The sequence below is a fragment of the Solanum dulcamara genome, chromosome 7, assembly GCF_947179165.1.
Source record: "Solanum dulcamara chromosome 7, daSolDulc1.2, whole genome shotgun sequence".
NCBI lineage: Eukaryota > Viridiplantae > Streptophyta > Magnoliopsida > Solanales > Solanaceae > Solanum > Solanum dulcamara.
The window spans coordinates 74251767-74323855 of record NC_077243.1 but is presented as its reverse complement, the minus strand read 5'-3'; the positions used below and the strand labels follow the sequence as shown (position 1 = coordinate 74323855).

At 33.1% G+C, this 72089-nt stretch overlaps 4 protein-coding genes across 7 annotated transcripts; 1 reads left to right on the top strand and 3 right to left on the bottom strand.

Annotated features, from left to right (window-relative positions):
- The first annotated feature begins 2602 nt into the window (after positions 1-2602).
- On the top strand, positions 2603-5075 carry LOC129894222 (ribulose bisphosphate carboxylase small subunit, chloroplastic 2). Its single transcript, XM_055969803.1, has 4 exons — positions 2603-2877; positions 3887-4021; positions 4172-4224; positions 4713-5075. The coding sequence occupies exons 1-4, from the start codon at positions 2698-2700 to the stop codon at positions 4888-4890; spliced, it is 546 nt and encodes a 181-aa protein (XP_055825778.1). The 5' UTR covers positions 2603-2697; the 3' UTR covers positions 4891-5075.
- A 513-nt stretch (positions 5076-5588) lies between these two features.
- LOC129895597 (uncharacterized) lies at positions 5589-9322 on the bottom strand. Its single transcript, XM_055971323.1, has 3 exons — positions 9041-9322; positions 8848-8914; positions 5589-6205 (listed from the first exon to the last, which is right to left on the bottom strand). Exons 1-3 carry the CDS (start codon positions 9124-9126, stop codon positions 5918-5920), a joined length of 441 nt encoding a protein of 146 aa, XP_055827298.1. The 5' UTR covers positions 9127-9322; the 3' UTR covers positions 5589-5917.
- A 12296-nt stretch (positions 9323-21618) lies between these two features.
- LOC129895304 (protein ABA DEFICIENT 4, chloroplastic-like) lies at positions 21619-33645 on the bottom strand. 4 transcript variants are annotated; one of them, XM_055971000.1, is made up of 7 exons: positions 33558-33645; positions 32898-32942; positions 32466-32619; positions 25991-26091; positions 24592-24723; positions 22573-22661; positions 21619-21878 (listed from the first exon to the last, which is right to left on the bottom strand). In XM_055971000.1, exons 1-7 carry the CDS (start codon positions 33603-33605, stop codon positions 21701-21703), a joined length of 747 nt encoding a protein of 248 aa, XP_055826975.1. In that variant the 5' UTR covers positions 33606-33645; the 3' UTR covers positions 21619-21700. The 4 variants fall into 4 exon arrangements, with proteins under 4 accessions (XP_055826975.1, XP_055826976.1, XP_055826977.1 ...); XM_055971001.1 differs by having other exon boundaries at positions 32466-32613; XM_055971002.1 differs by lacking the exon at positions 32898-32942.
- A 1264-nt stretch (positions 33646-34909) lies between these two features.
- Positions 34910-42620, bottom strand: LOC129895884 (uncharacterized). The gene is made up of 10 exons (XM_055971665.1): positions 42212-42620; positions 40279-40374; positions 37246-37330; positions 36932-37053; positions 36701-36725; positions 36525-36608; positions 36411-36440; positions 36228-36333; positions 36075-36139; positions 34910-35169 (listed from the first exon to the last, which is right to left on the bottom strand). The coding sequence occupies exons 1-9, from the start codon at positions 42302-42304 to the stop codon at positions 36076-36078; spliced, it is 705 nt and encodes a 234-aa protein (XP_055827640.1). The 5' UTR covers positions 42305-42620; the 3' UTR covers positions 34910-35169; position 36075.
- Positions 42621-72089: the final 29469 nt, after the last annotated feature.

The window sequence follows — 72089 nt, the reverse complement described above, 5'->3', positions numbered from 1 at the left end:
CACATTCGGTGCTAAGTCAAATCCCATGGAATACATACATAGCATAGTCATAATCATAGGTTTGAAAATCATAGAGTAACTCATTTTAATAATATAAGTGAAATACGGGTATTGTCCTTCCACATTACAAATTATACATACATAGACATAATTCATACTTGAAAATTAGGGTAAAACTTGGATGCATAGCTCATTTTCATAATATAAGTGAAATACGGGTATTGTCCTTCCACATTACAAATTATACATACATAGACATAATTCATACTTGGAAATTAGGGTAAAACTTGGATGCATACTCAATTTGAATGAGATTCATAATAATACCTTTGAAATCATTAAATAAAACTTCTCATAGAATATAACTTGAAAATTCATGATCATAACTTATACTTGAAATTAGGGTAAAACATGAATGCATGATCAATTGACTTGAAAATCATGTAATTGATTTGAAAATATGCATGATCATAAACTTTATATCAGCCCATACATAATTCATATAGATAATATCATTAGGAAGTATAATTGAAAATACTTATAATTTACATCATGAACCCTAGAGATCAAAATAGGAGAATTCATGAGAAAACTCTTCAATTTTAATGCAATAACAACCAATTTATATCGAAATAGACTCATGATCATAATTTGAATCAAAATTCATGTAATAGGAATAGAGATCATAAAACCCATAAAATACCATACTTTAATTTGATAGAAAACCTTGAGAAATTGATTGTGTTTCATGGATGAAAGAATCCATAGATCAATACCCACATACCTTAAGTGAGAACGCCAATTAATTTGGAAGAACTTGAGAGTTTTGATGAAGAGCTTGAGTGAATTTACTTGAAGTCTTCAATAGAGTCCTTGAGAGTCTTTTGTAGAGAGAAAAATATTTGAGTAAGTGAATTGTAGGAGAATGAATAAAATTAGAGGTTTAGGTCAATTTATAGAGTTGCATTAGGTCCTAAAAACGTCTAGGTTCATTAGCTAACAATTAGGAAAAAGTCTAAAACACCCTTATTAAAAATCCAACTCGGCTAGAAAATCTTTGCCAGGTCCGCGACGCAGACCTTTGCGGGCCTTTCTGTTTCGTGTAGTTTCTTTTTTTTGTGTAGAAAATCCACCGAAACCTTTTTTCCGTAGATTTTGATCCCTTGATTGATATTCCGAACTCAGATTTTTTAAAAAGATTAAAAATAACGCATTACATGAGCGGCCTATTTCCAAGGCATTTCTTAAAGCACTTGTGCATTTTGAGGAACATTACACCTAATCATGTCCCACTTAACATATTTTACTACTTTTGTCCCACTACATCGAGCCCTTTCCAAAATCTATTATGCTTTCTTTTTTTCTTTCACTGTGCAATGTTCTATTTTTTTTTAGAATTAATGTACTTTCAATCATATATTATCTTTGAAATCATAACTTTCTTCAAAAACAATTTTGGAATCTTGGTCAAGCACAAATAGAACTCTAATATTAACAAATAAATAAATAAAAAAATAAAAAAATTAATTAATCAAACACAAATTATAAATGTACAAAAATACTTTGATAACAAGTATTTTTCATAATAATAATTTTTTGAAAATTAGTCAATCACACTATTAGTTTTGTTATTTTAGCTTTTAAACATATTTATTAGTAGTATCCTATTCTTATTCCATATTGTATCGTTCGTAAAATAATACAGAATTTTGCACATAATTAATTATGCAAATACTATGTATGAAAAAAATCAAAAGAAACAAACAAATATTATGTTAATTAATTATCATCAAATTCCAACCCAATTTCCTATAAGTTTTTGTGATATGGGTATTAACTATTAACTGACCCCAAATACAAGTGTACAACTGAAAATTCTTAGTGGGGAAAGCCAAAAAAAATGAAGGCAATCTAATTCTAAACACCCTAGAATACTGAGCTAAGCTTCTCAATTGTGAGATGGGGTTAATTTGGTGATATATAACCATGAATATCGAATTTGACCTTATAAATATTGAACTTTTTTCGATCAGGGGTTCGAGTGAACCCTTCCCTTCTATCTAGATCCTACTCCTAAAAAGAAACACTTACAAAGATATGACCATATAAGTAAGATTTCTACACATTCTATCTTTTCTAAACCTCATTTATGAAACTACACTGCTATGATATTGTTATTATATTACTCAATCAAAATTATACGATTTCAACACCAAAACTCTAAAAAGAAAATCTTGAAAATTACAGCATAAAAGAGTGTCTAAACTTGTAGGAAATGAGAAAAATAATTCCAAGTTATCAAGGAAACCCCCCTCTCCCCAACCAGCCGCCGCATAAAATAAATAAAAATAATGCTGGAAAGTCCAAGTTGAAGGACTGAAAAAATGTAACCAACCTCAATCACACATTCATATCCTCTTCCTACCCCATCTTGGATGAGATAAGATTAATGAGGTACGTACACGTGTCACCTCCATTGTGGTAACTTAAATGTAAGAAGAAAAAAGGAAAAGAATTTCCAACCTTTCATATGTAGATATTAAGTAATTGTATAATGTTAACAAGAGCCACAAAATATATATGATAACCTTATCATATCACTATATAAAGGGTAGTGGGCAACAAAGTATTCATATTAAAGAAAAAAAGTGAGAACAACAACAAGAAGAAGAGATTCTTCTAATTAGCTATATCAATATGGCTTCCTCTGTTATTTCCTCTGCAGCCGTTGCTACACGCACCAATGTTGCACAAGCTAGCAGCATGATTGCACCTTTCACTGGCCTCAAATCTGCTGCCTCTTTCCCTGTCTCAAAGAAGCAAAACCTTGACATCACTTCCATTGCTAGCAATGGTGGAAGAGTTAGGTGCATGCAGGTAATTAACTCATCCATTTTCGATATATATATATATACTGACAGTACGAAGAATTAATATTTCTTAATCTGTAGTAACAAGTAATCTGTCTTGTTTTTTCAAATTAATAGTTTCAATATTTTATAGGTTGTTACATGTTATGTGTTTAGTTGTTCACTGTGGCCTAATTTATGCGACACTAGTACTATTTCCTTTTAGTTAGTACAAAGAAAATGCTACATTTTTATATTTTAATTTATTTATCTGATTTTAACTTAATATATAGTTTAAGAAAGTAAAATTGACTTATGAATATTGTGGTTTGAAACTAAAAATACATAGAATATATCAAAATGTCCTTTAATTTTATTGTTTTAAATATGCCACGTGTGAAAAAAATTAGAATTAAAAAATTATCTAAAAGGGAAAAAGACTTTCTTTTTTTGAAAATGACTAAAAAGAAAATTTTCGATTTTAGTCATTCCAAAAAGAATGACATCTTTTTCTATTTAGTATTAACAATTTAAGTTTGAACATTCTATTTTAGCCGATTTATAACCAAATAAATATCTATAATTCTTTTTGGACAACAAGTTACACAAGTTTTTCTTTCCTACTTAAATACCTTCTCATAAATTGACATAAGGGATTATTTTTTAGGTTATCTGAAAATGTTTATAAGTTCAGATCCAACTGCTTAACTTGTCTTTGATTAAATTATACACATGGAAAAGGTAAAATAGTTTATCCTACATTATAAACTCTAAGTTCAGAATTAGAGGTGAATTCAAGATCTAGAGTAAGTGAATTTAAACAATATTTATAATAGACACTACTAGGTATTAATTAATTACTACATCATGAGTTGTTGCCTATATAGCTTGGATTTTTTCAAAAATGTTGACAAATGTGTGTAAAGTCCTTCAAAATAATACAGTATTAGATAATTCAATAAGAGTGCGACAATATTTTTAGAGAATCGATCAATCTTGCATAACTTAAAATTCTTTTTTTTGTGGAATGTGTATAGGTGTGGCCACCAATTAACAAGAAGAAGTACGAGACACTCTCATACCTTCCTGATTTGACAGATGAACAATTGCTCAAGGAAATTGAATACCTACTTAGATCTGGATGGGTTCCTTGCCTTGAATTCGAGCTTGAGGTCAATATTTATTTTAAATTTTGGCACACTCCCTCCCTTCCTTCCTTTCGTTTTATCGAAAAATGACACATTTTTATACAATAAAACACATTTTTATACTTAGATACGATGTATTTTGAATATTTTGATGTGTTTGTTTTGTATGTGCAGCACGGATTTATCTACCGTGAGCACCACAAGTCACCAGGATACTATGATGGCAGGTTAGTAACAAATTCACAATTTGAAGAATTGGTTCAATTAACTCGCACATTTTTAGTGAAATCATTGATGTATGTATGAGAATCATGAAAAATTAGTATAAATATCATGTTTTGAACTCTATGTTTTCGAAAAACTTGTAGAATGTACTCTAAACTTCACCAGTATACTATGATGTCAGGTCAGAAATGAATACACTTAAATGATTGGTTCAATTGAACCACAATACTTTTTCGTTAAACCATAGATGTAGTGTGATAATCTTGAAAATTAGTATAAATATCATGTTTTCGAAAAACTCATAGAATGTACTCTAAACTTCACCAGTACACTATGTTGTCAGATCAGAAATGGATACACAGTTTAAATCAATTGAATCACACTTTTTCGTTAAATCATAGATATAGATACGTAAAACTTGAAATATAGTATATAATCAAATGTTTTTTTTATAAAAGTTGAAAATTCTGAATCCGCTATTATGTGACAGGTATTGGACCATGTGGAAGTTGCCCATGTATGGGTGCACTGATGCCACCCAAGTGTTGAATGAGGTCAGAGAGTGCAAGAAGGAATACCCACAAGCATGGGTTAGAATCATTGGATTCGACAACGTGCGTCAAGTGCAGTGCATCAGTTTCCTTGCCGACAAGCCAGAAGGATACTAAGTTTCATATTAGGAACAAAATTGTCTTTAGGGGCACTTTGTTTTTAAATGGTACTTAGCATTTCTTATTTTGTTGTTTTCCTAATTCCAGCAATCTGTTTATGTTTTCCTTAATTGTACTATTCTGTGTATCATTTGAATTTATGAGGACCTAATAATATGATGATTTGGTGCTTTGTTTGTAAATCTCGTTGTTTTTGATTCTTGAGGATTATATGACTCTTATATTTGATAATATCTTCAATCCTTAAATGCAAATGGTCCATCCCCACAATGCCCTATAGATTATGAAAATAAATGAGGATAGGGGGAAAATGGAGGAGATTACAAGGTAGAGAATTGAACACGAGGTAGAGAATTGAACACTCGAAAAGTTCAGGTAACCAACCAACAAAAGTGTTAGTACGCTTTTCAAAAGCAGACATTGAAAGCTCGGCAATAGCTTTTACTACTGAAATATCTCAAAACCTTTTCTTGGCCACAATTGTATAAACAGGAGATAGGATTTCAAATATTTCCAAATGAAATACTACACTATCACAAGAAATTTAAAGTGAAGTGCAACAAATAGATAGGTTAAAGAACTAAAAGAACAAATTCTTGGTTCTTGCTCCTGCATATTCAAGTGAATCCATCACACTAACCAACTTAAGTGAACATTCTTACATAACCAATAATAAGACATGTAATATGCTGGGGAGAAAAATGAAACTTAAATCACCATTTTCTATTCCAAAATTTCACATATATACATTATACAATACTACTAGTTTAATTTTCAAATTATCAAAAATGGGGCACCAAAATCAATGGAGTGCACTTGCAGATGCACCCAAACAAAATTATCACCTCTCAACCACCTTATTTTTAACTGTGCAAAAGAGAGACATCTTTGCACAATAATATTAAAGCAAAACCAAAATTTTAGCCTAAATTCTCCAAAACATTGTTCTTCTTTTCTAGTCATATATTCTATATACAGACTTCAGCAGTCGAGATTCCTTTATATACCAGTTAGTAAGGAAGATTTACGCCATAGCAGCCATGCGAGAGTTTAGGCAGTCAAAGCCCTCTACTCTATTTGGTGACTGAGGTTTCCCGAGTCTTGCCCTTGCACACCTTCCTTTACAACTTGATGATGGAGAAGATGAAGATGAAGTAGATGGACTTGGTGATGATGATAAACGGTGTTGCTTTTCATTTGCGAATTGAGCATCATGGATTAATGGATTCATAACCCTACCAGGTGGTGAACCAGAGAAGAATGGAGGGGATGATGACAAATCTGATACATATTGTCTTGCAGCTACGCCGTCCTGTTAGAACATGAAGATCATTTTAAGAAGTGGCAGGTTGAATCAATGGAATGTGTTATAACCTTTTTCACAAACAGTAGGCAAGCAACAAAGGAATCACCTATACACTGTTGCTGGGACTCTCCAAAAATGCTGCTGCACCCGTGTTGGATCCTCCAAAAATGCACTACTTTTGGAGGATTTGACACGCACCCGTCAACATTTTTGAAGAGTCCGAGCAACATGTAGAGACAGTTGAATGTGATCAGTAGAACAGCCAACAATACAGTCCAAATTAACTAAATCAATCCACTAAAGATAGCATCATACTACTCCACACAAGTCATATTAATTAAGTGCATTACCAGAATATCATTAAAGGACGCAGGAAAGAACAATAACCAACAAATACAAATTTTTCTACCTTAAGCAATTGGTATAAGCTAAAAACATGACTTGAACTGAAGATTTATTACCTTTCTATTTTTCTGTTCATCTGGCCAACTCAAAATATGTGGTGGCATGGGATTAAATCGTAGCAACCCATAGAATAAAAGTCATGCTTCATTAAGAAAATATACAAAACCGTAATTGTGTTTCCATAAGGCTCCTTTTAGAAATGTTTTGCGAGGGCACATCTAGCGTCCTCATAAGAGTTCGATATTGAGACGGTTAAAAAGATTATGGATGGAATGATGGGGCCAAACCTAGCTCACTGATAGAATATTGACATGTACCAAGGAATGGGATAAACAGAGAGACAGGAACATTGCAATTATTATTTGATTGGACTCTCAACTACCCTCAACTTCCAATCTGTCCCATGAAAAACAGGGTTTAACTACTCTTGTGGATTGAATAGTTTTTGTGCAGTTAGATATTATCTTGACACCTTAAAATCACTTGTCGTTTGGTAGCTGGTTAGAATTATGTAGGCTTTAGTTATTCCACCTTCTATACTAGAAGAAATAGTACATAGATTCCCATATAACTTATACATGTATTAATTATGTGGGTTTCTAAATTGCAAACTAAACACAATATCAATTTTATTTAAGAATAACGTACCTCCTTACCAGCTACCAAATGTGGTATTACTTATGTGGATTTTAATACTTACACAATTCATCTCTAAACAAAGCTACCAAACGACCCTCAAGCATCAAAGCTACTTCTCAGTAAAACAATTTAGGTATCAAAACCACCAAGAAGAAGGAGCTCCAGTTAGCCACCAAGATCCCCTTCTAGCCAACTTCTTGCAGGACTACCTTCATTGAGCTACTAAAAATCACATGTTAATTTGCACCTCTCCATGAGCTTCATACCATAAACACGACTCACATAACTATTGAGCATCATAAATGAGAATTGAAACATGCTGTGTGTGTAAGATCGCATTATGTAGCGTGATATTCTACACACTCTGCCAACAATGAGGACCTTTTCATATTGACAATATGCAAACAGGTTACGATATTTGCGATTATATAGATACATGCAAACTCAACTTACTCAAACAATTTGCTAGCAATGCAGAACCAGAATTTTCATTAAGGAGTTTCAAATAGATGAAGAAGTAAATACACGAAGATGCAAAGGGGATTCAACATCTACTATATATACATAAAAAATAATTTTAACCTTGTATATACAATGTAATTTTCCATCAAAGGGGTTCAGATAAACCCCTTGCCCCAACGTAGCTCCGCCCCTGTTTTCAAGCTTACTTATTATACACATCGCCTTAGATTCTGAAGCTTTGACAAACAACATGTTGAGTTAATTACATGCAGAGAAGCTTATATATGATAAGATTCATCCCCGAGTAATTATGTCAATTCCTATAGAAACATTATAATGATCTAATCAATCAACTTAGCATGAACCCAAACTAGATGGGGAATGGCTACACGAACCTCTGTATACATTATGCTCTATTCATATTCATTCTAAAGGTCTGCACGTCATGGCAGATTCAAAGATTCATCACAGTTATTCTCTTTCTTCATCATCAACCGGATCAATGTTCGCGACCCAAACTATTTATGTGTTGACCGTCATCTTACCACAACCCTCCTAGTTTAAAAATCCTCCTTTTTTGCTTTGTTTTGGCAGCATATAGTATATTCATCCATAAAGGAAAAAAAAATACAAAACTATCTTAAGGAATTAAAACATCTATAAAGATTCATATCATTTTGTTGGGCCGATAATCAACAACAACATACCCAATATATTAGAGTCTGGGGAGGGTAGAGTGACCTTACCCCTACCTTGATAGGTAGAGAAACTGTTTCCCATCGGGGGTTCATCTGAACCCCTTCGGTGGAAAATTACATCATTTATACCTGGTTAAAATTAACTTTTATGTATACATAGTAGATGTTGAGCCCATTTGAGTAGATGTTGAGCCCATTTGGCCTCTTCGTGTGTTAACTTTTTATATTTTGAACCCCTAAATGAAAATCCGACTCCGCCTGAAACTCGGCTCAAGGAAAACAATAACACAACATTTGTGGATACGTAAGTATTAACAACAACACAATAGTAAGAAAAAAGGCATAAGAGACAACAATTAGTAATAGAAAACTAAGTATGAGAAATAGTAAAATAATAACCAAAAAAATAATAATGGGGATGATAATGGTGAAAAGAAAATCTACCTCTTTGACAATGAGATCAATAAGTTCTTCACCACCACCTTTTGAAATAAAAACCTCAGCTTGATTTCTTTTCCCCGTCCCAACAAAAACAAAAACAAAAAAAGTAAGAATACCCATTAAACAGAAGATGATCAACATTAATGGGTCATTAAAATCTTGAAAAATAGATTAGAAATGAGAAATTAGAGATGACCTTAAGGGAAGGGAGTTGCTAGAATGGATATTGATATTCCCAAGGCGACGAGGTTTGGGGCAAATGAGTGAACCCATCGGATTCATGGGGCTGTGAATCAATTTTCAGTCTGCACCAAGGGAACGGCAAAGCCCCATCACTTTTGATAGACAACTAGTTTTCTCTATCTCCCTACAATTATGCCAAATGCCTACTTTCCTTAACACTAAAAACTCATATAGGATGCCTATTCCTTTCATTCCATATTTGTAGGAATTATATTTACCTCCCTCACATTCTTAGTTGAGTTGGCAACATATATCTCTTTCTAAATTTATTCTAATATATAAAAGATAAGAAAAATAAAAAATCTAGGGCTATGTTTTTTAGCTTTAGGAGTTCTTAATATCTTTCGCTCCACCTATCTTGAGGGGAGTGTTAAAATAACTAAAGAAGTCGTTAAGGGAAAAATGGTAACTTGTGTATTTGCTAGGAAGGAAAATATTTGGAAAAAATTCATATATGACAAATCTTTTAAGCATAATAACTCCATATGAGTATAGTTTCTCTAATTACTTATAATGAAAAATTTATGTTTTCCATTATAAAAATGATGTACACGAATTGTATATTGAAATATACAAACATTGTAAATTGTATAGCGAATTATATAAACGTTGTACATGAATTGTATAGCGAAATATACAAACGCTATACAAAAACTGTAAATTGTATAGCGAATTATAGAAACTCTATACCCATAAATTATTTTTATACCGAAATATACAAACACTGCGAATTGTATAGCGAATTATACAAAAAACTCTGTATACAAATTGTATAGCAAAATATACAAATGTTATACAAAATCTGCGAACTGTATAGCGAATTATACAAATATTATAACCACGAATTGTTTGTATATCAAAATATACAAACACTGTAAATTGTATAGAGGATTATACAAAAGCTGTACACGAATTATATAGCAAAATATACAAACGAATTATAGCAAATCTCAGAAAAATATATCCACAAATGATAATAAAATAAAACTATACACATATGGAGTTTTAAACTAGTAATGTTATTTTTTCCGTTCTCCCTTTTGATGTTCTCAGCTCACGTTAGATAATGTGCGCCGGCTATGGAAAAAGGACGAGGTAAAAGGAAATGATGGGAACGAGGTCGAAAAATCTCATTACTGGCACTAGGAAGCTCAGTGGGAGCTCGAGTGGTTGGAGAGATGGTAGAAGATCAAGCTTATTCCAAAACCCCATCTATGAGTGAGGAGGGAATGACCGAAAAAGGATCATCTTCGAGATCTGAGGTAGTACAGAGGTTGAGCCTGAGTGAGACTCCCCCAATTAATATAGATCTACAAGGATCCCAAGAAATAACAACTGGACATGCTGATAAGGAGACTAAAACCAATGGAACAGTAACTTGGATAACTACTGTAGCTGAAGTAGTTATGCTGGATTCCAAGGAAGGAAATGGTGGAGAAAGAGGGCAAAACAAAGGCAAGGAGAAAGTTGAGAAAGAAGAGAAAATGATACCGTGGACAAATATGTTTAAGAATAATTGAAGTGCAATTAATGGTATGAATAGTTGATCATTCGGACCTTTCAATTCATAGATGTAGATTTCGGATCTATGAATGGGGATATTTTCTAAACTCACATAGAGTCGAAGAAGCCCTAAATCCGCCTCTTACTTACCTACCTTCCCAGTATCTAGCCAGCCCGTGAGGGAAGGTGGCAGATGATACTTCGATATTGTGTTATCCTATGTTCCTCCACCGGTTATTGATGAACAAACTATGGTGCAATTGAAAGAAGTAGATGTCCATTCGAAAGAGGAAATGGAAATGTGCGCCTATAGTTTATGTGCTTGGAGAATGCCCTGGATACAACACTATGAACAAGTATATTAATCTAAACTGGTCTATAGTGTCTATGCCTGATGTGTATCTTCATGAAGAAGGATACTACATTATCAAATTCCAGTCAATTAATGTTATGAAATACATATTATACATTGGCCCATATACCATCAATCATATACCTATCATACTAAAGCATTGGTTTCCTAATTTTGACTTTGGAAGTGAATTCTTAACTGAGATTTCATTATGGGTGACTTTTCCTAAACTACCTCTTAATTACTGGGGTGTGGATTTCTTAAGCAAAATAGCTAGTGCAATTGGTGTGCCATTATTTGCTGATGAATGTACAACTAAGCAAAAAAGAATATCTTATGCTCGGATGCTTATAGAAGTGAATGTTAATAAGCCAATTCCCTAATAAATCACTGCAATGGATCCAAATAGGAAGGCATTTTCCCAAGAAATCGAGCTTGAATGAAGACCTCAGTACTATGATAAATGTCAGAAGATAGGTCATCAATGCCATAATACTATCTTGCCTAAGGATGATCCTATAAAAAAGAGAAGACCAGGAAAGAAAGTAACACAAACTTGGCAATATAAAGGAGTGATACAACCACAAATGCATCATGTTGAAATTAATGAAGAGCAACGACAAAAAAATGTTAGTTCCAGTCAACATAGTGCAGCTGAAAGTGTTGGGCAACAAGTGAAAGGGACAGTCTCTCCTAGGAATATTGCAAGTGAAGCACAACCAAGGAATACTGAGAGTGAGCCATATCAAAACAACATTAGCTTAAATGCAAGATGGGATAACATAGAGTTTAATCTTACCAACTTCTCAATGTTGACAACTATATCAACTAAGAATGGGTTTGAGAGTCTTAAGCATAGTAAACTTATTTCACTGCCTGTTGATAGAGGTGGAGCACCAAGCACTTGCTAATGCAGTGGTTATTTTGAAATCTAAGGGGTGTAAATAAAGGTATAAGCAGAAGAAGCTCAAGAATTACCTGCATAATAATAAATAAATTTGGCTGGACTTATTGAAACAAGAGTTAAAGAGCATAACATGAAAATCATAGTTAAAGGGATAATACTTGGATGGGGCATACTGACCAACTATAATGAAACATCAAATGGGAGGATATAGTTCATATGGGATGAGAATTTGTATGAAGTTAATGTAATTAGTAGTACAACACAATTGCTACATTGTCAGATTAGAGATAGAATCAAAGATCAGCAATGGTTACTCACAGTTATATATGGATTTAATACTATAGTACAGAGGAAAGATCTTTGGCTGGAGTTGAGTTCAAGCACAAGGCATCACTTTACCTTGGCTCATAGCTGGGGATTTCAATGCTTTACTATCTCCTCAAGATAGACAAGCTAGAAACACAATTTCTTTGAGTGAAGTTAAAGACTTTGTGGAATGTGTACAAAATATAGGAGTCACTGAATTACCATAGAGGGGAAGCTACTATTCTTTATCTAACAAACAACATGAATCAGAAAGGATATCAAGTAAAATTGATAGGACATTTGGCAATTATGAGTGGATGCTAAAGTGAAGTTATGTTATTACTGATTATGGAACCCTGGAATATCTGATCTGTTGCTTACATTGCAAGAACCTCAAGCATGTAGTAGGGTGAATTTCAAGTTATTTAATATAAGGGTAGGGCATGAATCTTTCCTACCTATGGTTGAAAGCACTTGGATGAGGAATTATAACAAGGAAAGGATAAAGAATGTGTGGTTCAAGCTAAAAATCTACAACATGACCTAAAGTGGCTAAATAATTCTGAATTAAAATTTATAAGTCAGAAGATTGACAATGCCAGAGAGGAGCTGAAAGGTGTTCAAGAGCAGCTAATCATCCATGCTACAGATGATCTAACTGATCAAGAGAATGAGATCCTAATGAAACTGAAAAAATAGTCTATGATAGAGGAGAGTGCTTTAAAACAAGTCAAGAACAAAATGAATTCAATTGGGAGATGCTAACAACAAATATTACAGTGTTATCATAAAAAAAGAGAACACTAAAGAAGCTAATAAGAAATATCACTTCTCTGAAAGGAGAGAGGCTACATGACCCTAAAGATATTCAGAATGATTTTGTCTAGTTCTACAAGGGTCTAATGGGTACTTCAACACCCAACTTACCTGCCATTGACATTTAGATTATGAAGAGAGGCCAGTGCTATCTAGACATCAAAGGATTAACTTGTATGCTGATATTTCAGAGGAGAAAATATGTATATAAATGCAATCAATTGGAAATGGCAAGGCTCTAGGTATAGATACTTATAATGCCTACTTCTTTAAGTATACTTGGCAGATCATTAAACATGATATAATTCAGGGAGTTCAAAGCTTCTTTATTATTGAAAAAATTCATAACCCTGCCAACTACACTTTAGTGTCCCTGGTTCCAAAAGGAAATAGTCCCAACACAGTGAAAAAATTCAGACCTATTGCATGCTGCACAGTTTTATACAAGATCATCTCCAAGGCATTGGCCAAAAGACTACATGATGTTATGTCTATTGTTATAAGTGAAAGTCAAGTTGGATTCATAACAGAGAGGAAAATTTCTGATAATATTATGCTTGCTTATGAATTGGTTAAGGCATACACTAGGAAGAATATGTCACCTAGATGTATGCTGAAAATTGACTTGCAAAAAATATATGATTCAGTGGAATGGAGCTATTTAGAGCAGGTAATAAAGGAGTTGGGATTTCTTGGAATGTTCACATAGTGGGTAATGAGTTGTGTTAAAACAGTAAGCTATTTTATTGTGGTGAATTGAGCTACCTCCCAAGCTTTTGCACCTACTAAAGGACTTAGGCAAGGGGATCCCATGTCTCCATTTTTATTTGCCATAGCAATGGAGTACCTCAACAGATCTCTAAATGGACTTAAGGAGCTTAAGGCATTCAAATTCCATCCAAAATGATCTAAGCTAGGAATTATACATCTATATTTTGCAGATGATCTTCTTATCATTTCTAGGGGTGATCTGAATTCTATTGAGGCCCTCCAATAGTGTTTCTCTCAATTCTCTCAATCTTTAGGCCTCCAAACTAATCTTAACAAGAGTTCCATTTATTTTGGAGGGGTGGCACCAAAGGATAGACAACTAATCATATAACAACTTGGATACTCAGTAAGGGAACTACCTTTTAAGTATCTTGGGATCCCGTTGTCTACAAAGAACTTTAGTAGTACCCTCTTATAGTGGTGTTTGACTAATGTTAAATTTAAGTCATAAAGTTCTTAAAGTCACCCAAAAAATAAAAATTTAGAGATTCTAACTTTTTTTGGAGTACTTAAAGCCATTTTCTTTGACCATGAAAATTAATTTTATATTTTTTATATTTTATTTTAATTCCCAAAGTACCCTCTTTAATCCTAAAATTCACATCTATTTTCCTTATTTCTTCAGCCAATGTCTCAGACAAATTCTCCCACCAACGTCTGGCCAAATTCTTCCACCAACAAAATCCATCTGCTTCTTCCTATGTCATTCCACAATCTCTCTATTGTAGATCTCAAAAATCCCCTTTTGAGGTAAGTTAAATCTCTGCATATCTTTATTTTCTTTTTTACTGGTAAAACTACACAATACTGCGAGTCATATGTTACCTGTAGGATTGGTGACTTTTCTTCATGGCTTTAATTATTCTATGTTGGGTTAGTTGACAGGGAATGGTTTATAATTATAATATCAAATGGTTGACCAGTTTGCTACATTGGGTCTGTTTTTATTTCTAAGTATCGACTCCTGCTTGTTGCTTCTGATCAAAATAGACGTAGACGAGTCCTGTAGTCATCTATTTTAAATGTATAACCTGCTAAAATTTGTTATGTAGTGACATTCAAGAGTTCGTATTAATGTAAGTTATTGCTTTCTTTTGAAATAAGCCTTAAGTTGTTGTCTTCTGTATCATGACTACCGCCTCTATTTTTTGCCAAAAATAGGACTTTGTCAGAATATGTCTTATGTTGTTAATGAGTTTTCGAGTAGTTTTAGCTCGAATGTTATTAACTCAAAGGAGGAATAAGTGATAATGCTCCCTTATGCTGGTTTAGGATAAGGTCAAATGTTGTTAATGAGTTTTCGAGCAGTTTTAGGAAGAGATAGCTAGCAGGATGATTTTTTTTTGGGATAAAGATTGCTTTTGCTGCTCCTGCTGCTCCTGCGACTACTGCTGCCACTTCTTCTTTTGATTTTGTAGAGTTCATGAACATTTATTTCTCCTTTTTTCAGATTATTTACATTCAATCATGTCAGAAACTAGTAAAACACGAAGTAATGCTAAGTGGGATGATGATGCCAACATTAAATTTATAGATTTGTGTGAAAATGAGATTAGATAAGGATGTAGACCACACACTCATTTAAATAGAGATGGATGAAATAATGTTGTTGAAGGATTCAATAGAGGCACGGGAAGAAACTATGATAAAAAATAAATGAAAAATCATTGGAATAACATGAAAAAGGATTGGATTCTTTTTAAGAAGTTAATGAGAAGAGAGACAGGTTTAGGATGGGATGCCACAAAAAATATAATTATGACAGATGATGATTGGTGGGAGCGAAAAATTAAGGTACATCTCTTACATTTTTTTATATGTCTTTCTTTTTTCTTTCATTGTTAAATTGGTTGGTTAGTTTAAAGTAGTTTTTGATTTTTCAGCTTTAAGGGTATTTTAGTCATTTTGACAGAAAATAAGTGCTTAACAGCACTTATTTGCTAAACATATCAATAATTTATTTTCAACATAACCACTTTTATCTAAACACTCAACTGCTTATTTATAAAAATATCTTTCAGCACATAAAAGTTCTAAAAGCACTTCATACATAAAGTTACTTTATTACGCCCATCCAAACGGGCTCTAGAATCAACTCTTGGACAACAAGAAAGTTGTCTTATGCTGGCAGAACGCAATTAGTTCAGACTGTATTATTTGGAGTTCAATAATATTGGGCATAGTTGTTCATTATACCTACAAAGATTATCAAGCTAATTGAAGGATTATGTAGAAGTTATTTGTGGTCTGGGAGGGCCATATAACCAAAAAAGCTTTAGTGGCATGGGACAGAGTCTGTTGTCCTAAATTTGCAGGTGGTATGGGACCGATTAATATACAAGTATGGAACAAAGAAGTAGTGACAAAGATATGTTGGGATCTAGCAAGCAAAGCGGATATGCTGTGGATAAAATGGATTCATAATTATTACATAAAAGGTTAAAGCATATGGCAAATACCAAAGCAAGCTAGCTGGATGGTAAAGAAAGTCATGGAGATCAAGACTGTGGTTGATCAAATGCAGCTGATTGGAAATAAATAAAGAGCTTGATCAGGCAGTGTTACATCCACATGATAGGAGAAAAACCAAGAATGCAATGTAAATGTCTTATGTTTAAGAATGTAGCCCGACCTAAAGCCTACTTTACTATGTGGCTTATGTTTCACAAGAGACTTTCAACTACTGATAGATTAGTTAATGGGGAATGGGAGTACCTCAATTATGTGTACTGTGTCAAAATACAAATGAGACTATAGAGTACTTATTTGTCCAATGCCATTTTGGACAAAGCCTATGGAACAATCTGCTCGAATGGAGTCATAATTAGAAATTTAGCTCTACCAACTAGCAATTTCTGAGATGGAGCATCCAACATGGGAAAGGAAAGTTATCAACAACCCAAATATTCAAGATTGTCTTGGCAGAATGCATCTATGAAATATGGATTGAGAGAAATAATCGAATTTTTGTGAAGAAGAGTAGCAATATATAACACATAGCAAAAGAGATATCTTATACTACTATTGTTAGATCTAAGTCGAGCATAAGGAATGCTTTGAATAGTTTTAAATTTTGAGCAATAGGTATAGTAGAGCTTTAGTTTACTGAGTGATTCAATTGAGAACAAAGCATGTTGTGAAGGCTGCTTGCTTGTAATGACTTTATCTTGATAATTAAACAATAAAGTTAGTTACCAAAAAAAACTAGTAATATTTGCCATCTCGCGTAATTTTCCCAAAATATTTTTCACCGAAAATGATTTCCTAGAAAATATTTTCTTGGAAAAAAAGTGGGCCGATTTCTTACTTATTTTCTATTGTCTGGTAAGTAAGTAAGAAAATATTATTCGAAGAACATTTGTATGATATTTAGCAAAACACTATGGAGGCGATATAAGATGGAGAGTGGGTGTTCGGCGGTAGCTGGGGTTTGAGTGGGCGGGAGTAGATAATAAATTTGAAATGTCACGTATGCATTTTGTTTTCCCTATTTCCATTAGGAAAGTAAGTTTCTTCATTTTGAAGGAACTTAGTTTCCCTGAGAAAATACTTTTCAAACATTTTGACCAACCAAAACATGAGATTAGGATTCTTCCCTCAAGTTACAAAATCTTGCTCATATAATTTCAATTACATCTGTTGATTTAAGATAGTCCAAAAATTACAACCCATATAATTTATTGAAATACAAATATTATTATTTGTTACTATCTTTCTTGTCTTTTAACTTTTTAGACGCAAAATTTGGTGTTACACTTGTATACTTTCTTGGGAAAGTTACGTAGATATACTATATTAAAAAAATATTTATCATTTATAGCAATAATATTTTTATTTTCAGTAAACACTCATAATACATTTATAATACAGTTTTAATACATATTACAGAGAATAATTTATAAAACACGTATAATACAAATTTTATTGATGAATAATACATTTATCACACACTTTACTATACTTATAATATATTGTGTCAATTTCTTACAAAGCAAGTATAATATATTTTAAAAACACTTACAATACATTTATATCACATGCATAATTCACTTTTAATACATAGTGCAGATTTATCATAATATTGTTATGTATTATTATAAATGATAATAAATAAAAGTATCGCTAAAATTAGTAATTATTTATTAAAAAGTACTCACTCAAGTATTTTTTTCTACTTTCTTCTATTATATGCTAGACCAGTTATGATATGTGAGGAGTTGCAATTGATGATTGCATCAAATCACTACAGACTTAGCAGGTGTTCGAACCTAAATTTTAAATATATTTTTTACTTTATTTAAAATTTAGAGTTGAAATTACAACAACAACCCAGTGAAATCCCACATCGTGGGGTCTGGGGAGGGTAGAGTGTACGCAGACCTGACTCCTACCAATGTAGGATGACTGTTTCCGAAAGACCCTCGGCTCAATAAAAGCATATCAAAAGGTCAGACAAGAATATTAGAATAAATAAGTAGATGACAAAAATGGTCCAAACAATATTATAATCAAAGCACAAAAACAGTAGATATTATTATTGGATAATAACATAAATACCATAAATAGCATACATCAGAGTACAAGAAATCATAGTGCGTTAATATGCCTACGAATAAGGGAGAATAAAACCATTATGTACTAGCCTTCTACCCTAATGTGTGTCCTCCACACCCTCCTATCTAGGGTCATGTCCTCGGTAAGTCGTAAATGCGCCATGTCCTGTCTGATCACCTCTCCCCAATATTTCTTCGGCCTACCCCTACCTCTTCTGAAACAATCCATGGCCAGCCTCTCACATCTCCGCACTGGTGCATCTGGGACTCTCCTCTTCACATGTCCAAACCATCTCAGTCGCGTTTCCCCCATCTTGTCTTCCACCGAGGCCACTCCTACCTTTTCTCGAATAGCCTCATTTCTAATCTTGTCACTCCTGGTATGCCCACACATCTATCTCAACATTCTCATCTCGGCAACCTTCATCCTTTGCACGTGGGAGACCTTAACTGGCCAACACTCCGCCCCATACAACATAGCTGGTCTAACGACCACTTTGTAGAACTTGCCCTTAAGTTGTGGTGGCACCTTCTTGTCACATAACACACCGGAGGCGAGCCTCCATTTCATCCATCCTGCCCCAATACGGTGTGTGACATCCTCGTCGATCTCTCCGCTGTCTTGCATGATAGAACCAAGGTACTTAAAACTACTTCTCTTTTGGATGGCTTGGTCCCCGAGCCTAGCTTCCGTGCCAAAATTTAGAGTTGAAATTGAAAATAAAATTATGTTCAATTGTGTTTATAATTTTTACAAAGAATATTTAAAATAATGTTTAGGCTTTAATATACTTAAATACACTTGAAAAGTGAAAAGTGTAAAATACGTTGGAAAATAATAAATTTGAAATACCATTTCAAGTTAAAGTTCAAATTTTCATTATCAAACACTTGTATTAAAAAAAAAAGGAAAAGACTCAAATATGTCATCGAATTTTGAGAAAAGACTCATCTATGTCATCCGTTAAAAGTTTGACTCATTTATGCCATTTTTATTTGAGAAAAGGCTCATCCATGACATTATTTATTAACTGAAATGACATAGATGAGCCAAACTTTTAACGGATGGCATAGATGAGCTTTTTCTCAAAGTTCAATGGCATATTTGAACCTTTTTCATTTTAAAAAATAAGTTAGTTAATGACGTGGACGAATCATAATTGACCACGTGTATAAAATAGTTTTGCAAAACGAAAAATATTTTTAGTTTACAGATAATGGCATGGATGAGTCTTTTCTCAAACGAAAATGGCATAAATGAGCCAAACTTTTAACGGATGGCATAGATGAATCTTTTTTCTCAAAGTTCGATGACATATTTGAGCTTTTTCCCTTAAAAAAAATAAAAATTATTTCAAAAATAAATAAATAATTTTTATAGCCAAACAAATACGTTAATGTATTGTTACCTGTCATCAAATGAAAACCTCTTGATAGGGATGTGCAAAGATCGAACCGACCAATAAATTGAATCGAAAAAAATGTTATTGGGTTATTATTATTGGGCTATTGGGTTAACGGATTTTTAATGGTTTCATAAAAAAAAATTATCGGATAATTGGTTTGATATTGGTTTTTAATATTGGATTATTGGGTAAAACCGATAATCCATTAAGACAATAGTAATTTATTACTTTTTACCCCTAAATAAATATTAAATATTAATATCAATACCTTATTGGTTACTATCTTTGCCATTTAGCCTTCAATTCACATTATTGTCCAGTTCTTTTACCCCAGATCCCACATGTGGATTTCACTGGGTATGTTGTTGTTGTTGTCCTATTTCTTTTATTTGTATTACACTTGTGAAGTTCTTTTCATATTAATCATTATTGTTTCTATTTTATTAGCATTCCGTAAATTTATAGTATTGTCTTGTCGCGCCAAATTATTGGAGAAGTCATATAATTGTTTTATGAGCATTTTCGTATTGGTTAAATGGAAAACCGAACCGTTAAGGGCCAAAATCGATAAATCGAAAATCAATAAAAAAATATCTTATTGGTTTAGCATATTTCAAAATTGAGAACCGATAAATCGAACCGATAATACATAAAACCAAAATCGAACCGATCGATGCACACCCTAACCTCTTGATGACTATATTTCTATTCGATTTGAGATCAACTATAATAAGGATAGCCAACTTTAATAGCACATCTAATTTCGTAATTAAAAAAAAGAAAAATTATGCGAAATGACAAACATTTAATGATTATTATGTACTTAAGCTATAGTTTCAATTAATTATTAAACGTGACTATAGTTTAATTAATTTTGCTATTTAATTTATATAATTCGGTTCCTAATTGTATAAATTCAGAATTTGTATATGCTTACCTTGACTATTTGTATACGATTTGTTGATAAATTTGATTTGTATAAGTTATAAAAAATTTATAACTGTATAAATTCAGAATTTATATATAATTATCTTGTTTGTATATGATTTGTTAATACATTTGTTTTGTATAAGTTTTGATTTTTTTTAAATGTATACAACAACAACAACCCAGTGAAATCCCACAATGTGGGGTTTGGGGAGGGTAAAGAGACCTTACTCATATCAAGGTAGGACGATTGTTTTCGAGAGACCCTCGGCTCAATAGAAGTATAAAAAGAGGTCAACAAATGTATAAATACAAAATTTTTAAATGCATAAATACAAAATTTATATATATTTACGCTGTTTGTATATATTGGCAAGAAAAATATACAAACGAAGTCATAAAAAATTCCTAAATGTATAAATACAAAATTTGTATATACTTACCATGTTTGTATATTGGCAAGCGAAATATACTAACGAAGTTATGAAAAAAATCCTAAATGTATAAATACATAACTTGATATACTTACCTTATTTATATATTGGCAAGCGAATTATAAAAAAAGGAAACACCCATAGCAAATGAAACTATAACTATAAAGCATAATTAGACAAATTTTAACTAAAAAACATAATTAAAATACTTATAGTATGCATATTGTGAAATTTCCTCAAAAAGAAAAAAACTCTATTTCCAAATTGATTTGTCCATCAGTAATAAAGATCACATTAAATTACAATAGTTTTATAATTGTTACTCCCTCTGTTCTATTGTATGTCACACCCATTTTTTTTTAGTATGTCCAAAAAAAATAATCAATTTACTATAATTAAAAATAATTTAACTTTAAAATTCTCCTTTTACCCTTAATGAAATAATTTATAACAACACAAATATCTAAAAATTGTTTTAGACTATAAATTTCAAATCTTTTTTTTTAATATCATACCAAATCAAACAATACTATCATATAAAATGAGACTACCGAAATAATAAATTATTTATAGTTAAACTCGCAGATCATCTGCTGAACACAAAATTAAATTACAATAATTCTATAGTTATTGATAAATTATTTATCCATCAAGATTTTGCGATCCGCCGACGAATTAAGTCTTTTTTGAACTATTGATGATTTGAACTTTTTGGTGATAAAATGAGAAATAAGTCCAATGGGGCAACACAACAGCATCAGTGGCACAGAATGACGTGTTTCTATATCATTCTGCAATCCATCACGATAAACTTGCCTGTTTTTTTAAAAAAGAAGTTAATTAAGAGTTCTAATTTTTTTGAAAAAAGGAAAAACAAAGAAAATGAAGTCCTTAAATATGCACTTAATAATTTTTTTTTTATAAGTTTATCAAAAATTAACATTTTTAGAACTCGTTTGGTTGGAGAACAAATTATTCTGAGACTAATTATCCTGAGATTAGTTATTCAAAATTATTATTCCATCCTCAATATGAGATGAATATAACACTAGAAATCAGGTATAACTAATTTTGGGATAATTTATTCCTCTATTTTATTCCAACCAAATAAGGAATAAACTCATTCTAAAATTAATCTCAAAATTAATTATTCGTTATCTCTCGTACCAAACGAGCCCTTAGTCTTCAACAAATATTAACTAACTCTATTTTTTAGATTTAACGAGAAAAAAGAGGAAATTCGCGGGATCTCACATTTAGAGGTACGATTTTCGTCAATTCTGATATTTTTAAATTTATTTTTAGAGTCTGGCATAGTTTAGAATTAGATGAAATTTTCTTAATAATTATGTTTAATTTTTTTTTCATCAAAACTATATTAACACAATTTTTAATATTTAACGAAGATTAAAAATATTAACTTTTTACGAACTTAAAGAATCAAAATTGTTCAATATGTACTTAAATAACTATTTAAAACCTATCCACAAATATAAAAAGATGGACCAACCTAGCAGCAAAAAGATCTATAGTCAAGAGGTGAATCCATGCAGAAGCTAATGTCATCTCCCTGGAAAACATCTTAGCTATACCAGCCAGCTGAATGACAACACAATGTCAAGGAAAATATTTAATCACGGAATTTAAGAAAGAAATAAACTTTTATTTTTGCAAGAGAGAATTATTAGAAGAAGTTTGACACATCTGAATTAAAGATTAAATTGATTGATTATATTATCGATTGAAAAAAATATTAAAAGAAATCAATTATAAAAAAATAATAAAATCTGAATCTCAAAGAACTAAGGGGTCGTTTGGTAGAGTGTATCAAAATAATGCTAAATAGAGTGTATTAGTAATGTTTGCATTAGTAATGCTTGTATTAGTTATGCTTGTATTAATTATACATAGAATATTTCTTATACATGGTTTGGTTTAGTGTATTAAAAAATAACATGCATTGCGTAAAATATTTATTTATAAAAATATCCTCAACAATTATGATGAAAATGATGTAAAAGGGGTTTGGAGGGGTAATTAAGTCTTTAAGCATACTAGTGCAAGCATTAAATCCCCTTGCATTACTAATACCTAGAAATTCATGATATTAGTAATGCAAGTCTTAATACACAATAAATTGTATAAGTAATGATTATAACTAATGCAAGCATTACTTATACATGCCATGAAAAAGTATACCAAACAAGGTATTACTAATATACCTAATTAATGCATGCAATATTTTTGCTAACACACTCTACCAAACAACCCCTAAAAGAATAAAATTCATAAAATAATATTTTTTAAAGTGTAAGACCTCCATTCTTTCTCTTAGGACACTTATGTGCTTGAGCTGTCCGTGCGAGTTTGATATAAAATGGAATACATGGAAGATAGAGACTTACTCATACTCATATTTGTACCAATTCAATAAATACATGACATATGTCTTCAGATATACTCCAATCACTAAATCATACTCTCTTTGCCCCAATTTATGTGACACACTTTGAATTTCGAGAGTTAAACAATTCAATTTTGATCTAGAATTTGGGCCAAGAATCAACTTTTTTTCATATATAATTGGAAACTACAAAGAAAGTGTTACAAGTCACAACGATTGACAATTCAAAATATTTAAAAGATATATGAAAAAATTACGGTCAAAGATAGACTTGTTTGAAACTCAAAATTCGAAAGGTACCACATAAATTGAAATGAAGGGAGTAACAACAACAACAACAACATACCCAGTGAGGTCCTACAAAAGAGGTCTGAGGAGGGTAGAGTGTACGCAAACCTTAGCACCATCTCGTGAAGGTAGATATTCTCACCTTAATATATAACTTAATCATTAATATGACTTGATATAAACACCGAGTGTGAATTATTTTTTACCAAAAAAGACAGTGGCGGATTTAGGATTTGAAGGTTATGGGTGCTCATTCCTTTTAATGTAAAGTTGCTAGCCAAGAAGAGTTTCTTTCTAGAAGCTTACTAATATTTTTATTGTTAAGTTAGTAAATAAAATACTAAAAATAGAAAAGTGGAAAAATAATAAAGAAAAAAAAAGCAAATAGCAGTGATGAAAAAAGTATAAAAGGAAGATTAAAAAAACATAAAATATTGTAGTCACCAGGATTCAAACCCTCGCTAGAGGGCATTAGAACACTCTAACTTCAACTTCAGAACAAAAACACCTATCAGACCTTTTGATTTATGGGTGTTCACGAATAACTTATATCAATTTTTCAGTATTTTCTATATACGTATACCAAGTTTTTGTTGGGGTCAATGAGTGCTCGAGCACCCTATATGCTATACGTGGGTCCACCCTGAAGAGAGAGTCAAGGAGCAAATATATCATTTAAATTACGGGTTCGATAGAACTCAATAACTTTAACTAAAATCTATAACTATATTAAATTTTTTATTTAATATGTACAAATAATTTATTTAAAATTCAATAAATTTTAGTAGCTATAAATTTAAAATTCTGAATCGGTAAAAAATGTAGTTGAGCACAAACCTCTGGAATCCTAGATGTATTAGCAGGAAATAATAGCTGCAATGTATTTGGTGTCCAAGAAAGGTATAAGAGATGTGAGTACAAAAGTCCAAGCACAATATAAGGAATGTTGCTCTCCATCACTTTTTGGGTCTGCAATTGGCATGATGAAACAATGACATGTATTAGAGAAGCAAGAGTAAATATTGATTGGCCAAATTTAAAAAATTATTTATTTTGATAAATATTACTTAATTAGAAGTATTTTTTAAAAAAGTTCAATCTCCATAAAATATGATGTTGGAATTTATGCAGTTTTGATGATTGACAAAGAAAGATGAAACACATCAATCAGCATAATTCAAATATACACTGTCACGAATAGTTGAATTTGGACAAACTTTTAAGATGAACAAAGATAAGATTGCAGAAATTAAAAAGTGGATAATGCTAATTTCATGATAAAACTTTAGAAAACAAACATATGATGAACTGAAGAATGAATCTAAAGAATCAAGAAGCTTGATTTGAAGGAGTCTAAAGAAGCAAGGAGTTTGAATTGAAGGAGTCTCACTTGAAGTAGAAATTGAAGTCAAGAGAATTTGAGTCAATGTGGAGTTTGAAGTGAAGGATAACTCTATGAAGAGTTATGCTTAAATAGAGGTGAATTTGTCCAGAATAGGTGTGCACTTACAGAGAAAAAAAGGCAATTGAAAAAATGACTTCACAAGTGCTACCAGTAGACTGAAGAAACACACTAAAGAACCAAGTCCTATTACAGAGTTTATGTTTCTTTGTGTTTGATTTTTTATGTATCCTTAGTTTCAAGTAGATGTAAACTGAATTAGGATTTTAGTCTTCAAGTTGGGGAAACTCGAAGACTTGGGAACACATACCTTGGGAGATTTGTGTTTTTGTTAGGAATTAGAGTTTATAATTCCTTAGGTTACATAGTTTGTAATCTTTATTGAAAGGATCATTGTGGTTTAGTGAAGTTGGAAGTAAATCTTGTAGAGGTAAATGTCATGATTTTTACTCCTTTGTGAGCCAGATGTTTTCACATGAAAATAGTGTGTTCTTTACTTACTGCTTTTACTTCATTGGAACACGTTAGACAACTTATTTCACTTGTAGGCTCATTTAAAATAAATCACTAAATCGTGTGGAATAACATATGAGAAGAAAGTAGCCAATTTAGGTCAATACTATTTTTAAAAGAATTTAAATTTTATATATCATCAATATATGTAAATAATTTTTTTTATAGTATCAAATTTTTCAGAAGATATTTATAAATAAGCCTCCTTAAAATATAGAATTTGATATGTTATTCTCCATAACAAATAAAGATAATCTAAAACTATAAAAATTACTTACACTAACAATGTACATTATTACTTAAATGTTTCAGAAAACTTACAAGTTTAGCTTTAGGTGCCACAACCATGAAGACATAGAAGGGAAGAACTGCTATTGTTCCCAATGGGAATACACTATTAACAATTTTAGAACTTGCTAACCCTGCCAAGGAAGTACAACTAGTAGTCAAATTTAGATTTTCAAATAATTTTACATTATCTTTATATTAAAAAATATTTTTTTCTTTTATTTGTCCAGTTTGACATTTTTTAAAAAATATTTTTTTCCAATACTATCTTTGTCATTAACTTCTACATAAAGTACAATTAGTAGTCAAATTTTAAATTTTCAAAACGTAATTAATAAGATTAATTTAGTAAAATAAACTTCTATAGATATTTTTTTAAGGAGATCGTATCAAATCAATATGTGAGCCAAGTAAAATAAAACGGAGGGAGTACATATTAACAATAAAAATTTGTTAGACATTTAATGAAGACAAAAAGTACTCACTTATTATGGGGTCCATCCCATTTTTTTGTCAACAATAGCTGCAACAAATTGTCAAAAGAAAATTTGCAATGTTGAAATTTTGGTGTCTTCCGTGATGTCATCAATGACATCATAGGAACAATTTTCTCATATAAAAGGAGAACATAATCCCACTCTTACAATCATCCGATTTACAGAGAGAAAGAAAAATATTTAGAGAGCTGTAAAATTTTCATAGACTATATATAAGAAAATAGTCTATGAAGAAAAAATAGAATATGAACGATATTTTAGTAAGGTGGTAAATCAAAAGAGTGTTATTCTTTTGAGTGTGTAGTAGTCATTTTGAATATTGTACTCGTGACTATACGCTGTAAAAATTTCTTACAATAGTGATATCATTTGCTCTCCTTGGCCCATAATTATTTTCTTATTTAAAAGAGTTTTCACGTAAAATTCTTGGCGTCATTATTTTTCTATTTTATTTCATTATTTTTGACCATATATAGTTTTGTGTTAGTCTGCATTTTTTCAAATAAACTGGTATCAGAGTAAGGTTTTATCAGAGTATGCTTTGTGGTTGCAGCATAATCTAAACTTCCACATCAAAAAAAATTTATCTTGATTTGCAATAGTTATATATTTTTTTGGGGAAAAACGATGAAAGCCAACACTAGTAGAATTGTTACTTTAAATAGTGTTAATTATGCCATTTGAAAGGGAAAAATGAAAGATCTGCATTATGTCAAAAATTTTTACCACTGTAAAGCCTAATAATAAAATAGATAAAGTATGAAATCTATTACAAAGATAAGTTTGTGGATTTATTAGGCAATGAGTTAACGATAATATGTTGAACCATATTTCTGGGGAGACACATGCTCGTACCCTATGAGAGTATCTTGAAAACTTGTATGATCAGAATATTGGGAACAATAAAATATTCTTAATAAAGTAAATATTAAGTTTAAAATATTATGATGGTTCTCCGATGACAGATCACCTGAATAATTTTCAAGGAATCATGAATCAGTTATCTGCTATGGGCATTAAATTTGACGAAGAAATTCAAGACTTGCTTCTACTTGGTTCCCTACCAAACTCTTGGGAAACATTTAGAACTTCATTGTCAAATTCTGTTTCGGATGGTGTGATCGCTATGGATTCATCCAAGAATAGTGTCTTGAACGAAGAGATGAAAAGAAAATCTCAAAGTTCTTCTTCGTCGGATGTCCTGATAACTGGCTCTAGGGGGAGAAATAAAATCATGGTTCTCAGAATAGAGAATATAGCAGGAGCAAATCCAGAGGCAGATTTAAAGATATTGAGTGCTATCATTGTGGCATGAAAGGGCACACAAAGAAGTTCTGTCGGAAATTGAAGAGGGAGAACAAAGACAAAGAGGAAAATAAAGAAAATTGCAATGAAAATTGCCTAGCCACCATCTCCTCCGAAGATCTTGTTACAGTCCTTGATACAAATTTGATAAATATTGCTTGTGATGAGTCAAGCTGGGTTGTAGACACTGTTGCCGCATCTCATGTGACATCAAGGAATGAGTTTTTTTCTTCCTATACTCCTAGTGACTTTGAAACCTTGAGTGTGGGTAATGGGACTGTATCTAGGGTGGTTGGTGTTGATATAATTTATTTGGAAACTAGTATTGGAACTAAACTAGTTTTGAACAATGTAAAACATATACCTGATGTTCATCTACACCTTATTTCTGTTGGTGTTTTAGATGATGAGGGATATGTTAGTATCAATGGTGGAGGAAAATGAAAACTTATTAAAGGTTCCTTGGTTGTGGCTCGTGGTAACAAACTTAGTGATTTATACTAGACTACGACTTCTACTTATGCCAATATGGTGAATGCAGTTGAGAGCGATAAATCTTCAACGTTATGGCTCAAGAAGCTTAGCCACATCAATGAGAAAAAGGCTTAATGTTCTAGCTAAAAAGAAATTATTGTCATATTTCCAAAGTGCTAAATTAGAAAAGTGTGAGCACTGCTTGGCTGGAAAATAAATAAAGTTTCCTTTAAGTGTAACCCTCATTCAAGAAAGACAGAGTTACTTGAGTTGGTGCACTCTGATTTATGTGGTCGAATGAAGACAAGAACTCTGGGTGGTGCACTTTACTTTTCCACTTTCATTGATGACTGCTCAAGAAAGCTTTGGGTCTATGTCTTGAAGACTAAAGACCAAGTTTTAGGTGTCATTAAGCAGTTTCAGGCTTCAGTTAAAAGAGAAACTGGAAAGAAACTGAAATTTATTCGTACTGATAATGGTGGTAAATATTGTGGATCATTTGACGAATACTGCTAGCATTAAGGTATTAGACACCAGAAGACTCTTCCTAAGACTCCTAAGCTTAATGAGTTGGTTGAGAGAATGAACATGACCTTGATGGAAAGAGTGAGATTTTTTCTTTCTGAAGCAAAGTTACTGAATTTCTTTTGGGGTGAAGCCTTATTGACCGCTGCACATGCTATTAACTTATCTCCTGCGGTTGCTTTGCAAAGTGATGTTCCAAATAGAGTTTGGTATGAAAAGGATGTTTTCTATAACCATTTAAGAGTATTTGGTTGCAAAACTTTTGTGTATGTGTCGAAAGATGAGAGGTCAAAGTTAGATGCCAAGACAAGGAAGTTCATCTTTGTTGGGTATGGCCTTGATGAATTTAGTTATAGGCTATATGATCCAATTGAAAAGAAGTTTGTGAGAAGACACGATATCTTCTTTTTGAAAAATCAAACAATTGAAGATATTGACAAAACAGAGAAGCTAAAATCTTCAAGTTCACATGGAGTAGTCCATTTTGATCAAGTTCCTCATACAAGTGCGTATGACGTTGGTGGGCTTGATGATCTTAGTGATACTCAAAATCAAGTTCCAGATCAACATGTTGATGTTGATGATAACAATGATGTTGTTATTAATGATGCTCTTGCTCATAAAGTTGTGGATGAATCAAATATTTCTCTTAGGAGGTCCACAAGACAACGTATTTCTTTCTCTCGTTATTCACCTAATGAGTATGTGCTACTCACTGATGGGGTTGAACCTAAATATTATGAGGAGGCCACAGAAAATGAGCATAAGGATCAATGGATTGAAGTCATGCAAGATGAGTTGAAATCTCTGCATGAGAACCACACTTACGAGTTAGTGAAATTGCCTAAGGGCATGAGAGCTTTGAAGAACAAGTGGGTGTGCAAAGTTAAAATTGAAGAACACAACTTGAAGCCTAGGTACAAAGTTAGATTGATTGTTAAGGATTTGGTCAAAGAAAGGGTATTGATTTTGATGAAATATTTTCTCATGTTGTGAAAATGTCTTCCATTCGTACAGTTTTTGGTTTGGCTGCTAGTTTTAATTTAGAGATTAAGCAGATGGATGTGAAGATAATTTTTCTTCACTGTGACCTAGAAGAGGAGATTTATATGAAACATCCCGAGGGCTTCAAAGTAAATGGTAAAGAAAATTTTGTGTGCAAACTTAAAATGAGTTTTTGTACAAGAAGTTTGAATCTGTTATGCGGAGAAAGCTCCTAGACAGTGGTACAAGAAGTTTGAATCTGTTATGGGGAGCAAGACTACAAGAAGACTTCCTCAAATCACTGTGTATTTGTACAAAAATTTTCTGATGATGATTTTATCATCCTTTTGCTATATGTGGATGATATGTTGATTGTGGGCAAGAATACTTCCAAGATTGATGAGTTAAAGAAAGAGTTGTGTAAGTCTTTTGCCATGAAAGACTTGGGTCATGCCAAGGAAATTTTGGGCATGATGATTACTTATTTCAGAGATGAAAGAAAAATTTATCTGTCATAAGAGAAGTACATTGAACGTGTATTAGAACACTTCAACATGAAGGATGCCAAGTCTGTTAGCACACCTCTTGCTGGTCATATAAAGTTGAGCAAGAAAATATTTCCTACAGCTAGAGAGAAAAAAGAGAGCATGGCCAAAATTTCATATCCTCCGTCGTTGGAAGTTTAATGTATGCAATGGTATGCACTAGATCTGATATTGCTCACACAATTGGTGTTGTCAACAGGTTTCTCGACAATCCAGGAAAACAACATTGGGAAGCTGTAAAGTGGATACTTAAGTATCTGAGAGGAAGCTCAGATAAATGTTTATGTTTTAGAGGATCAAATCCAATCTTGTAGGGCTATACAGATGCTGATATGACAGGTGACCTTGATAATAGAAAATCCACTTTTGGATATTTGTTTACTTTTTCAGGAGGAGCTATATCATGGTAGTCGAAGTTGCAGAAATGTGTTGCATTGTCTACAACTAAAGCTGAGTATATTGCGGCTACTGAAGCAGGCAAGGAGATGATATGGCTCAAGCAATTTCTTCGGGAGCTTGACTTGCATCAGAAGGAGTATGTCGTCTATTGTGACAGTCAAAGTACAATAGACTTGAGCAGGAACTCCATTTACCATGCAAGGACGAAACACATAGACGTGAGATATCACTGGATTCGAAAAAAAATAGAAGACAAATTTATGCAAATTGAAAAGATGCAGATATGGTGATCAAAGTGGTAACAAGGGACAAGTTCGATTTGTGCAAAGAACTTGTTGGCATGAACAACTCTATGAGAAGATAAAGATACCTGGGACATTAGTGGGGTCCATCCCATATTTTTTTGTTTTGTCAACAATAGCTGCAGCAAATTGTCAAAAGAAAATTTGCAATGTTGAAATTTTGGTGTCTTCTGTGATGTCACCAATGACATCATAGGAATAATTTTTTCTTATAAAAGAAGCACATAATCCCATTCTTACAATCATCCAATTCACACAGAGAAAGAAAAAAAATTAGAGAGCTGTGAGGTTTCCATAGACTATACATAAGAAAATAGTCTGTGAGAAAAAATAGAGTGTGAGCGATATTTTAGTAAATTGGTAAATCAAAAGAGTGTTATTCCTTTTGAGTGTGTAGTAGTCATTTTGAGTATTGTACTCGAGACTATATGGTGTACAAATTTCTTATAATAGTGATATCAGTTGCTCCTCTTGGCCCATGATTTTTTCTTTATTTAAAAGGATTTCCACAAAAAATTCTTGGTGTCATTATTTTCCCATATTATTTTATTATTTTTGATCATATTTATTTTTGTGTTAGTCCGTATTTTTTCCAATACTTATGACAAACATAAAGAACCAAAATTGCTCAAAAATATATTTAATGGACTACCTTAAACCTATCCAAGCATAACCACTTCTGTTATTTTCTTTGGTAAACAACCTTAGTCGTGTATAATAATATATATTCAATATAGTTCACAAATATAATTTGCAAAAAATAGGTATACACAAATGTTACCCTACTTTTCAACCTTAAAAGTTTAAATTACTAAAAATTTTGATTCTTTTAAACAAATTCTTTAAAGATTCAAAGAAGCAATAGAATGAGAGTCTGAGACTGCAACAAAGTAACTAGAGTTATTATGATACCATTTTATTATAATGGTTAAATTTTGTTTAAAGTTGATTTTTATGTTATGTTATGTTATATTATAGAGTTAATGGTTAAAAACACGCCTAAAGTATTTCAATTTTTCGAGTTTCATAGCTAAACTATCAAGTGGTGAGTTTCCTACCTTAACTATCACAAATTATTTATCACAAAATACCTTAACTATTAATTGTTCTCTTTTCCTACCTGAAATATCACCATCATTCAGGTAGGAAAAAGAAATAATTGATAGTTGGGTTGTTTTGATAAATATTTAGTGATAGTTCAGGTAGAAATCTCGCACACATGATAGTTCACGTATGAAACTCGAAAAATCGGAATACTTTACATGTGTTTTTGATCCTTTCGATCTTATATTATATGTTCTATATAACAACATTTAGCTCTAACAAAATCATTTTTCTCTCACAATTCCTATCAAATCTAATAAATCATAATTTGTCAGATATTTGACAGAGACTAAAAATGCTCACTTTTGACAAACTTGAATAACCAAAGTTTAATCAAAAATATATTTAATGAATTAAGGAGGAAGATGATTACATGAAGCAGACACCCTTGAGCTCCTTCTTTGAAAAAGAGTTTTTGGAAGATTTGAACTTATAATAACTCTTGATCCTCCTAGAAAATATTGTTGCCTTGAAAGAGCAAAGCTCTTTGGTCCATTGGAAAAAGGGGCAGCTTGGTTCCTCTGCAGCTAGTAGTATAAAATCATTCTAAATTTTAATTAATACACCACTAAATTTTCCAATCATAATATAAATGGGCAAGAAAAGTAAAGTAGTGCCCTCTATTTTCATGTATAGTGAGTTCATTTGTCTAATCTTTTACTTGGTCATTTTAATATGCTAAGTGTGTGGAGGTAGAATTTTCAATCTATTATATAAAGGACGGTTCGATGCTTGAAGCATTTCACATTCATGCAAGATCTAAGAAAGAATCACATCCTAAAAAAGAGTGATGTAGACAACTTACCCTGATGCAGACATCAATAGCTGAATTATGGCTCCAAGCCGTGACCTATAGGTCACACAAAATCAATTTTATCATTATTTAAAACTCCATTAAAAATTTATAACAAAAAAATTAACTAATCATGATTGTTGTGCTAAAACAACTACATAATAATAAAGATGATAGTCATGGAAGACACCAACCCAAAATAGCAAGATTAAATCTAATATAAAAACAGAGCTTGTAAATGATGTCTCTCAAAATACAACTACTACACCAATAGTCATTAACAAAAATCGCGATCAAATGATAAGTACTTCTTCATTTTTAATCATAGTGTGTAATATAAATTTAGTTGAATCCAAAACTTAATCTTTATGGGTTCAACCTCTAAAATTCTTAGCATTGAAGCAATTATATTTTAAAATTTATGGATTCATACCTACTACTTATTGCAAATTTGACAGATTTTTACACAAAAAAATTTATGCTCCACATCAAAAGTATTAGATTCTGATGAACCCGATATCATCACTCTGCATCCGCATAAGTATATGAATATCGAACACCGGAGGAGAAACTAAATCAATAGTCAATACTCAATAAGAACAAGTAATTAGAGACTTAAAAAAGAGATCCAAATTAGGAGATTTAACAATTGTAGTAATGAAGATAACATACCTTGAGTGAAATTGGAAAGTGGCAAAAACAAGAAGAAGAGAAAGCCATGTTTCAAGTAGAGGAAATATTCAGCCCAAGAATTTAGAAGAAAGAGCCAACAAAGAGAGTTGAATTTAAAGAGTGCACGTAACAATAATAGAAAGTTGTTACACATGGGAAGCAAGCAATAATTTGAACTAACCAATGTGACAAAAAAAATATTATTTGATACATAAGCCCAAAAAATTAAATTATCAAAGTATTTATATGTAATTTAGGAGAACACATTGGATACATTAATACATTTTTGATACTAGATATTTGATACTGGATACATTGGATGAAATTGATATTGGATAAAATGTTATTGGATACACCAGATGAAACTGATTCTTGATATATCAAATTGAAAGTGTCGTTGCATAACGTCATTCAATGTATACTACAATGTTTTATAAATTTCCTCTAACTTACATCTTGTAAATTGTTTTTATAACCACTATTAATGGACTACACTCTTGTCAAACTATCTTGCATAGTGCAAGTGCCTAACTCAAAAAAACCATATAATGAAATTTAACTAAATCCAATCACACAACCCTATTGGTTGGAAAGTGTTCACAACATTTGTTCTGTTGATGGAAAGAGTTCTAGTACTTTCCATTTCCTAAGAGGGAGAGTTTTCAAAATTCAAACTATTTTTTTCACAAGTGAAAGAGTGCTAGTTATTGTTGTTGTAAACACTTTCTATCAAAACAACTAAAATGTCCTTAAACTATTTAAAAAATATATATGTGGAAATTGAATAGAAAAGGAAATTAGAGATTTTATTTTGGAAATTATTTTTGTGATTACAAGTTTGAGAGCCTATTTGAATCAGTTAATTTTAAGAGATTTTAAGTCAAAATAGCTTTCAAACACTTTTTTAGTGTTTGGGTAAATTAAATAAGTTTTTATAAGTACTTAATTTTAAGCTAAAATAATTAAAAAAAAAAGAGAAGCCAAAAGTCAACCCAAACAAGCTTTGGATCGCTAACATATGATATTTGGCTTATTTTAACTTGTAAGCACTTTTGACGCTTAGTTTGACCAACTTGCACGCTCAAAAGAACAGCCCGTTGCACTAAAGCTCCCGCTATGCGCAGGGTCCGGGGAAAGGCCCGACCACAAAGGTCTATTGTACGCAGCCTTACCTTGCATTTTTGCCAGAGGCTGTTTCCAAGGTTTGAACCCGTGACCTCCTAGTTACGTGGCAACAACTTTACCAGTTACCAACTTACACGCTCACAGAATGGATATATGTCATATTGAGGCATGAAAAAACCTTAGCAAATGCTGAACTAAATCACTAGTAAACCAAGGCATGCACATGCTAAGCAATCAATTTTCAAATTCATCCTATAAAAGTAAGATAAACTTTGAAGTGATGGTGTTTGAATTTTGGTATATGAATACAAGTCTCATATGACTATGTTAATCCCATCCAAGAAAGGGTGTAAAAGAATGAGCCCACAAGGCTAGTAATGCAGTACATCTGTGGACAAAAATAGATGTCTAAAAGCTATACAACAGCATTGAAGGGATGGAAATGAATATGTGATCAATAACTGCAGCTACTTTGTTCTTCAGGAACCTGAAAACATGAAGATAATCAAAATGAGATTGTGAAGAAGTCAAGGTGTTAGATAGTTCCGAGCAGAGGCAGATGCAGTGACTGAGCCCAGTATTATTGACATGGAATGTGATTATATATGTGAAAATATCACGAAATCACAACGAATATTAAAATTTGAGGAATATTTTTAAATGTACAATGTGATCAGTGCTAAGAACCTTAAAAGTTGAATTCATCAAAGTTCAAATCGTAAATTGGATTCTGATTCAGAGAAACCTTAATTTGAAACTAAGGCAACAAAGCTGAATGAAAAGCTAAGCAAATATGGCTAATCTGAGTTAGATTTCCATGGCATTCCTTCCGTGTTTCTATCTAAGAATTGGCAATTAGATAACTTTATTTCTCTTTACTTCCTCTATTTAGTCACTAAAACATTATACTGGTGAAGGAAGACTATACATGAGAGGGAGGGTTCATTAATGCAATAACATCTAATCAACTATGCCTCAATACCAAGTTAACTGGAATCGGTTATATGAATCATCACTTTCCATTTCACTTAAAAATTTTAAAATGAGAATGGGTAACTAGAAGGTGAAGAGCACATTGATCCTTTTACTAGTTGTTTATTGCACAACAAACTATCAAACGCTATGTATCCTAAAAAATGCTAGAAATGCGATCAACTATGGTTCAATTTCTGAAGAACGTGATAGCAATGAACGTATTTGTGAACACAAAGTATAGAACTTGATTGACAATTTCAAATAAAAAGTATAGAACTTGATCGAGAACCTGGCAAGTGATTAGTATCTATTTATAGAACTTGAAGGTTAGCAATTGTAACTAAATAAAGCCACATAACAATCTAACAAAACCAGAAGGGGGTAAAGCCATAATAAGATCAGCAATGAAGAGAATACCTCATGAGAGAATGACAAGTCCAAGGTACATCGCTCCACAAAGAAATATAAAAGATATCATTCCCCTGCAAAACAGAAGGATTTGTGATTCACAAATGATGAGAAAATTCCTAACATTTGTTAGTTCAAATTCACTTTGAAGCTACAACTAACCAGATAACTCCCCAACCAACACCATTACAAGGACAGGGACAGAGTTCCGCAAACTTCTCAGCATCACTTGAGTTCACTCTTCTAGATATTAAGTCATCATATATATCTGCATTGTCATATATATGTCAGATTTTGCCATGCCACTACGGAAAAATTAGATCCTAGAGAATGGATAGTTTGTACCATAAACTGAAAACAAGCTGTTCATAACACCTGCAATCCACCAGGAAGGAATGTAAGCAACACAACAACCAAAACTAAAATGCAGAGAAGGTGGGGGACAGGATAAGTCCATACCTATGAAGAGAATTACGTATCGAAGAATGCGAACTGTTGTTAGTTCTTGCAGAACCCATATGACAGCAATGAAAATGATAAATCCTGGCAAGTCCAGTCAGTGGGGATCAGTGACTATGCACAAATGCAAACGCATAATAAGTATTGACACTGATCAAGATCCTGAATGTACAAACCTATGCAAAGTCCTCGCAGTGTCCACTGTTCAAGAAAGTAACCATGTAAGATTCTAGAAGTCCTTTTTTTTAAAAAAAAAACACTTTAGACAAGATCTACTACAACGTTAAATCTGGGAATATACACATACTATTCTATCTTGTCAAAATATTAATGTAAAGAGTGAATTATCAGCCGTCAATGTACTAGATCAGATTCAACGTCATGTTTTTTATTACTTAGCTCCGTACATTTTTGGCAATAAAGAGCACAATGAGAAGTGCAGCAATGAAACAACCAGCAGCAATTTTTGCAGTGAGAAGATTTGTCGATGCAAGTATGAGAACCATCCCCCAAAAAGACGAACCAAGATCTTCAGGAATGCACAACATTAATTAGAAAAATAAAGGTAGTCAGATGTTAAATGGACAAAGCAATCTGCATCAACAAAATAACTTAAAACACATCATTAACAGGGAACTTGAGTAGGGAACACTTCACTGTCTTTTAAAAACGAAATAAGCAAGCACTTCAGTAAGATTTTGGAATTTGTTTTAAGTATTACATCCAGCAGGTAAGATCAACCAATAAACACCACCGCGTGTTTGTGTTACTCCCCCCTCATTGGCATGAACTTGCATTCCTTCCACCTGTAACCACAAAACATGTGGTTTAGAATACAAAATTACAGATCTCAGTATTTCCCAAATAGTACGAACTTGAATTTACCAGGGAAACCAAAATCATATGCTAGAATTTAGCATGGAAGCACAACTAAAGCATTGCCCTATCAGTCTCCTAGACCTAGTCATATGGAACAATACGAGATTAGTTGGATCACTTCAGCTTCCCCTTTTCAAATTAATCTAGTACCACCTACATCGTCCAGCGTTACAAAATTGCTCCCTCTTTCACTCTATTTTTTCCATGCTAGTTTTGTTCTTCTTCTTCTTCTACTCGTTCAATTAAAACCTATCATTCTCTTTTTCCTTTCAGTAAGTGCAAACCAGCCATCCTTTGGAGATGTCAAATCCACCTCACCCATTTCTCTGAACTTAACTTCTACGGTCATTGAATTGCATGTAGAAGCTCTTCATTTCTTTCTTTTTAATATCTAAAGTTCTTCATGTCCTTTTTTGATTTTTATTTTGATAACCAAGTCCCATGTAGGTTAGCTGGTCCAACTCCAGTTGGCACACATGTTTGGAACTTGGCAAAATATAGGTCAGTCCCTCTACCCTTCTCCCACTTAAATACCACTAGGCAGAACTTGACTCATGATTTGCACCTACTACACACCCCACATTGTAGTTCCTTGCACCAAACCCATAGGGCCTAGAGTTCTTCATTTACCTCCTTTTTCTTTTTACTTTCACCCCTTGTTTATGTAATCTAGCTTGTTCTGAGGAATAAAGAAATGAAGGATATACCAGTTGTCTCCAATATATTCCCTCTGTTCAAGTTTATGTGACACAATTTCATTTTTTATTTGTTCCAAAAAGAATGACACATTTCTAAAATTTGGTAAACATTTAGTTTTAAAATTCCAATATTATACCATCATTCCTTCTAAAAACTGACATGCACCGGAGTAAATAATTTTTGGATTTTCTTATTAGCTAGAGAAGTCAATGTTTAAAAAGTAAAGCTAGAACATGTCCATTCTCTTCCATGCTTATCAAGATTTGACTTTTTCCCTTTTTGGTTCTCTTGCAACTACACTTATTTTCCCCGACTTTGGTTAAATGTGAGTCATCTAAATTTCTCCTATTTTTATCCAAAATTACCACAGAAAACGCATTGAAAATATAAAGTAACATTATTTCTCATACAAAAGCTATAGTCTTAATGTTCAAAGCTTCTTTAAAAACATGATTCTTTACAAAACGAAGTAATAAAAAAAGCTACAAGTTATTAAATACACAAGTTTATACAAAAAGAGAGGTTACAAAAAAACCAAATGATGATCAAGGCTATACGAACTTTACAAAAAAAAGTTGTAGATAGGATTGGCATCTTAGTATCAGCTTAAAGTAGAGTGACAACTTCGTAACAAACTTTAATAGGAAGATCTCCTCCTTGTTCTAGCCTGTCTTTTTTTATATGTGACACTTCGTAGTTGTTCCAACCTTTATCTTTCATTAACTTAATCATGCGAGATTAAAGAGTTAGAAACACGTGATTTGGTCGTTCAACTTTAATCTCATTAAAAGATCTCTCAACTTCATTAACCAACTTGCCAATCGTTAAATGAGTCATTTAGTACCTAAGGGATTGATTAACTTTAAAAAATTCGAGGAACAAAATATCAAATATTGGATTGGTAGGAGGTTAATACCATAGCGAACACCAAATTTATCTTGTTGAGTCGCTTCCAATTCATTACCACTAAGGCGAAGTCTTGCCAGTGTTATCAAAGGCGAAAAGCGCAAAAAAGCTCTAACTTCCATTGGGGCTTTAAGCGCAAAGTGCAAATAAAGCACGAACTTTAATGAAAAAAGGCGCAAAGGGAGAAAAAGTACAAATATATATGTTTAGTCCAACACTAACATGCATGACAAATATATGAACAAAGAAATTGAAAAAATATTAAGATAAAGTGAAATATCAATTGTTTAGTGCAACCTCTTCAGAAGAGGCTCATTGGTAAGGAAAATTATGCCTTAGAACCTTGATGATGACACTAAAGCGCACATAAAGCGAGGCCAAGCGCTCAACACGTTTTGAGCCTTGCTTCAGGGCTTAAGCGCACCTTTGACAACACTGGGTCTTGAATTATCTTGTTGGATAAATTAGGAGCATTTGACGGTGGTCATTTTGATCGAACCTCTTTAAAACCTTTTTAATTTAAATAAATCCTAGTAGGCTTTGTTTTTAAAGTTCTTGCAACTTGATTTTTGTTAGTTCCTTTACCACAAAAGGGAAGATTTCATTTTTTCCTAAAATACACCTCAGTTCCATCTTTATCAAACCTAGGGCGTGCAACAACGACCATAACATAACTTTTATTATGAAATTTTTACTTTTGCCAAACATGCTATAAATATGTTTGATTTTTGTTGGCTAGTTATAACTAGTTTGTCAAGTTTCTGACAGAACTAATCAAGTAATCCAGGAACTAAAAATCTCAAAGGACTTCTTAAGACAAGAGTCTAGTCATTTTCATTTTATCTCTAAAAATAACACATGAATAGACACAAGAAAAGGGCAAAAGAAAGAAACGTGAAGCTAAAGAAAAAAGATCAAATTCATCTCCATGGCCTTGCGCTTTCTGAAGGGAATGTATGCCATAAAAATTAAGTAAAGTCACCAGTTATTTCCTGTAAATACTGACGTCGTATATCTCTTTATCTGAACCAAAAAGTAGAACAATTCACCTAACCCTCTGAAACTGCAGTAAGTAGAGCAATTCACCTAACCCTATGGAACTGCAGTCCAGTGACATTAAAAATAATTACTTCTAATACAAATTGAAGCTCTTGAAGGCCCTTAACCGTCATATAATAGAATAAAATTAGATTGATATTCACCCAATGAATAAGTAATTTCTTGAGATTATACATCATTTGCATCTAATACATGACAAAAGAGAATTTACCTGACCACATGTGAGCTTACAAGCGACTGCATGACTTGCTTCATGAAGAAATACAGTAATGAGCTTGAAAGGTGTCAGGAGAAATGTCCTCCATAACTGTTTTGATATTCAGAAGGGTAAAAAAAAAAAGCAAAATGAATATGCAAAAAATTTTATGAAAAAAGCAGAGAGAAGTACAAAATTGTTGGAAAATATATACATATAACAGTTGGGGATATTTTATGGCAAATATACGACATAAAAATAAAATCTAGTATATCATTTGCAAATGACTAGGTATTGCATTTTGTTAATGCTAACAACCTTACACATCTTATATTTATTCCCAAATAGACCAACAACAACTCAAAATAGGAGATGAGGTGTTATGATCACATAGATATATCATGGTTATCTTCTCAATTGCAAGTACCACATCAAAGTAATTTATACATATGCTTCTGAGATGAATGCAGTGTTGTAACTTATTAACATGTTGAGGAAATGGTGACTTGCTTCACTAAATAACCTTAACAATCTAAAAAGCTCAACTATGTGGGGATAAAGCAGTAGGTTCCTGCGAAAGTGATCCTCGAACCTAAAAGATGTTTGGATACACAGGTGGATGTATGTACCTCAGTACTTTGATTTTCTTTAAAAAAAATGTACTGAAAAAACTATTTTATACAATATACAGTGACTTTGAACAAAAAACAGGTGAACAGATTTTGTCATCTTTCACTAAGTATTTAGGTTTTTGAGTTATAAGATACCGTTTCAACACTTTGATGACACACATCACGTCGACCAATCAAATTCTGGTTAAAGAGATTCATGAATTGCCAAGGAGAACCCATCCTAACACTGCTATGACTTATTGAATGAATAAAGATTCTAATCAAGTGATATTATTTGCTTATTTTGTCTATTTTTTATCCTCATTTTTAGGTCCTCATCTTTTCATGCACTGCTGCAAAAGAGAAGATTATAACTAGTGACCAATTTGAAAACCTCATGGATCATTATAACACAGTGTGCTCCTCCTATCAAACTTAACCCGATTTTATAATCGTTTTCGGACATTCTCTTTTATACCCAGACTTGTATCTTTTTGACAACAAAATGAAGCAAATAAAGGCTAAACTACTCGGTACTTTTGAAGCTATAGACACTAGTTAAACCTAAGTTGTGTGGACTCCAATGTTGTCAAAGGCGCGCTTAACGAGGCTCAAAACGTGTTGAGCCTTCAACTCGCTTAATGTATGCTTTAGTGTCGCCATCAAGGCTCTAAGACATACTTTTCCTTTCCAATGAGACTCTTCTGAGGAGGCACTAAACAATTGATATTTCATTTTATCATATTTTTTTCAATTTCTTTGTTCATATATCTGTCATTCATTCTCATAATTATTCGTCTTTGACTAAACATATATATATATATGTATATTTTCTCCCTTTGTGCCTTTTCATTAAAACCACTATTTATTTGCCTTTTGCGCTTATAGCCCCAATGGACCTTACAACTTTTTACGCCTTTTGCTTTTAATAACATATGTGGAATCTCCACTTTCAACACTGCATCCATATTGGATTCTTAAAAAATACACTACTTTTGGATAATCCGACACGCACCCACCGACAATTTTTGTAGAGAGCCAGCAGTAGAATTTGAAAGTTCAGGCTTTGGAAGGACTCAATTTGTTTTAAAGAATTCCCTTTCCACTTTTCTATCAAACAAAACAATACCAAATAACCTTGAAATTTTACATTCCTCTCCTAATTAGCCACAAAAATAGCAGGAGCATAAAACTACAAAAGTAAGCCAAAAGTTATTTGCTTACAATTCTCCATCTACCTATAAAGAACAAAACTTGAACCAAAAAAGGAAAAAACAACATTCCATAATCCTAAAATCACAATGTAAAAAAACAAAAAGAGATAGAGAGAGACGTACAACAAGAATGGCCACAGTGAAGACAGCAATGGTAACAAGAAAGAGCTTTTGATCACGATTACAACAATTCTGAAGCTCCCAATTCGGATTCATCCCTCTTTCTACAACCCCAAATGATTAAATCCTCCCAAACCTTCAACTCCTTTTTGCTCCTACAAAACCAACTTTTACTCCTAAATCCCCAAAATTTCAAGATTTTTCCTTCCACCAAAAAAAGTTGAAATTTTCAGCGTTGAATGTGGGTTTGGTTAACAACCCAGTTTGGGAATTTGCGTGTAATGGCTCTCACCACTGTAACTTCTACGAAAGTGAAGAGAGAACAATGACTGGAGAAGCAACAAGGATGGTGATGAAACGACGGCGTTTATTCTCAATCAAGCAAGCAAAAGACTTTTGTCGTTTTACTATGTCAACTTTTGAAGAATTGAAGACTACTCATTTGTAAAGATCTTTCCTCTTCTACTCAATAGGTAGTTTCCACGTGGATACTCTTCACCAAATACTAGAAAGACAACTTTATATATTTTTCAAACTTTTAAAAATTCAAACTTTTGAATCACTTTTAATTAAAGACAAGCAATGACACCAACAAGAATTCTCTTATTTTTAATTAAATGTCTTAAGTTTGAGTTTTAAAATTCAAAATAATCTTTAATAGAAAATATTTTATCCCCAATGTGGGACCACTCCAATAGGAAAACCCGACAATATTTTGGGCAACCAAAAAAAGAATAAAGATTAGATGGCTAGTATTTCTTCATAGAGTTGTTATGGTTCGGTTTGAATTGATTTTTAAGGCTTGTTTAATCTGTTTTGAAGTTGAAATTTTCTGGTTAGACATGCAATTTGAATTTTTTATTTTGTACTTTTTATTTTTCATAATAATGACAATCGCAAAATTGGTGAAAATCATCAAAACTTCCTCAACTTTTATACGATATTACCTAATGAATAAATCACAATTCATAAATAAGGTATTAGATTTTTTTAAGACACCACATTAATTTATCACATATTTTCATGTCTTTTTTATAAATAAATGCTTATAGTTATTATTATAAATTTTTAAATACACATAATTTTATAAATATTTATTAGTCTAAAAAATTTGCAATAATAATAACTAGTTATTTTCAATATAATTCTTCCAGGAGGCATACAATTTCTTTACCTCAAGCATAAGTCTTTCTTTTTATAAAAGTTAAAGATTTTTATAAAAGTTAAAGAAATCAAACATTTAGACTAAAGTGGTAGATATTTTAGCATATTTTATAAAGTTACCAATTGTGATTAGATAGTGTGAATATAGTTTCATTCACCAAAATCTTTTAAATTATATAGTCAAAATCAAATTTCTAACTTGCAGTAGCCAAAAAAAAAAATGAAATATTTGAATAGGAATGTTTTAATGAATTAAAACAATGAGAATTCAAACTTTCCACGAGCATTATTAATCAAATCTAAAAGTTTAACTTTGATTGAAAATTTGTTGATATTCTGATATTAAATAAGTAGAAATTAATCATAAGATCACCAAATTGCAAGAAATCATTATAAATGTATCAACTATAATAAAAAAATCTGAATTAACTTGAAATAGGCAAATATTTAATGTGTTTACTAATTTTACTAAGCACTATTTTAAAATGCAAACACAAGTTGCATATTAAAAGTTTTCAATTATACAAAGAACTTCGAAAGTACATAGTGCTTGATGTTTGATCACATTGATACTTTTTATACTAGCAACTAGGGGTGTACATGGATCAGGTTGGTTCGAATTTTTTACAAACCAAACCAAACCATCTGTGTCGGGTTATTAAATCTATAAACCAAACCAAACCAATAAAAGTCGGGTTTTTCGATATCAATTTTTCTTGGGTTTTTGGGTTTTTCCAGGTTTTTCGGGTTTTTTTGAATTTCTCAGTTTTTCATAGTATCTAATAAAAAGCACAGAGCAGTGCTTCTTAAAAAGAGTTCTAGTACAAAATATCAACGTATAAGATGGAGGCAGAACACTGTTTGAAGTTTTAACTTTATAATATAACTTTATAAGATGAGCTTTTTTTGTATATTATTTAGATGAGCTTCTCAAGTCTAAATCTAAATGCAAGAAAGAAAATAAAAATTATGAAAATTTTTTAAAAAATATATATAAATTACATTTTAATAAATATTTTTATGTATAACATAATTTAAAAGTAGTATATCTATAATCGGATCGATTTGGGTTCGGTTTGATTTTTTTAGTTAAAACCAAACCAACCCTATAATGGTCGGATTTTTTTTCAAACACCAAACCAAGTCAAACCAAACCACTAGTCGATTTTTTTTTCTGATTTGATTCGATTTATCGGTTTGGTGCAGTTTATCGGTTTGCCCTATACAGCCCTACTCGCAACGCAAAATAAGAAAGGTTAGGAATTTACATATTTCATCAATAAAAAAACACATAAAAAATGTCAATAAGAACATGAAACCAAAATGAGATATAAAAGGACTCTGTCCAAGCATTATCTGATTTCAACATGTGAAGCTCATCTGAGACCCTCCGGACACAATCTAATTGTGCAAAGTACTCCTAATTTAAATGTGTTATGGATTTATTGGAATCATCAAATCACCTATCTGAGATCGTCTTGATGAAATATCGATCGTGGTCAACTCAAATTACTGATCCAAATCACTCCCAAACCCTTCAGTATTTATGCAAAACATCCAATGAAGTCCTAAATCACCCTTCAGACTTAATGAAACTGTCAAAACTCAAATCCAACTTTATTAACTCAAAATATTGGCTTTGGTCAAACATCTAATTTCCAAACTTTCAACACTTTTCTTCTCTAAAGCATATCTTATCACCTAGGAAATTATGTCACTCATCCTTATAATTTATAAGCCAAAGAAAAAAAAACTATGATGAGGGTCAATCTGGGAAAAAAAAGTCTAAAGCACAAAACAACCATAGGGGTTGTTACACGTAATGATTCTATTATATTATATGATGATTATACTAGATTTTCGTAAAATTTTAGCCACAAAAATATGATATTTGAATGACTAAATTGAGGATTTGACCTAATAATCTAAGTCAAAACAAATATTTGATTATATAATTTCTATAGTAAACTTATGGGTAATATGATTTTGTTAAAAAGTAATAATGGATGTCATTTTTTCATGTGGGGCCCACCCAACTTGCCCAATTGTTAGCAAATTTCAATTTGCTTTCTACCTTATATATTGACTATAAATAGCTGTGTTAGCACAATAATACATACACACTGATACGAACTCTCTCTTTCTCTTATTTTCTCCTTCATAAATTGTTAAGTTAGTTTATTTTATAACACGTTATCAGTACGAGCCTCCATCGCTTTGAGCTATATATTTAAGAAGGTAACAAAAGGGGTAAGAATTTTATTTTCTTAAAATGTCTAATATTTCTAAACTTGAATTTGTTTCTCTTGATATTTTTGAAAAAGGCTACTCATTATGGGAACTAGATGCCGAAATACACTAAAATCGATAGGTCTGACAGACATCATCAAAGATGACAATACGACATCTAGTCAAGATCGTGCCAAATCCATGATATTTCTCCGCCACCATCTTGACGAGGGGCTAAAATTACAATACCTCACATTAAAAGACCCCCTTAAACTGTGGAAGAATCTTAAAGAAAGATATGACCACTTGAAATTGGTCATCCTTCCACAAGCACGTTATGATTGGCTAAATATGAGATTAATGAATTTTAAAAATATAACTGAATATAATTCTGCCTTATTTAGAATTATAGATCAGTTAAATTTATGCGGAGAAGAAATCACTGAGCAAGATAAACTTGAAAAGATATACTCCACATTTCCACCCGCGAATATGTTCCTGCAGCAATATCGCGAAAAGGGGTTTAAAAAATATTCTGAATTACTTTCTCACCTTCTGATTACTGAACGTCACAACGAACTGCTAATAAAAAATCATGATAGTCGGCCCGTTAGTTCTTTTCCACTCCCTGAAGTGAATCAGACAAATTATAACCAAAAAGAAAGAGATCATGACCCCAGTCATGATCGTGGTCATGGTCGAAGAAGAAATTATAATCATGATGCTCGCCTGGCACCAAGAAATGATCAGTAGTACAAAAAGAAGAGTGAAAAGCCAGAAGTTTTACCAAAGAAAAATGCAGAAAGTATATGTCATAGATGCGGAGGTTTGGGGCACTAATCGAGGAATTGCCGGTCATCAAAACGTCTGATTCAGTTATATCAAGCATCCTTGAAGAGGGCAGAAAATAATTCAGAGACAAACTTTATCTCTGAGAATAATATTGAACCTATGCATCTGAATGTAGTTGATTTCTTCAATTTCTCTGAAGAAAATATGAATATCGATAACCCAGATAATATTTAAATAATTTCTTTTTTTTATTTGTTTGTACTAAATATTATGTTTGTATTTTTCTAGTCCATGTAAGTAAATAAAATTTGTGTAATGGATCATGTTTTAATTATAATATTTACTTTATTTATTATTGAAGAAAAATATGGATTTGCCTCAAATTTTATTTGTATCAATGATCAATCACGATGATATTTGTGTAATTGATAGTTGAACAACTCATGCCATTTTTAAAGAAGAGAAATATTTTTCCAACTTGCTTAGAAGAAAAACAAATGTTTCTATAATTTTTGATAATTCAAAAATGAATGAAGGCTCCGGAAGAGCTACTGTATTTCTACCTAAGGGAACAAAGATTGTTATAGAAGATACACTGTTCTATTCTAAATCCCCAAGAAACTTGTTAAGTTTTAAAGATATCCACAGAATTGGATATCACGTTGAGACGCTAATTGAAATGAATATTGAATATCTTGGTATAACCAAGAGTGTCTCAGGTAGAAATATATTTTGGAAAAATTATCAACTTTGTCGTCTGACCTATATTATGAAAAAATTAGTGCAATTAAAGCACATTTAATCGTAAACTAGCAGTTTACTAATCTAAATACATTTGTGCTATGGCATGATCGAATATGTCATCCTGGATCAATAATGATGAGACGAATCCTTAAAAATTCAACTGGACATCCATTAAAGAACCGGAATATTCTTACAAATGATAAATTTTCATGTGCTGCTTGTTATTAAGGGAAATTAATTATCAGACTATCGACCCTGAAGGTTGGCATTGAATTTCCTGGTTTTTTAGAACATATACATGGAGATATATGTTGACCTATTCATCCACCTAGTAGATTGTTTAGATATTTTATGGTCCTAATATATGCACCATCTAGATGGTTTCATGTGTGCCTCTTATCATCTCGCAACTTGGCGTTTGCGAAGTTGTTAGCATAAATAATAAGATTAAGGGGGCAATTCCCAAATTATCCAATTAAGGTCATTCGCCTTAATTGGGTTTGATTCACCCTTCATAATTTGATATCTTGAACCATTGACTGGAGACTTATTCACTACTCAATTTGCAGATTACCGGTTTGATGAAACAACTTTTCCGCTATTAGAGAGAGAAAAAGGAACCCGCAAGAGAAATTACGTGGAAAATCTCATCACTATCTTATTTTGATCCACGTACCCGCACATGTGAGCAGGAGGTTCAGAAGATCATCCACTTACAGTAAATAGAAAATCAAATGCCAGATGCATTTACTGATTTGAAACGGATAACTAAGTCACATATCCTTGAATGTGTCCATCAGAATTGATGTCCCAAAAGGACCATCTACTAGTATCATAGCTTCTGAATCCCAAACACACCTGAAGCGTAGTAGACCATTGGGTTCAAAGGATAAAAATCCTAGAAAGAGAAGCGTGAGGAATAATAAAGATGATACTACATAAGAACCTCCTGAAGAAGGTCAAGATTTGGGTAATCCTGATATTCTTGAAGAAATCAGTGAATCCGAGAGTCAAGTGAATGAAGAACTTTCAATAAGTTCTATCGGTGATGAGATAAATTTAGATCGATCGAAAATTATGGTGGATAATATTTTTGCGTATAATGTTGCACTTAACCTCATGCAAGATAGTAAAAGTCTTGAGCCTGAATCCATCGAAGAATATCGACGTAGATGTGATTGGCAAGAATTGCAAAAGGCACTTCAATCAGAATTAGACTCACTTGCTAAACATGAGGTTTTTGGACCTATATTCCAAACCTCTGAAGGTGTAAAACAGTTGGCTATAAATGGGTTTTTGTGCGAAAACGAAATGAGAGAAATACACTTGTAAGATACAAGGCACGCCTTGTTGCACAAAGATTATCTCAAAGACCCGGGGTCAACTATGAAGAAACATATTCACCTATTACGGATGGAATAACTTTTCGGTATCTCATCAGTTTAGCTGTACATAAAAATCTTAAAATATATCTAATGGATGTAGTTATAACTTACTTTTATGGTTCACTTGATAATGAAATTCACATGAAAATTTCAGAAGGATTAAAATTTCCGGAAGCGTGTAATAAGTCTTGGGAGATGTACTCAATGAAATTGCAAAGATCATTATATGGTCTGAAATAATCAGGGCGTATGTGGTATGATCGCATTAGTGAGTACTTAATAAATGAAGGTTATATAAATGATGTCATTTGTCCATGTATTTTTATTAAGAAAATGGAATCAGAGTTTGTTATACTCGCCGTTTATGTTGATGACATAAATCTCATTGGAACCCCTGAAGAGGTCCAAAAGGCAATTGAATATCTAAAGAAAGAATTTGAGATGAAAGATCTTGGAAAGACAAAACTTTGTCTAGGTCTGCAAATTGAACATTTAGCCGACGAGTTCTTTTTCCATCAATTTGCCTACACTGAGAAAATTTTAAAATAATTTTACATGGACAAAGCCATCCATTAAGTACTCCAATGGTTGTTCGATTACTTGAAGTGGAAAAAGATCCATTTTGACCTCCAGAAAGGATGAAGAACTTCTTGGTCCTGAAGTACCATATCTCAGTGCTATTGGTGTACTTATGTACCTTGCTAATGCAATCAGGCATGATATAATATTTTTTGTTAATTTGCTGGCAAGATATAGTTCATCCCCAATGTAAAGTTATTGGATCGATATCAAACATATTTTGCGATACCTAAAAGGTATTATTGATATGGGTTTGTTTTATACTAACAAATGTTATGTAGACCTTATTGGTTATGCAGATGCAGGTTATTTATCAGACCCACATAAAGCTCGATCTCAAACAGGCTATCTATTTACACACGGAGGAACTTTTGTATCATGGCGATCTATAAAGCAGTGTATTGTTGCTACTTCTTCAAATCATGCTGAAATAATAGCAATTCATGAAGCAAGTAGAGAATGTGTGTGGTTGAGATCGATGATATAGTTCATCAAAAAAAGATGCGGCCTGGAAAATAATGTCAAAGTACCCACAATTATATTCGAAGACAATGCTGCGTGTATAGCTCAATGGAATGGTGACTTCATAAAAGGAGACAGAATGAAACATATTTCACCAAAATTATTCTTCACACATGATCTTCAGAAGAATGGTGATATTGATGTACAACAAGTTCATTCAAGTGATAATCTTGCAGATTTATTCACAAAGGCATTATCAACATCAACTTTTGAAAAACTAAGATATAAGATTGAAATGCATCGTCTCCAAAATATCAAATGAAGGTTTCATCAGGGAGAGTAAAATACGTGATGTACTCTTAACCATGGTTTTGTACCACTGGATTTTTCTGGTAAGTTTTTTAATGAGGTACCACTCAAGGCGTATTACCAGATGTGTGTACTCTTTTTCCTTCACTAGACTTTCCCACTGAATTTTTTCTAGTAAGGTTTTAACGAGGCACAACATCTATGGGTGTTCAGGATATTTGTTCTTTCACTAGATTTTTTTTATACATGAACATCCAAGGGGGAGTGTTAAAAAGTAATAATGAATGTCATTTTCCCATGTGGGGTCCACCCAACTTGCCCAATTGTTAGCAAATTTCAATTTGCTTTCTACCTTCTATATTGGCTATAAATAGCCGTGTTAGCACAATAATACATACACACTGATACGAACTCTCTCTTTGAACCCTCTCTTTCTCTTATTTTATTTTTCTCCTTATTTTGTGAAGTTAGTTTATTTTATAACAGATTTCATAATTTAATTATTTTGGGTTTGATTAGTTTGACCAAGGCTTGACTAAGTTGATCTAGGGTTGACATTTTGTTTATGTTTCATTGACATTTACCTAGGCTTGACCTATAAATATAAAAATTGACTCGACTTGTATATTTGACGTTGTTAATCTATATTTTGCATAAAATGAGTCCACTGGTGGATGAAAATTGGATAAATCAATGATAGGATACTAACAATTTTAAGGTAAGTGAGAATTGTTAACCTCTTGAGTCTTTGATTTTCTTGTAAGAGTTAATGGTCAAAAATACACGTAAAGAATCCTAGTTTTTTGAGTTGTTTCTTGAGCTATCAGGTATTTGAGTTTTCCATCTAAACTATCACCAACTATTTATCATAGCACACCTCAACTATCAGGTATGCGAGTTTCTTATCTGAAATATCATCATCGTTCAAGTAGAATGAGTGAGCAATTGAAAGTTGAGGTGTCTTTTGATATATTGTTGGTGATAGTTTAAATAGGAAACCAGCACACCAGATAGTTAATGAATGAAACTCAAAAAATTAAAATACATTAAGAGGTTGTTTGCTTGCTGGTTAGAGTTATGCAGGTATTAATAATACATGTATTAGTTATGCAGATATAAATAATGCAGGGTTTACTTATGCAAGTATTAGTAATGCAGGGTTTAATTATGCAAGATTTATTTATGTAGGGTTTAGTTTTGCAGTGTTAAGTTATGTAGGGTTTAATAATTTCTTTGGATGTTGATTTTTCTAAATTTTGGTTTGCTATGTCATGAAAAAAAATATTCCTATCTATGCTTTCTGATAATTGGTCATTATTTGTGCTTTAATGTGAACAAATGTTTGCATTGTTGGTGTTGTCCGTACTCCAATGAGTCTCCTTCCTCGTTGCCAACGACAAAATTTAGAACAATAGCCATTGCGCCTAGGACTCTAGCTATTGTTTCGTAGTTATTTCATAATGGAAAACCCAATTGACTGGAAATAATAATTTCTAGATCTCTGTGGAGACCAAGAATGGTGTTTCATCTTCCGAATATTTGCTAATATGATTTATGCATCTTCAATGATATTAGTAAGCTAAGGTCTTGAAAAATGATTTTTCACTATTAAAATATTGAGGTGAAAGATTAAAAGTAAATTGATAGGGGTAAATATGTAATTTCCTATTTTAATCTATGTATAACTAATATCCTCATAATTTATTCTACCTTCTACACCGCATAAAATTATACATAGATTTTCTCATAAGTTATGTGAGTATTAGTTATGTAGAATTACAAAAATACAACCAAACACCGTATGAAATTAATACAAGAATAACTTGTATACAACATTTGGAAACACATCAACCAAACATTAAATAAATTTAAAACATGAAATCCAAACATGGTATAAAATTAATCATGTATTAACTTTGTCTTATACAGTAACCAAAAGGCCCCTAAGGGTCTATTTGGAAAGCACTTGGTAATTGAAATTGATGTAATTACTAGGGTAGTTACTACTATGCTGGTAATTACTATCCTAGTTATGCTATGACCTATTTGTTTGCACAATGTAATTATAGTGTAATTACAAGTGTACTGTTTGGTTGCATAAGTGCAATCATAAGGTTATATTAAATTTTAAAAATAAAAGCTAAATATCTAAAATTAAAAATTTATAATAGACAAATAAGAGCTTTTATAATTGATATTAAATAAAATATTTAAGATATATATTATGTTTTGAGAATATATTAATTAATCAACATATGTTCTTTAACTAATATTATAAAAAATTGATTTATATTTTTTAAATTAGTATATTTTAATTAAATTAATCATAAAAACTAAAAGTACAAAATTTCTATGAACATTATGAAATGCATGTTTGACAAAAGGATTAATATTATAAATATAACGTCATGAAATTATTAAAATATTTGACAAAAAGAAAATCTATTAAGTCTAAGTAAAAAATAAATGACTTGCAATGTGAAATATTAAGTCAACAACAACAACATACCAGTGAAATCCACAAAATGGGGTCTAAGAAGGATAGAGTGTATACAGACCTTACCACTACCTCATAGAAGTAGAAAGACTGTTTTTGAAAGACCCTTGACTCAAGTGTTAAAAAAAGAAGAAAACAATAGAGAAAGCATATCGGCTAAAAGAAAAGAAATATATAATCTACAAGAAAAAACAAAAATAATATCAAAATAATGTAATAATCGAAAAGCAATAACAACACAACTATAGTGGTACGGCTAATTCTATGACAGGCCCTAGATCGTCACAAGGCAAGACAACACTATATCCCTACTAGCATTCTATCCTAATACGCGACCTCCATTCCTTTCTATCTAAAGTCATGTTCTCGGTAATATGAAGTTACCCCATGTCCTTTCTAATCACATCTCCCTAATATTTTTCAATCTACCCCTACCCCTATGTACCCCATAAATCCAACCTCTAGCACCTCTTCATTGAGGCGTCGGTGCACCTCCTCTACACATGCCCAAACCATCTTAGTCTCACTTCTTTCATATTGTCTGCCACAGAGGCCACTCCCACCTTTTTACGAATAACCTCATTCCTAACCTTGTAACTCATAGTATGTCCACATATCCATCTCAACATCCCTATCTATGCAACATACATCTTCTGAACATGTGAGTTCTTGACTGGTCAACACTCCACCCCATACAACAAACACGGTCTAACCACCACTTTGTAGAATTTACCTTTAAGTTTAGGTGGTACCTTCTTATCACATAATACTACAGAGGCAAGCCTCCATTTAATCCATGTTGCCACAATGCAATGTGTGACATTATCATTGATGTGCCCACTACTATAAATGACGGACCCAAGATATTTAAAACTTTCTCTCTTGGGAATAAGCTGAGTGAAAATTATAACACCTCAAAAATTTCTAATCTAAGACCCAAACCATTCTTCATATGCGTATAGGATTGTACCACGTGATTCTTAATTTTGCATAGGTGTTAAGGTCAATTCTTTATTGTTGGATTACATTTTGAGATGAATTAAGTTCACAAGAATCCTCTAGCGCAAAGTTGAGTTGAAAGTTTTCTTACCGATTAAGCTTCGATATAAGGTTTTACTTGGGTCAATTTTAAATGATCATATCTCTTATAATATAGTGAATTAGATAGACTATGACTTATAAAATTAATGTTCTATGAGTCTTCTTTCCAATGCCACAAAGTTTGCCTCATTTAAAATTCGGAGTAAAAAATTATGATCATTTTACCAGAGGCTAGCAAAAATTGAGTTTTCGAAGTCAGTACCTATGAACCTGACCTATGGGTCATAGATGGTTGTTCTATGACCCATTCTTTGCAGTCGTGGAAAAAGTCGTGAAAGTTAAATTTTGGGTCCAATTCCTATGGACCCGACTACAGATCGCAAAAACATCTATAAATCATAGTTTTGGCCCGTAGAATTGAGTCCAGAACCTCATATTTCAACCAAGTTTCTACGGTTGGATCCTACGGCCCATAGAAATTTCTACGGACTGTAGATGGCCCCATAGACTATTTTGGCAGTGTTTTAATGAGGGCTAATTTAGTCTTTTCCCATCCTTTCTAAGCCTAAACCACAACGATTTTATACCTACTTAGGGTCTTTATCAGTATTATTCCTTCGATTTATTCTCATAATCACTCCCAAGGCTTAGAGCAAGATTCAAGAAAAGAAAAACTAGGGTTTCAAGCGTCTTGTTCAAAGCTTCTTCAAGAACTTCATTCTTCCAGGTATGTAAGGCTAATCAGAGTGTTGGACTAAGTTCATCCTCACGCCCTACATCTAAATTCAGTTAGTAAAAGTTTAAGAGTGTGGTTTTAACCCTATCCGCATTGAGTTTTCAAATGAGTTTTGATTCTATTAGTTGAATTTTATATACATTTATTGGGATTTGATTTCAATTATATAATTCTGATCCTTGAAGCGTAGTTCATGCTTATTCCACATGAAACCTGATTAAGTTATTTCATTACTTGCCATTATGTATTGATTTTCAGATTTAAAAGAAAGAGTATTTCAAAACTAAGAGTAAAAGAAGAGTTTTGAGGAAACATGAGTGTTCGTGAAGTTACATTACTGATTTCGTACATAATTTTTAGAGTTGGTTAAGTTAAAGTATTTCGTTTTACTTTATTTTGAGAATGAGTTTGAGAAAGAAGTTTGAGCCAGTCTGAGTTAAGTTTCAAAGAAGGCTAAGAGAAACATTTTGAGTGTTTACTCACAATTTTAGTATGAGCATTTAATTGCATATTTCAAGAGTAGTATTGAGCAACGATTTGGACAAGAGTTCAGACAACTCAAATTTCATAAACTACATATCCAACATAGGATAGGATCGTACTGAAATACATACGACTCCTCACTTGCCTCTAAGAAGGCTCATTAGATGGATCCATAAGTTAAGTTCGTCCCTTACTTTGGTAAGGTATAGGATGACTCTGGCAACGTGGACAATAGATTGTATCATCAAGAGGCTCATAGTGATAGTTGTCAGTTAGAGAAATTTCCTAAAAATGTGAAAGTGTATTATTTTAGTATTTTATATAATTGCATATCTCAATTGTGAAGTTTTACATGTTTTCATTACATTCATGTTTTACTTCTAGTCAAGTTATTTTCAGTATTCCTTTGAGCATGAGTATTCAGTTCATTCAGCTTTATTATATATCGTGCATTTCATGTACTGACGTCATTTGGCGCTGCATCATTTTATGATGCAGATTCAGGTCTCACTATAGCATACATTCAGTAAGATTTCTTTCCATCAGCAATTACTAAGACCTCTTCATTTTCGAAGGGCTCCAGTTTATTTAGTTCAGTTTATTTATTTTATTGTTAGGAAGTTGTTGGTCTTTTCTCGGCACCTATATTCAGTTAGTAGAGACTTCATAAGATAGTCAAAGTTAGTAAGTCAGATCAACCTTTTGTATTCAGAAGTTTTAACCATTATTATTACTATTATTATTATTAATAGTAGTATTTATATTCAGTCCTATTCAAACTTTTGTATGAGATTTACTTAAATATTTTTTCAAGGTTCACTTTATATATAATATTATGCTCAGTAATCAATTAGGCCAATGGTTCACTTGAGACCAGTAATGGTTTTCGAATTCCAGCCACATCTAAGGTGTAGGCTTAGAGCGTGAAAAATTTGGTATCAGAGCATAAAGCTCATGTGTCCTGCAGAGTCTATGAAGCCATCTCAGTAGGATCTTATTTATGATTGTGAGGGTCCTACTTCTATTAATCAGGGATTATGGGCATTTAAGAAAAGTTTCTTTTCTTTCAAATTTTAGATCTTACAATAGAGTTGCTCCCTAAGAAACTTATTTAGATTCGTGCGTTGGTCAAATTTGTTCGACTATCTCTCATACTCAAGGTGGTTGAAATAGTAAAAATTAGATCCTTACTAATAAGTTACTCTCAAATAAAGTGTTTAGAAGGTAAAGAGACTACACAAGGGCCTAAGAGGAGCCCATTAGTGTGCTTAAGTCTATTTATTCGAAAGTATGCACCTTTATTGATATGAATCGTGTGTTTGAGCTAAAGCAAGATATTCTCCAGACTCTATTCTCTAAACCTTGCTCCAGATGTTATCCTTAGGGCGAAAAGTATGTTTAGGATACTTGGGTAGTATTGACACCCGCATGTCAGTGTTACATGCGATTTTATGAGCCAGTAGTAGTAGAAGTGTCTAGAGTTACAAGTATATATTTAAAAGTGTGGCAACCTAAAGAGAAGGAATATTTGTTGAGTATAGTATGTAGTTGCAGTCATGTACCCAGTAAGTCACTAGTGAGGTAGTATTCTCTTATGTGTTGGCTAAGGAGTTATGAGTTTTGTGTGAATTACTTAATAGAAGGTATAGAACAAATTGTTGATTAGGATGAGTTAGAGTATACTTGAACTAGAAAAGGAGTTTATGATGAGGTATAGTGAATAGGTAAATAGTACTTAGGTGGTAAAAAAGAGTGTGATGATAGACTATAATTAGACAAACTACGAGATAAAGATCGATTTTTTGTCATGATGTTTAAGTAGTCTAATATCTCTCAATCTTATCTAGTAGTCATAAGTCAGTATAGTATGCAAGAAGTGTGTTGATGTACATGTTTAGTACTAGTTACTAAGCTTGAATTTTCTTATGAGCATTTTTGAGAAAAAAGGGATAGCATTATGAGTGTGATAGTGTTAGTTTGAGATTTTGTCTAGTAGGCTTGACATAGCGTATGCGAGAAGTTAAGAAATTAACTTGCAAGGAGTGTGATATCCCAAATGTGGTGTGTGTGACCCTTGGATGAAAATAGTGATTTGTAGTTAAGTCATTGGGTAAGAAGAGGCCTAAGATATATTTGAGGGTATATAGTTGTATGAGGCTCTAAGTTTATGATTTTCTATAGATTCATAGTTAATATCCGTCAATTTCTAATGGGGAGAAGATTGAGGTAAGAATTATATTTTATATAGCATCCATAAGAATTAGGTCGAAGGGGGTTATGTATAGATGGTGATGAGTCTCCGTTATAGTCCAAATTTCCATCAGTTAGGTATAGGTAAACTAGAAGATGAGTGACAGTGGGAAAAGGTAAGATCATAAGAGTTAGAGGAAACGACTATGTACGCTGATAAGAGTAGCGATTATAGAAAGATGCCTATAAGATAGAACGAAGTTCTAGTAGCAGTTTTGTATCTTCGAGTATAACATCACAAGAGTTTAAGTATTCTTGTGTATAGTGATGCCTCGACCGTGTGGAGTGTTGTGCTTATAGAAGAGAATTAATCCCCAGACATAGGGCGGTAACCTTTGAGCTAAGAGGGAGATGATGAGGTAACGAACTAAAATAGGTTTTTGAGCTTCAGATAGTGATGAGTTGACCAGGATGAGACATCAATGACTTTCTATCTCAATATATTTCTTATATTTCAGTCGAGGTGTTACCCTGCTCCTGTCTTATTTATTAGTGCCATACCCATAGCCCAGACCCGTCCACTTTATACTGATTCACGTTCATGCTCAGTTCCTAGAATGAGATGTGGTAACTTCATTCAGCGATTCCGCTCTTATTCTATGAATCTAAGAATTTCTAGCCTTATATTATAAGAATCATGTTACGTTATGTATATCTCTGATCAGATTTCACAAATAAATCATGTTTATGATCTTTTACTCTTAGCCCTTCCACTGATCCTTTCTTTTCAGTCTAGATAGCGAAGCTGATGGTAGTAGTTGAGTTATGACAGGTTGGAGAGAGTGGGTGTTTCTTATTATGATAATTGTGGTGTGCTTATTCTACTTAAGGTTATAAATGTGGAGGAGGAATGAGATAAGTTTTTGATATGTGTAATAGGTAGGTAAGAGTATTTGGTGTAACTCTTAGTAGAAGTAAATGAAACTGTTGATGTGGAGATGCTAAGGAAGACATGAAATTTCTTAGGTGTTAGTGACTACAAGGAAGCCATAAAGTGATTAGAATGATAGTCTCAAATGTCGTGTTTTTCTTTATGTAGATGATGGTAGTAGATTATTGATGACTTTTTGTTAAGAGTTTTAGGTGAGTGTATTAGAATGGTAAGAGAAGTAGCCCAGAGGACCTTATGACTTTGAGTTAGGCTTGAATTCCGTTAGAGCATGCAATTAGATGTAAGCTTTGGTAGGAGTTATAAGTTTCAACAAATGAGGTATAATATTCAAAAAGAAGAGCGTAGTTGAGAAGAGTTGCTAAGTATGAAATCTATCAGTCACATCGCGTAATGCATATTAGTCTTATTATTATGTCGTGCCCATAATTCTCTTCCCAAAAGTTATGAGAAATTTTGATGAAAGCGTTTGAGGTAATACTCCTTTTTATGTTTCAAATTTAGTATCTATTATGTGTGAATATTTCAGTTCCTGCATTGCATTAGTGCCTTGTGTATTTTCCTAGCTTGATCATCATTCGAGGACGAATGATCCCAAGGGGGAGATATTGTAACACCCTAAAAATTTCTAAGCTAAGATCCAAATCATTCTTCATATGCGTATAGGGTTGTGCTGGCTGATTCTAAATTGTACATAGGTTTTAAGGTCAATTCTTTAGTGTGGAAATAAATTTGGAGATGAATTAGGTCACAAGAATCCTCTAGCACAAAGTTAGAGTTGAAAGCTTCATTAACGATTGAGTTTCGATATAAAATTTTACTTGAGTTAATTTCAAATGATCATATATCCAAACATACAATGAATTGGGTGGTCTATGACCTTTAAAATTAAAGTCTATGAGTCTTCTTTCCAACGCCACCAAATTTGCCTCATTTGGAGTTTGGAGTAAAAAGTTATGATCATTTTACCAGAGGCTACCCGAACTGAGTTTTTGAAGTCAGTACCTACGAACCCGACTTGCAGATCGTAGATAGGGTCTACAACTGGTACTTTGCACTTGTATAAAAGTCTTGAAAGTTAGATTTTGGGTTCAATTCTTATGGTACCAACTACGGGTCGTAGAAACATCTATGAATTGTAGTTTGGGCCCGTAGAATTGAGTCCAGAACCTCATATTTCAACCAAGTTTCTACAGTTGGATCCTACGGTCCATAGAAGCTTTTACAGACCGTAGATGACCCCCATAGATAACTTTGACAGTATTTTAATGAGGGCTAGTTTGATCTTTTTCCACCCTTTCTAAGTCTAAACCTCGGCGATTTTGCACCAACTTAGGTCTTTATCAGTATTATTTCTTTGATTTACTCTCATAATCACTCCCAAGTCTTAGAGCAAGATCGAAGAGGAGGAAAACTAGGGTTTCGAGCGTCTTCTTCAAAGTTTTTTTAAGAACTTCGTTCTTCCAAGTATGTAAGGCTAATTAGAGTGTTGGACTAAGTTCGTCCTTACACCTTACATCTAAATTGAGTTAGTAAAAGTTTAAGAGTGTGATTTTAACCCAATCCGCATTGAATTTTTGAATGAGTTTTGATTCTATTCGTTGAGTTTTATATACGTTTGTTGGAAGTGAGTTCAATTTTATAATTCTGATTCTTGAAGCGTAGTTCATGCTTATTTCCACATGAATCCTGATTGAGTTGTTTCAATGGTTGTCATTATGCATTGATTTTCAGATTTAAAAGGAGGAGTATTTCAAAACTAAGAGTAAGAGAAGAGTTTTGAGGGAATACGAGTGTTCCAAGTGCATTGTTTAAGTCATGAAGTTGTATTACTGATTTTGTACGGGGTTCCAGTTGGTGCCATCTTAACCTGATATTTCGGATCTTTACAAAACCTTATTAAGATCGATACAAACTGTAAGATTTTTTATATTTTAACATGTTCCATTATATAATACTAATAATAAGATATCCTTAAGAGCTCTTACAATATATTTTTTTAATCATCTAATATTTGAAATTCACTAGATTTAGTAATTCAGATTCACACTTTGTTTTGCCCAGTCAAAAGGAAATGCTCTTTACAACAAACTTTTCTTTTCCAAAAGCTCAAACTTGAGACCTTAATTAAGGATGAAAATATCTCCTCTAAAATTGATGTCATTTCCATGATTTTCATCTTTTATTCCTATCAATTTTGAAATTTGAAAATTCCTTTTTAACATTTTAAACTAAAAAAAAATCATTTACAGAGGAGAAAATGTAAGCATTAAAAAAAAAATCATATATTAATATCAAAAATCATAACAGAGTACATTCTTATAGCTCCACCACAAAAAACTAAAATAGATCAAAAGGAAAACATATCCCAAAATTCTAGATCATATTAATTTTAAAATTCATCATCACTACTTCACATAATCGATGATAACTTGGGGTGATATTCCCTTACGAAGTGCTAGGTGCATTTTTCAAAGATGAAGCCTCATTTTCCATCTTCTCTAAAAGACAATTCAAATTAGAAGTGGTGGTACATAACCATGCTTCAAATGATTTTATTTCATCTGCATTTAATTGGTCAATTGACCCCCACTTATTTCTTTGACCATTTTCTTTCATTTGACCAAGCCAAACTAGTGTTTGAACACATTCAATTTCTTCAATGTGCTCAAGCCTTTTCCTCATAGCATCTAGGCGATTGTTGAGTTGATTCACCTTATTTCGTGCTTCATCCGCATCTAGACGAGCGTTTTTACTTAGTTGTGAATTGGGATTCAAAAAACGCTCTACGACTGCTTCAGTTGTTGGGTGGAAAAAAGAATAAGGTTTATTTGTAGGTGAAAATAGTACTATTCCAATGTCAACATCCCACAATTTAACAAGCTCGCTTGCCATTTTGTGTAGACTCGAGCGACGTTTTGAAAATGCTACATAGCGATCAGGTTGTTTTTCTATTTTTGACATTGGAATTTTTTGTCGCCCTTTAGTCTTCTTGCTTTCCATCGCTAAAATTATAAGGAAGCAGAATATAATAAGAGTTTATCAATGAATTAATATGTTTCTTAGAGAAATGACACTATTTATATACATCAAGAACTTCTTCACAAAAAAATCATTACCAAATCCTGCGATGGAAAGTAGTTAAAGAAATCTGACATTTTAAGCTAAAATGGTAAATATTTAAGCATACGTTATAGATTGTCAATTGTGGTTAGATAGTGTGACTATAGTTTAAAGAAATATCAATTTTGTACCAGAATCTTATAAATTTTATAGTCAAAGTCAAATATCAATAATAAACTTCTAACCAAATCCTATAATTGTAAGTAGTTAGAGAAATCAAGTATTTTAAGCTAAAAAGGAAATTATTTTAACATACTTAATAAAATTATCAAATGTGGCTAGATAGCGTGGATATAGTTTGAAGAAACACCAATTATTTATCCAATCTTTAAATTTTTACGGTCAAAATAAAAATATATTGACTTTCATTATAAACACAAATCGTATAATTGCAAGTAGTTATAGAAATCTAACATTTTAATCATAAATAGTAATTATTTGAATATACTTTGTAAAGTTATCAATTGTGATGACATGTGAATCTAGCTTGAAGAAACACTAACTACTCATCAAATTCTTTTGAATTTTAAATTCAAAATCAAATTGTTGACTTACATTAACCATAAATAATTATGAATTTTACATATTTGAACAGAAATATTTTAGTGAATTAAAACAATGAAAATTCAAGATTTCCACATGCATTAATATTAATCAAATGTAAAAGTTTAACTTTAGTTTGAAATTTCTTGATGTTCTAATATTGAAATAAGCCAAAATTAACTTTAAAAAGTACCACATTGAGAAGATACTTTGAAATAGATAAATATTTAATGTTACTAATTTTATTAAGCACTACTTTGAAATGCAATATTTAAGAGGACACAAGTTGCATACCAAAAGTTTTCAAATAAACAGAGAACTTTAAAAGTACATAGTGCTTGAAGATTGATCACACACATTCCATTTATGTAATAAACCCATGGTCATATTCTTGCTTTTGTATGCATTTTACTATTTTGCCCCTTTCCATATTTACTGTACAGATTTTGTGGTGTGTTGGGATAGGTGGCATGCTTCCCGAGGTGGTCGGGAGAGATTTGAGTGAGTTTTTCTCTTTTTTTTTTTAGCTTTTAAGTTGAAAAAGTTGACTTTGATCAATATCTGGAGAATTCCATTTGCTCCTGAAGTTTTATTTTGGGCTAGTGGAATAGTTGGTTTGGTTCGTGAGGCCTTAAGCGTGAGTTTGAGTCGTTAGGAGAGACATTTATAAATTTTCTGCAAAGGTTTGACTTCAGTCAACATTCTTGGTAAACATGCCCAGATGAGAATTCCATCCATCAGCGTAGTTAGCTCCGAAATATCAAGTTTGATCTAGAACAATCTTTAGTTCGGATCCCAAGGTGATCAGGATGATTTTGTGGCGTTTGACATTATGCTTGTATGGTTGCCTTTGTATGTGATGACTTGGTTCACACATTCTATTGAGACGACCTCCATTGGTTGTTTTATCGATTCTATTAAGTCTAGAATGTCGTTTTTGATGGAGTAGTGTAGTTTGTTTGCATCCATGGGGTCCCGAATGAATCTCGAGACCTAATTGGGGCATTTTCTCAAATTAAAGTTGAGTTGACGCAGTTAGTGCTGGTGCACCAGCATTTATTCATCGAGACCGTGAAGTGGGCCCCCCTAATAGGTAAGACCAACTTGCTTGGCCAGCACAGTCGCGACCATTAACCATCACGACCGCGATGGGGGTTCAGTGAACCCAGTCAACTTTAATGAATCACGATCGCTACCCTATGTGTCTTAGTCCCACAATCGCAATGAAAACCTGAGTTCAGTTAATCAGTCTTCACAATTTCAGCATGCATTTTTTCTAAAATGACCAACTCTTAAGGCAATTTAGAGCTTGATTCTCAGGGGAAATGTCACGACCCAACCCACCGAACCATGCGGACACAAACTCTATGACTTAAGTAGGATAACCCTTAACCTCTTATATGAAAACATTGCGGAATTTATAATAGATTTGAACCATTTAAAGCCAGTTAATTCAAATCAGTCTATAGTAATCTAGTTTAAATAAAATAAAAATTAAACCTCAAGGATGCAAGTCTAAAATAGGTACCAGAGCTTCTAAGAGTACAATACATATAAATAAAATAACGACACAGCTCCCCACCGTAAGGAGAAAAAATAGAAGCTGTTGGAGAATCTCCTTCGCCTTCACCTAAGAGGCATCACTAATCCTGCAACCAGACTATGCCAAGTGGCATAGAAAGAGTAGTATCAGTATAAATAACACGTACTAGTAGGCATCATCGATCAATCTGATACCCACCGCGTAGTATATGAACAGAAAAATAAGAGAGATCATAACAATTAAACTTTATAAGCCTATCTACCCAAACCTGTTAGTAAACTCCTTACCCTCACTCTTATAGTCTTCACCACTCTACTGACCAGGGTTTCACTACCTACTCTTGTTACAAACTTGAGACCTGTGGGTTATAGGCCCACCATACTACTGCTCACTTCACTCTAATAGTTACCACCCAACAAACTTAGCTACTAAATGGTTCCACCCAACTATCACTTGTCTTGATCCAGTTGTCTCACAACATAGGGACCAAGGCATTCCATAACCATACCTCATAACTAACTACACATTCTAAGTAACCATTACTACCCCACTATCTTAAATTTACAAATGCAACAGGATGACTCTCTGCCAACAAGCAACCCTCACTCCTAAACCTGTGAATATAGAATATTCCATATATCACATCGAGGCCTAACCCGGTCCATCATCTTTCTCATAGTTCCTTATAACTAACATACCACAATTCAATGGTTTCCTTTATAAGTTCTTTTTCCCTAGCTCATTTACTGCTAACCTCACTATTACACAGAATATAGGCATCATCGGGTCCTCTCATAGAACCCTTCACACACACCGTTGGCCCTCTCAGAGGACCCAATCCAACTATATATATATATCAAAACGTGACACCCAATCCAATAACGTATCGGAACATGACACTCAATCCAAATGTGTGTTGGAACGTGACACCCAATCCAAATATATGTCGAAACGTGACACCCAATCTAGTTATGTAGATCAACCATAAGTTACCAACAATAATCCACATTATCTCACCAAGAACAAAATCATCACAACACAAGCCAGTAAATGGTCATTTCACCTATTCGATGATGTCCTTCCCTAGTCATATCCACACATGCATACCACAAAATAATTTAACAAGTACATGAAACATATACGGAAAATAAAACCATCATCTACGTTATTAACCCCTAAGGTTTATCACCAATATCCACATAATTTATATCAATGTACATACAACTATGACCTTTACAACTTCACCTGTCTAAATACCATGACATCATAGCCAACATCTCCCAAAATCATTACATAACTTTGTTACTTAAGTCACTTCAAGTTAGACCACTTATGTCTCCCAAAGTTTTGCCCATGGTCCATGACCCATAGCTTAGTTATAAGATTTCTCATTAAATTCCCTTCCATACTATATAATAGGTATATATTTAACTACTTAGATAAGAAAATCCTAGCCTACCTGGGCGCTAAGCAACTGTGAATAGATAATGTGGTTGAAATCCTTAGTTCCAGATGTCCTACGGGCAAGACAGGACTGAATTCCACCGGTTCAAAATCTTCCAGTGCTAAGCTTCCTTGCCCTCTTCTTCCCAAGTCAGGAGTAGCCTTTGGAGGTTTTTTTTGCAGTAACCCTCGTCTCTAACCTACTTAGAAGAAGTGGGGGAAATAAGAAAATCACAACTTAAGTTCTGTCCCACGTTCTCCCACTTTGGCAGCTATATTCTACTCTAGTAATGCCGCTATGGTGGAACCATCCTGCTCTGGCGGGATAGTGGGACCTAATTGAGTAAATTTTCTTGTGATTTCTTCTAATCTTAATTAACGATGATTCGAGTCATTACAATAATACCAATTTACCCTTCGTTCTTCTCTGAATGATATATGAGAAGAAGACACAAACTACTTTGGGCACGCTTGAAAGAACGACTACTGTCTATGGCCTAGGGGAAAATTTGCGTACTCTGAATTACGGTGCGAATGAAAGTTCCTTGAATATACGCCCGACAAGGATTATTTAAAGAGAAATTGACCCACATCCCATTGGAGTGGCGCCGCTGGAGTGAGGATCCTGCCACTCTGGCAGGATACCGCGACCAGTAAAGGGTGGGGAGAAGAATGGTTTCTCCCCATTCTTCATATTCCCTCACTCAAACTTTCCCAAAACACTCTCAAAATCCTCACTCCGATCATCTACTCTAAGATAAAAATCTTGTCAATAAATTTAGATTTATGCTACTATTTACATTCTAATGATAATATGCTAAGAATCAGTAGAATCAAAGGTCCATAGGGTAGTTTTTCAATCTTTTTGAAATACATTGCTTGCATTGGTAGATTAATGTATCATGGACCCTTCCCTTATGTCCACAATGTCTTCTCGATGCCTTGGGCGTAAGTCTAGCAAAGGATTTCACCCAAATCAATTTAGAACATAGGGGTGGAAGTTTAAAGGTTCTTCTTAGCCCAAACCTTTATTATGCCAAACATTTGAAATTTTTGAACCAAATTATTTTGTAAGTAAGGGTGTTAGGACACTTAGGAGTACTGATCTGCAAAAAATTTAAAGAAATAAGTGATTTGGGGGTGGGGAGGCACCATGAACGCGCCTGGTGTTCTTCCCAGATGAACCCCGCTCTGGCGACCTTCATCCCGCTTTGGCAAGGCTGTTCTGGTGGGATCCTGCCACTCTGACAGGATTTTGCCAGGCAGTGGCATCGTCTTTTGGGTCTTTTCCTCCCTATTTTCACCTAACCTCTGTCTTTACACCTATACTATGGAGTTCTAACTGAAATTTCATGAAACTTACAGGTACAACATTATGGCTCACAACGATGACGCCAACCTTTCCTTCGTCTGCTTCCCCGATGTCGCCACCCAGGAGAGGCATCACGATTTTTACCCGAGAGGGGTTTCTATATATTGGGAGTGAAAGACAAGATACCTACTTTCCATACTAGGCTGGATGAGTTTGGGAGGAGCCCCTTGACTGAATCCCCTCTTTTCGCACGCACTAGATGGGTGAGAGAGTTCTACGCCATACTCCCCATAGTGCATTGGTATGATCCCCACCCCACCATCCATATACGAAGAGTGGACATCCCACTAAGTCCCCACTATATTAATGTTGTACTAGAGGTATCTGAAGCCTCTAATGTAGACTACGAGGCCAAGCTGCAGGAAATAGATCTAGAGTGGTTACAGGACACTCTAGTGGGACCAGAGCATCGAAACATGGTCTATTAGTCCAGTAGAGGGAATTACTAGCACTAACTGGTTAGACGATGCTAAGAGGTGGCTACACTTGGTGGCCTGGAGCATCCTCCCTTCCAGCAACCGTACCGATGTGACCTTTCCAAGGGCTTTAGTGGTGGCTTCCTCTATTCAGAGAATAGGCCTGAATGTGGGGGCCCAAATTATATCAGAGTGGAAGTTGTTCTATCGAGGTAACAATAAGGCATTTTTTCTGTTGAGCTTGATCTTCGCTATGTGTAAGATTGCCGGGGTGCCACTTCTGGATTCCGATGAGGTACTCCCTATGGATTCCCCTTTTCATCCCTTACTTATCAGGCGAGCCTCTTCCCGGGGAAAAAAAGTAGAGGACAGACGGGGATGAGAGTAGCCGGCTAGCCGCAGTAGAGGATGAGCACGAGGATGAGGATGAGGATGCTTCCCCTCTCACTCAGTCATAGCCACCGCTTGACCTTCGCTTGGAGAAGGATGTAGCTACAGTCCAGAGGCGACTAGGAGTCCCTTTGCCTAGACCATAGGGTGAGAAGGAAGAGCATAGAGAGAGATCGCCTCATGATGAAGATGTGGAAGACGATCAAGGTCATATTTTCTTGTGTTGCTCCCTAGAGGGAGCTTTCCACGCAGAAGCCCGGGGACTGTCATGAGTTCAATTTCCTGAATGAGGCCTGGGAAGGAGAGTACCCTCTTGAGAAGTTAGATTTGGATGATGACACTTCCGCTCCTTCTCGTTAAACTTTGCTATTAATTGGTTTGCCCTGTTTTGTAATGTAACAAACAATTTATTGCTTTCTTTACTACTTTCCTTTATTTTTTGTAAGCACCCGAATGCTAATATTCCTTAACATTATAGTGCATATACATCACTATCGGTTTATGAGCTATTCAGTCTCTGTTGAGCACTATATTGACCTTAGAGTTAGTCATTCATGCTTAGGAGTTCATTACAAAGGTAGGGGAAATATAGGGGACTTTTGGTTGAGGTTTCTGTCTCGCCGCATCCCACTTTGAAGGGAGAATTCCCACTCTGGCGGGAGAATTCTTGCTCTGGCGGGATATTCCCACTGGGGGGGGCTTTGCCGAGACAGAATCTCAGAGAATATTTCCTGGTGTATTTTCCTGTCTCATATTCCCCTTAGAACCCTTAGAGTTGAAACTTAACCCATTTGACTCCTCTTAATGAGAATTTGGTGTGGTTTATCCCGGAGTCGAACCAGCACTACGCGTTCGGAGATTTCTTCTCCTCATTACCTTAGCAAAACAAATTGTGCACACCACCAAGATCCGTTCATCACCCACATTTGACCAACTACATCAGGATAAATAAAGCCAGTATAGAACAATCAGAACATTGAGTTCTTATTAACTCCATTTAACGGTTATGTAGCATTTCCTTTGGGAGGATGCCACTTACGAAGCAAAAGATAGTTTTTTTTATAATCTCAAATAGTCAACACATTTAGAAAACTTGTTTTGAAATTCTATTTCCAATTCAACACCATTGCGGGTCAATAAAATACACAAAACTCAAATTGGTAATTATCACAAAACTATTATCTTCCTTTGTGCATAATGACAAGTCAAAGTATAAACCCAGTACATGGCATGACTTGAGTTAAAAGCACACTCCAAAAATAGCAAAATTAGTCACCCAGTTCAAGTTTCAAGCATATGATTTTATTTTCACAAGCCTTCAAAATTTTATATATGAGTGCCACATATATCCTGTACAAATCCCCAGAATATTTACAAGACTAGATGTATATGCAAATGTGATCTTCACAAGGGCTCCAAAAAGTCTACTCCAAATGGCCATCTTCATATGTCGTCCCGCACATTACCTACGATAAAAAACAACTATCGCTAAGCATAAAGCTTAGTGGTGTATAAACTTTAGGCTTAGAGCCATTAGACTCTTCAATTCCACTGTTTGTCGCAGGTGGCTCAATAAGGTAAAAGTAAGCCCAAGTGAACAAGTATATCAAAGTATCGAATACAAACCTTGAAGAGTTTCAAAATATCAATATTAATATTCGAAGGCTCAAGTATCAAGAAACTTATAATTCAATTCAAAAGAGTTTTCAAATAATTAATTTCGCCCAATATATATGTCATGCCTTCACACTAAGCATAATCAGTATCAAGACGGACCTAATCCTCGAAATCAAGAATAACCGAAGCCCATATCAAGAAGGGTCGTCACCTAATATCAAGAGAATCAAGAACCATGTTGAAAGTGACTTTCCACTCGTACTCAAAAATGGAAGAAAATCCATCGTCAAGACAAAATGTAAATCCAAAGTCAAGATAGGCAAGATTCGAATTGAGAGGCATGCCAATATTAATGACAAGTCACTATAACAAGAAGGACAAGGTCCCAACAAGAATGCAAAATGATCAAGCAATTCGTACAAGTGGGCGGTTTAGCAAAAGTTTTGTAATACTTGAGATAATAATCACACCTTAATACAAGACAAAGAGTAAGGAGACAACCCATCATGATACTTCAAATTTCAAAAAATAAAATATTCCAAGTTCAGGTTTATACATTAACCTTGACGTTTTAGCACATAACAAGTTCTACCAGAACTCGAGGAGTTCAATTCATCTACGCCATAGACCAACCAAAATCCGCTTCGTCAAACAGTTCCTCTTAGCTTGTATAAGAGCATATACACCTTAAATATAAAATTAAATATCTACTTAAGTTTAAAAGTCGCAGCATATCGAAACTCAACATGAAATGAATAAAAATCAGCCCAAACTATCAAAACAGGAATTATGGACAACCTACTATCTTGTATTGTTTCTTAGTTTCGAAGGGGTAAATAGGGAAAATAGGCTTTGTGGCCACAACGAAAGTTATAAACATATGTCTTAGGGTCGCATAAAATTTTGAATCACCCCTACAACAATTCTGTACAAAATGATATGCCCAAAATACCAACAGCAGTCCATGTAGGATTTTCAAAACAAAAACTGGGCAGCACCTCCCCTATACTTCATCACCCTTTTTCAAGTAGATAAAAGCAAAACTGGATTTTAGAGCCTAAATAAAAATTATATCCCTATGAAATATCTTTCCAAAACATCTTAAATCACTCAAAACGAAGCTTTACACAAGAAATTATACTAATATTACTAACAACAGTCCCATCCAAAAATAGATTTGCAAAACAAAGTTTATTCACCCAATTTCGACAACAACAACTTATCAATAACATCAAAAACAATATCAACAATAATTCTACATCATAACTTAACTAATTCTATCCATTTAATCCAATCAAAACAACCCCTAATCCATAAGTCTCAACAAAGAAACAAATAAGTTTACAATGCTACTTCCTCCGTTTTAATCCGTTAAATCTCTACACAAGCTTGTTAACAAGAAAAAGAACCTCAATATTACCTTAGGTGTACAACACCATGACAACACACTCCTTCTTAGATGATTTGTAGCTAGAACTGAAGGCAACGCAACGTGCAACGCCTTTCTCTTCTCGAGCTTCGAAATTCGGGACTCGAATTTGGGTCAAAAATGGCTTTTCTTAGCCTAGGAGTTCTCTCTCTCACCCTCTAAAATGTTCTAAAAAGTTATGGTCTGAAAATGAAGAGATAAGGCTGAAATTATTCTTTAAATGTTAGGGGAAATGGGTCTGACCCGACTTGGAATCGGGTTGGGCCTAAAATCGCTACCCAACTTGACCTTTCTGCCTTAAAATGTTCATAACTTTTTATTACAATATCACATATGAGACCACGACCTATGGTTGGAAATTTATTTCAATTATCTACAACTTTCATTTTATGTGGTTTCCCAAATTTCCAAATGCTAATGGGTTTATGGCCTCCCAAAGTCAGATCACCCGAAAACGTAGCTAAAAAATATATATATTTTTTCTTCTTAAAAGAAAATTGGGGTGTTACAAGTTAAGACCATTATGACAGATAGACACAATTTGGGAACACATTGTTTTAGCCCAGTTAGAAAATATGTTTAGAAAATCTTTCATAACCGTCCTTATGCCAATTTGCACAATGGTTCCATTTTCTCACATGGTTCCTAACCAAATTACGATTTCTCTGAAACAAGAGTTTCTCTACCGTCCCAATTTGATCTTTCTGTTGGTTACATTCGCTGCACATCTATCTTCAACTAATGACGTACCAATTACTTATTGGAACAAGAAAAACTTCAATCGAAGTAATATTGGCAAGGAATCAGGTGGGTTGTCCTCCATTAATCAATTACTGGTTGAGAAATTTAGCTTACGCTGGGAAATCTACATATCTTAAAGCTTGAATTTCTTTATTATATATTTAAATTCAAATGCCAAGTCATTGAATTTTTTAGAAAGTCTGGTTTTTCATTACTGAAAATTTCTGAACGTAACTGATTGTGATCAAAGGACTAAATTGGCTTACCTCATGCTCATGGTTGAATGTAAGTTGTGTGGTCCAAATCTGGTACAGAATGACCATCTTCTCAACCTTAGTATATTTATTTTTCAAAACTTATCAGACAATTATTTCATCTTCTCAATATTTTCAATCTACGTTCTAATTGGTATCAAGTTTTAGGTGTTAACTCGATTTTAAAATACTCATATTGTCCTTGACGTTGGGCCCATGCTACACGGGTCATAAATCCCTAGTATATATATATATATATGGCATTGATCGTTAGGGAGCTTTTAAGCTAAGATTCTAGGTTGTTTGATCTTTAGTTGTACTTTTGGCTATTTTTGGGTTAGCAGCTTAGAGTGTAGTTGTGAAGCCTTAGCTTAGGTTGATCCTTAGACTTGATTGACGTGTTAAGATCCTTAGAATGCTTCTAGATGGTTAAAAGTTAGATTTTTGTGCGTTTGAATGATGTGGTATGATTGGTTGCCTTTGTGTTAACGTGTTTTGAGCTTTTACTTCATTATTATCAATTTGTGGGTCTGAGACATTGGACTTGAACTGGCTCGAGTTTCAAGTTAGTACAATTTTATTGTGATGGGGGTTTACCCGGTTATTGTGTGGTGTGATTGATTTTTAGAATTGTTAGACAATTATTGGTATGTATTCATGTGCACGACATCTGCATTTGACATGTTTGTATCTGGAGAATGGGAGGAAATATGTTTTTGCGACACTTAAATGATATTATTAAGATTTTGTAACACCCCGAAGTTTTTGTAAGCTAAGACCGAGACATCCTTAATAGGAGTATGGGATTGTACCAAATGATTCATAATTATGTGAATGTGTGAAGGTTAATTCTTTAGTGTGAGAATATATTTGGAGATGAATTAAGCTCATAAGGATACTCTAGCACAAAGTCGAGTTGAAAGCTTCCTTACCGATTGAGTTTTTAATAAAAGATTTTACTTGGGTCAACTTCAAACAATCATATCTTCTAAAATATAAAGAATTAGGTGGACAATGACCTATCAAATTAAATATCTTTGAGTCATCTTTCCAAATCTAGCAAGTTTTCCTCATTTCGAGTTTGGAACAAATAGTTATGACAATTTTACTAGAGGTTGCCAACACACAAAAAGTTACGACTCAACTCTACGACCAATAGAGTTTTTCTATGAGTCGTAGAAGTCAAGTCCTCAGAAAAATCCTACACATCCTCCAAGGCTATTTTGATCCTTTCCCAACTTTTTTAGCTCTATTCTAAGTCATTTTTGAGTGTTTTAATTGAGTATATCATCCAACTAACTTGTTTTTCTCTCATAATCATCAATCTAAACCATCTAGTCTCAAGAAAACTCTCTCAAAACAAACATAGGGTTCCTCTTTTTCATCAAGAACTCTAAAACTTTCCAATCAAAAATTCAAGAATCAAAGAGAATCCCTTCACCCAAGGTTT

Excerpts from the sequence above, each read along its gene's own strand:
- LOC129894222 (XM_055969803.1), top strand. The coding sequence starts at position 2,698 with ATGGCTTCCTCTGTTATTTCCTCTGCAGCCGTTGCTACACGCACCAAT. Across the intron at positions 2,878-3,886 it reads GAAGAGTTAGGTGCATGCAG|GTGTGGCCACCAATTAACAA; the intron begins GTAATTAACTCA and ends GAATGTGTATAG. Across the intron at positions 4,225-4,712 it reads CCAGGATACTATGATGGCAG|GTATTGGACCATGTGGAAGT; the intron begins GTTAGTAACAAA and ends ATTATGTGACAG.
- LOC129895597 (XM_055971323.1), bottom strand. The coding sequence starts at position 9,126 with ATGAATCCGATGGGTTCACTCATTTGCCCCAAACCTCGTCGCCTTGGG. Across the intron at positions 8,915-9,040 it reads AGCAACTCCCTTCCCTTAAG|AAATCAAGCTGAGGTTTTTA; the intron begins GTCATCTCTAAT and ends GACGGGGAAAAG. Across the intron at positions 6,206-8,847 it reads TTGATCTCATTGTCAAAGAG|GACGGCGTAGCTGCAAGACA; the intron begins GTAGATTTTCTT and ends ATGTTCTAACAG.
- LOC129895304 (XM_055971000.1), bottom strand. The coding sequence starts at position 33,605 with ATGGCTTTCTCTTCTTCTTGTTTTTGCCACTTTCCAATTTCACTCAAG. Across the intron at positions 32,943-33,557 it reads ACTTTCCAATTTCACTCAAG|GTCACGGCTTGGAGCCATAA; the intron begins GTATGTTATCTT and ends TGTGACCTATAG. Across the intron at positions 32,620-32,897 it reads CTATTGATGTCTGCATCAGG|CTGCAGAGGAACCAAGCTGC; the intron begins GTAAGTTGTCTA and ends TTATACTACTAG.
- LOC129895884 (XM_055971665.1), bottom strand. The coding sequence starts at position 42,304 with ATGAATCCGAATTGGGAGCTTCAGAATTGTTGTAATCGTGATCAAAAG. Across the intron at positions 40,375-42,211 it reads TCACTGTGGCCATTCTTGTT|TTATGGAGGACATTTCTCCT; the intron begins GTACGTCTCTCT and ends ATATCAAAACAG. Across the intron at positions 36,609-36,700 it reads ACTGCGAGGACTTTGCATAG|GATTTATCATTTTCATTGCT; the intron begins GTTTGTACATTC and ends TGGACTTGCCAG.